The 72,089-nt window shown below is 46.4% G+C and overlaps 1 protein-coding gene across 6 annotated transcripts; it reads left to right on the top strand.

Annotated features, from left to right (window-relative positions):
- The first annotated feature begins 26,755 nt into the window (after positions 1-26,755).
- On the top strand, positions 26,756-56,674 carry KIAA0232 (KIAA0232 ortholog). Of its 6 annotated transcripts, none has more exons than XM_073648000.1 (9): positions 26,756-26,915; positions 33,048-33,523; positions 34,134-34,271; positions 41,531-41,621; positions 42,229-42,310; positions 43,319-46,463; positions 48,855-48,963; positions 49,226-49,320; positions 53,248-56,674. In XM_073648000.1, exons 2-9 carry the CDS (start codon positions 33,296-33,298, stop codon positions 53,419-53,421), a joined length of 4,062 nt encoding a protein of 1,353 aa, XP_073504101.1. In that variant the 5' UTR covers positions 26,756-26,915; positions 33,048-33,295; the 3' UTR covers positions 53,422-56,674. The 6 variants fall into 6 exon arrangements, with proteins under 6 accessions (XP_073504101.1, XP_073504092.1, XP_073504118.1 ...); XM_073647991.1 differs by having other exon boundaries at positions 43,319-46,472; XM_073648017.1 differs by having other exon boundaries at positions 43,319-46,472; positions 49,226-49,324; positions 53,248-53,395.
- The last annotated feature ends 15,415 nt before the right edge of the window (positions 56,675-72,089 follow it).

The raw sequence follows: 72,089 nt of genomic DNA, 5'->3' as shown, positions 1-72,089 counted from the left end.
TGACACCAGTACCGTTTTTTTGGGGGGTATGTGAAAAATACCGATGTCGGAGAAGTAACACAGTACTGAGTTTGGCCCCAGTGAGGAGAACAGTAACCTGAAAAAAAAAAAAGTTTTTACAAACTGTTCTGTGCTAATTACTCTTTTTTTTTCAATGCTAAGAAACTGTTGCTCTAATAATTATCTTGTGTCTCTTAAAGACACAGTAACTGACAAAACCAATTGTGTTCAGTACAGTTGAACCGATTACATTTCACTGGTCAGTGGAGGTTTTCTAGTTTTGCCGGAGCTTCTCACTCGTGTGAGTATATTGCACAGTAATCATCATATCTTTACAGTCCTCTCATAGGATGTAAAAGTCAGGAGAAAAGCAAATATCTCCATATAGAAACATGTCAGGTTACACTCTCTCACACCACGTTCGCTGAGATACAGACATTTACAATGTTGCATGCCTTATGTTCACACTCACGTTAGTCAATGGGGTTTGTATGTCATACAAGACGAATGACACATTTTATAAAGGCTCCTTTATAAATGACTATACACGTGTAGGCTTTCCAGATTGGTGGCTTCAGCTATTCTTACACTCCCTGGCGCCTGTGAGCATACAGAAGAATTAGTTATATATTAGCACGTCAATCCATTTAGAGTTGTACAGCAATATTCCATAACTGAAAGGTGAATCAGCCCCAAAAGGAATCTTAATAATGAGGAATAGAGAGGCGGCATGTATGGAAATGTCTGTGTAACGTGTCATTATGACATCTTCAACATATAATTACTTTTTTGGCATTAAGAACTTAATAAGAAATCGTCAAGGACAGCTGTAGTCTGACCTGCATAGTGATTTGGATTCTGATGTATCCCGAGTTAGAATAGTAGGTCTGTAGGTCAAATCTATGCTTGAGGCTTCTTACCGATTCGATCATATTTTTGATGAAATTTTTACGTGATATATATATATGTGATGTACCAGATGTGCGTCTAGCCAAACTTTAGATCAGTGTTCCCCAACTCCGGTCCTCAAGAGCCACCAACAGGTCATGTTTTCAGGATTTCCTTAATATTGCACAGGTGGTAGAATTATTGCCTGTGTAGGTGATGTAATTATCACTTGGGCAATACTAAGAAATCTTGAAAACATGACCTGTTGGTGGCTCTTGAGCAATGGAGTTGGGGAACACTGATCTAGAGATTGCAGATACATTTTCAGAAGACTTGTCTATCACTCTTAAGCCCCCCATACACATCAGATGGCTCTTGGCCAGAGAAAGGTACAGCTGATCTCAGAGACCCTTCTTAATCAAGTTTTTCTTTGTTCTCTATGGGACAGCCTCTGCCAGACATGTCTTATCTCAAGGACAATGGAAGGGTCTGCAGTCCAAAATCAAACATGCCAGATTCTTAACTCTCCCGACAATCAATTGTCTGGGACTCCCATACACATTAGACACAGACAAAACCTACGGTTATCAGTAGGTCCGACTGACATTAGTCTAATATGCATGGTGGGCATTCTAAGTAAACACAAGAAATCATGACATGAATCCATCTGTCCCTTCATCTGTGACCTGCTCTGGGCTTCTAATGATACCAATGCACATTTGTCGTTTACCCTTAACAATGTTCCAAAAGTTATCAACAACCGTAAATATCTGAGACGGCAGATCAACCTTTCCCCCGATATGATATCATATAGTATAAAAGCACAAACAGTTTGTAGAAAATGGTCTAAAATGCCATACTCACAGCAAACTTACCGTATGTGAAAAAGGAGGAGGAGGTAGCACAAATGACAGGCCAAGTACCAAAGCCCTGTAATGTCATCTAGACCATTGGCATCCGACACTCAGATCCAAATCGGATATGTCTCCGCTCGGTCCAAGGAAAAAAAATCGACCATTGCATAGCCCCATAGAATATTGTAGGTACGAGCGTTATCTGTGAAAATCATGGATAGCACTCGTTTGAGAAAATCGGTTGTGTGATTTGTCCAGGCAAAACAAAACTTTACCCAAGGGACTGGATATGGAAAACATAAACTGAGTCATAATCAGCTAACGGCACCTATCTGGATCCAGCGCAACATAACGCTCCACGGTCTGCGCAGAGACATGAATCGGTGACGTCACCGTTCCACCGCTGGATCACTGTGGATTGTGGCTGACTACAGTGGACATCTGATGATGCATTCCTCAGCTCACTTGACCACTGCAGACAATCACAGGTGGCAGAAGTCTGGCGACTGTTGGAACGGTGGCATCTCTCTTCCTGCCTCTGCGCAAACCACAGATCGGCCTTGGCTGAATCCAGATGGGTGAAGGTAGGTGAGTGTGACTGAGTTTGTTATGTTTTGCAAGTCCAGTCTCCTGGGCAAAGTTTTATTTTGATTGGATCCGGATAATTTACATTTTACAAATTTTCCTCTCTTTTTTTTTCAAAGAGCCATAACTTTTTTTTTTAGGTCAAGGTAGTCGTATAAGGGCTTGTTTTTTTGGGCTGGACAAGTTGCAGTTTTAAATGACACAATTCACTTTACCATAAAATGTACTTAAAAACGGGAAAACTAAATTCCAAATGGGGTGAAATGGTGAAAGATTTATGGTAACATGATCTTCCAGATCAGTATGATTATGGTGATACTAAACTGATATTTTTTTTTGTTAAAAAATGTCAGAACTTTGCAAAAATAATTTGTTTTGTATTGCCATTTTCCGAGATCCATAACCTTTTCTTATTCTTCTGTCCAAGTAATAAATGTATGAGGGTTTGCTTTTTGCATAGTGAGCAGTAGTTTTATTGATACGATTTTGGGGTCTGTGCAAAGTTTTTATTGCATTTTTTTTTTTTTTAGGGAAGGTGCAGCAAACTGAACAAAACTTCAATTCTGGAGTTTCGACTTTTTTTTTTCTGGTGTAGACCTTATGGGATAAATAGTTTTCTGTTTTATTCCCTTAAGTAAATTGAACCTGCAATCACTTAATCGACTATTAAACACACTGCAACACTAAAGTATTGCAGTGTATTGTGAAATTGATGATCTTTTATGAATCCCAGCCACAGGCTAAGCTTCATAGGAATCCTACAATATCAGGGCAAAAACACAGGAATGGCAGCTGAGCCATTCGCTGGGTGACTGGGGTCAATGCAAAGAAAAGCTGGTAAACATCAGAATGAAGGCAACAGGGGATAGGTGAGGGTGAACCTGTCAGAACGGCAAATGCGATTTATCCATAGATATGAGGTTAATCTGCAGATAGATAGCATTACAATGCTGTTCGGCTGCCTTACTGAAAGTGCCGCTACAGGGAGGAAATAAACTTATTGCGTCCTGGCGGCATGCACGGAGCGGCTACAGTCTCCGCTCACTATACTGCAAGCACGCTCCGCAACTTGGCTAGACAGCTCGTAAAGCACAGATGCGCTGCAGACACCCGCAGTTAAATAGCGTTTTTTAGGTGACAGGTTCCATTTAAGTTCTTTTCTTTATTTGTTAGCACTGGGGTCCTTGGCTCAAATTCTAGCCAGGGAAACAACTACATGAAGTTTGTATGAGCTCTCCCATGTTTGTAAAGGATTTCTCTGGATACTCCGGTGTCCACCCAAACAGCAGAAAAAAATAATTGTACCCACAGCTTAAAAGGGTTGTTTAGGCTTGGGACAAAAGTCTGCAGTCACTCTATGTGGCTACAGACTGCTGAATATTGATAGCATGTGTTACGCACACTGTAACTACTCCCCAGTATTACTGGTATAAGCAGGCGGCCATGTGACAGCATATATATAATTTGCATAGTTGCGGTCACGTGCAGACTAGACATGAAAGGCTTTTCTAGATTCACTTTTCAAGAGAGAAGCCGAGTGCATCTAGTCAGCATGTGACCGCAAGTAATCAAATCACATACAGTACATGTGGTCATGTGGCTGCCCGCTCGCACTGGCAATAACTTACCTCAGGGAGAACAAGGTAATCGGCAGTCCGAAATCATGCGATCGACCTCTCTCCTGATCATCTGTTGGCCAGCAGCCCCATACACATTAGACCTTCGTCCGAAGCCATCGATATCGACAGGTTCAAGCAGACATACAGTGGGGAAAATAAGTATTTGATACACTGCCGATTTTGCAAGTTTTCCCACCTACAAAGAATGGAGAGCTCTGTAATTTTTATCGTCTCTTCACCTGTGAGAGACAGAATCTAAAAAAATGCAGAAAATCACATCATTTTTACATAATTCAATTGCATTTTATTGCATTAAATAAGTATTTGGTACAATAGAAAAACAGAACTTAATATTTGGTACAGAAACCTTTGTTTGCAATTACAGAGGTCAGATATTTCCTGTCGATCTTGACCAAGTTTGCACACACTGCAGCAGGGATTTTGGCCCACTGTAACATCCCTGGCAGTGTGCTTGCATAGTGCACCACCTCCCACTATGCAGGACCGCAATCTTACCCATCAGTCCAGCCTGCAAACCTTGCTCCAGTTCATGCTGTGTGCATGTCTCTTGTCTGATTGCTTAGGGCGGCGGCCCGGTTACTTCCTGATTCTTATAGCTGCTGTGGGCGCGCTCCTAATGTGTCCCCAGCCTATTGCTGTGAGTCACTGGATATTTAAACCCCCTCCACCCAGAAGGAGGTGCCTGAGTAACACCTTCACTCAGTTTGTCTTTGCAACTGAATTGCCAGGTCCTGTCCTGTATCTTGTCTGTTTCTGCCACCCTGGGGGCTGCATACCCAGGCCTGTTATCACTGACTTCTAGTCTGTTTCCGCCACTCTGGGGGCTGCATACCCAGACCTGCTATCTCCGACTTCTAGTCTGTTTCCGCCACTCTGGGGGCTGTATACCCAGGCCTGTTACCTGTGACTTCTAGTTTGTTTCCGCCACCCTGGGGGCTGTATACCCAGGCTCGTTCTTGTATCTCGTTGCAGTATCAGTTCCTGTCTGAACTGTCTCCTAGCCTGTTACCTGTTTGTCTCTATGTCCGTACCTTCCCTTTTCTTGTAGTGTCTGAACCTGCACCTAACTCCAACTCGTTGTCTCTGTACTTCTGTTTGTGAATTTTGTGTTCACTCGCTACTTCATAGTAAGTACCTTGTGTGTATCTGGTTCTGCTTGTCCCTTTTCCCTTCCTCCGTATCTACCTCCTGTGTTCTAGCCATCTTCCTGTATTTTCCAGTCTGTTCCATGTGAACAGAATCCTGTCCTCTCTGACTGCACCTTCAGCCCTGTTCGGCTCTGCTTGCTCACCGCGCCAGCGGTTTCCCTCTGCTCTGACTTGCCCACCGCTCCGGCGGCTTCTCTCTGCTCTGCCTTGCCCACCGTTCCAGCGGATCCGCTTTGTGCAGATCTACAATTTAGTCCCTGGTGTCCTCAGACATGTCTTTGGTCTTGGCCATGGTGGAGAGGTTGGAGTGTGATTGATTGAGTGTGTAGGCAAATGTCTTTTATACAGGTAATGAGTTCAAATACGTGCAATTAATACAGGTAATGAGTGCAGAGTAAGAGGGCTTCTTATTGAAAAACTAACAGGTCTGTGAGAGCCAGAATTCTTGCTGGTTGGTAGGTGATCAAATGCTTGTTTCATGCAATAAAATGTAATTTAATTATTTAAAAATCATACAATGTGATTTTCTGTATTTTTCTTTTTAGATTGTGTCTCTCACAGTTGAAGTGTACCTACAATAAAAATTACAGACGTCTCCATTCTTTGTAAGTGGAAAAACATGCAAAATCGGCAGTGTATCAAATACTTATTTTCCCCACTGTAAGTGTAATGTGTATGGCCAGCTTTAAAATTTTAATTAAGGTTTATCATTTAGACCCATTGCTACAGGTGTATACAGTACTGTGCAAGCATTTTAGGCAGCTGTGGTAAGAATGCTTTAAAAAAAATAGAAATGTTAATAGTTTATTTTTATCAATTAACAAAATGCAAAGTGAATGAACAAAAGAGAAATCTAAATCACATTAATATATTTGGTGTGACTGGCCTTTGCCTTCAAACAACATCATTTCTTCTAGGTACACTTGAACACAGTTTTTGAAGGAACTCAGGAGGTTATTCCAAACATCTTGCAGTACTAACCATAGATCTTCTGTCTTTTTAGGTAATCCCAGACAGACTCAAAGATGTTGAGATTAGGGCTTTGTGGTGGCCATATCATCACTTACAAGACTCTTTGTTCTTCTTTAAGCTGAAGGGGTTGTCCATGCTTTGGGCTCAAGTCTGCAGTCATGTGACCGCAAGTATGCGATTTGCATACTTTCAACCACATTCCAACTAGACATATCCAGCTTTGCTCAATTCACTTGTATTGAACGAGGCCACACATGTCTAGCTGGCACGTATTTGCATGTATGCAAATCGTATGCTTTCGGTCACGCACCCGCCAGCTCCCGGCGCTGGTCTTGGAGAAAACTGACAGCGCGCATATATAGTGACTGCAATCTTGGACTCCAAGCCTGTACAACCCCTTTAATGACATTGGCTGTATGTTTGGGGTCATTGTCCTGCTGCAGAATAAATTTGGAACCAATCAGGCACCTCCATTATGGTACAGCATGATGGATATGTATCTGCCTATATTTGTCAGCATTGAGGTTGCCATTAAAGGGGTTGTCCACTACTCGGAAAACCCCTTCTCACTCTGAATACTGTTATGTTCTGCTACCAAAGCTAAGGAAAGAGAGGAGATCTGTCCCTACTATAAGACTCAGCTGAATCCCTACGATGTAACAGGGAACCTGATCCTGCGATCAGACCTGCTAAAGTCCTAATCTAGTCTGTACGAAGACCTATAGATGTGGGGAGGAAATCCCTACAGGTACTAAGGACTGGGAGGAATATGGGACACCTCCTAACAGAAATAGTAGCAGACAGACGAACAAACAAAATAGATAGAACATAGAGGTCCGTAGACCAAGCAAACTAACAGAGTTAGATACAGAGCACAGGCTAGCCAGAAAGTAGATATACAATAAAGTCCAGCAAAGCCAGAAGGGCGGAGCAGGATTAAATAGGCCAACAAGGTCATGTGACCAGCAAAGGAAAAAAAACCTAACAGCAAGGTTCTAACAGTACCCCCCCTTCTAAGAGGATCCTCCGGATCCCCTAGGACCAGGCTTATCAGGAAATCTCCTGTGAAACGCTCTGATAAGTCTGGACGCGGAAACATCATCTGACCTCACCCAAGAGTTATCCTCGGGTCCGAAACCTTTCCAGGCCACAAGATACTGCAAACTACCTCTATACCGTCTAGAGTCAAGGATGCGAGAAATTTCATATTCCCCGTCCTCCACCACCGGAGGAACAGAGGCAGAGGCGTCACCATCCGACACGACAGCTTTTTTTAACAGAGAGACATGAAAGACCGGATTAATTCTCCAGGAGGTAGGAACCTCCAACCTAACAGCAGATTGGTTGACAACCTGAAGCACCTTAAAGGGCCCTACAAACTTGGGACCCAATTTCTTAGAAGGAATCCTCAACCGCAGATTCCTAGAGGACAACCAAACCATGTCACCAACAGCGAACAAAACCTCCTGTCGTTTCCTATCAAAGTAGTCTTTAGATTTTCTGTTGGCCTCCTGAAGATTACCACGCACATCCGTCCAAACTCTTTCCAAATCACCGGAAAAATTCTCCTCCTCAGGCACGGCAGATCCCAACTTGGAGAACGACCCAAACGACGGATGTCTCCCAGAACAACAAAAAAAAGGCGAACAACCAGCAGAAGAAGATGTATGATTGTTCAGAGCAAATTCGGCAAGTGGCAGAAACTCAGACCACCCCTCTTGATTGTCTGCCACAAAACAACGCAAGAACTGCTCAACATCCTGGTTTTTCCTTTCTGTTTGGCCATTAGATTCAGGATGGTATCCGGACGAAAACGACAAATGAATTCCCAACCTGTCACAAAAGGCACGCCAAAAACGAGCCACGAACTGAGGACCCCTATCAGAAACAATGTCAGTAGGAACGCCATGAAGTCTGACAATTTCCTTGACAAAGGCCTTAGCGAGAGTTTTAGCGCAGGGCAGTTTGACGAAGGGAACCAAGTGACACATCTTGCTAAAACGGTCCACGACCACCCAGATGACAGTAAAACCCTCAGAGGGGGGAAGGTCAGTTATAAAGTCCATAGCCAAATGTGTCCAAGGAGCACTGGGGACCTCCAAAGGACAAAGCAACCCCGCAGCAGGAGTATGTGAGGACTTGGATCTAGCACATATAGTACATTGGCGCACCCACTTAATGACTTCCTTCTGCCATCCAGGCCACCAAAAACTGCGACCCACCAGTCTCTTGGTCTCAGAGATTCCGGGATGACCTGCCAACCGAGATTCGTGACACTCAACAAACAAATCTCTCCTAAAGGTCCCAGGCACAAACAACCTCCCATGAGGAGTGTTAGATGGGGCATTCTCCTGTGCTTTAAGAATCTCATCTTCCAAAACGGAGTCTAAAGCAGCTATCACAACACCTTCTTGTAAAATGTTTTCCTCTTTCTCAGCACCGACTATGGGAGAAAAACTGCGAGACAAGGCATCCGCCTTAACATTCTTAGTACCAGGGATGTAAGTAACGGAGAAATTAAACCGCGAGAAAAACAGTGCCCACCTAGCCTGACGGGCATTCAGGCGCTTGGCAGCATCAAGATATATCAGATTTTTATGATCCGTAAGAACCTGAACGGGAAATTCCGCACCTTCCAAGAAGTGGCGCCAGTGTTCAAATGCGAGTTTAATAGCCAATAATTCCCGATTACCAATATCGTAATTCAATTCAGTCTCCGAAAATTTTTTGGAAAAAAAGGCACAAGGATGTAATCCATCCCCGTTATCCTGAGACAATACTGCGCCAACCCCCACAGAGGAAGCATCAACCTCAACCAAAAACGGCCTAGTAACATCAGGCTGCATAAGGATGGGAGCAGAGGTGAACCTCTCCTTGAGATACACAAAAGCTTCAATGGCCTCAGAAGACCACTGAACAGCATCAGCACCTTTCCTGGTGAGATCAGTCAGAGGTTTGACAATACTAGAAAAATTTTTTATGAATTTTCTATAGTAATTGGCGAAACCCAAAAACCTCTGTATCGATTTCAAACCAATAGGCCTAGGCCATTCCTGCACAGCCTGAACCTTAACCGGATCCATCTCAAAACCTTTGCTGGAGATAATGTAGCCCAAAAAACTAATTCTCTGTACAGCGAACTCACATTTCTCCAGCTTAGCAAAAAGCGAATTGTCCATTAATAACTGTAATACCTCACGCACGCTCCGCCAATGAGACTCCAGATCTGGCGAATAAATCAAAATGTCATCCAAATACACAACCACATTTTTACCAATCAAAGGTCTAAGGATGTCATTAATCAGATTCTGAAAAAATGCAGGAGCATTAGTAAGACCAAAAGGCATAACCAGATTCTCAAAATGACCCACAGGAGTGTTAAAAGCAGTCTTCCATTCATCACCCTCCTTCATGCGCAACAGATTGTATGCCCCCTTAAGGTCAATTTTAGAGAACCACTTGGCCCCCAATAACTGGTTAAACAGATCAGGAATCAATGGCAGTGGGTAAGGATTGCGTACCGTAATTTTGTTAATCTCACGGAAATCCAGACAAGGACGTAAACCACCGTCCTTTTTTTTTACAAAAAAAAATCCAACCGCCACAGGAGACTTAGAGGGCCTAATGTGACCGGCGGCCAAACTTGTCTGTATGTATTCCTCCAAAGCCTTCCTCTCAGGAATAGTAAGGTTAAATAAACGACTTTTAGGAAGAGTCGCTCCAGGGACAAATTCAATAGAACAATCATAGTCTCTATGGGGAGGCAAAACCTGCGATTCCTTCTCAGAAAAAACTCTCCAAAAATCCTGAATAGGAACAGGCAATTCTCCCCTATCCAAAGCTGCAATACGCCCGTTACAACACTTGTCATAACATTTATGGCTCCAGGATTTAATTTCACTGGTAGACCAATCCAGTACAGGATTGTGAAATTTTAACCAGGGCAAACCCAATATTACTGGAGAAGGCAAGTTATTCAACACTACCAAATCCAATTTCTCATGGTGAACACCATTAATAGTGAGAGGAAATTCACTGACCTTGAGAGTAATATTCTTCAAAGGGGAGCCATCCACAGAAACCACAGCAATGGGGGATGATAAAGGTTCAGGTTTTAAATTGAGTTTTTCCACGAATCCCCCATCAATTACATTCAATGTAGACCCGCAATCAACAAACACCCGAAATTCCATTAATTTTTCCTGAGCAATCGTGGAAGCAGCTAAAAATATACCCTTGGAATTTAAACAGGCAATACGGGCGTGACTGACCATTTTTTTTTTCTTTCTTCATACGAAGCTCACAGCCTTTAATCAAATGACCAGATTTTCCGCAATAGTAACACAAGCCTTCTGAAAAACGACGATCTTTTTCTTGAGAGCGAGGTGCCACCGATCCAATCTCCATCGGTTCACCACTGTTAGTACACACATTATCATAACCAGAAACTGACATAGCAGAGGATTTGCTCTCATTAACCCTAGCACGCAGTCTCCTATCCACCCGTATAGCTAATTGCATAGCCTGTTGTAAATCCTCAGGTGTAGGATAAGCAATTAGCAGGTCTTTAACCCTTTCACTGAGCCCAGCAAGAAATAGACTTTTCAGAGCAGAATCGTTCCACCCTGTTTGAGTAGACCAACGACGAAAATGTGTACAATATTTTTCTACAGTACCAGATCCTTGTTTTAGACGTCTCAACTCAGTCTCAGCTGATGCGACACGGTCAGGATCATCATATAATAGTCCTAAAGCAGAAAAAAAACTATCCACTGATCTGAAGCATGTATCACTAGGTTGCAAAGAAAAGGCCCACTCCTGAGGCTCTTTGCGCAAAAGTGACATTATGAACCCTACGCGCTGGGATTCATCCCCAGAGGACTTGGGTCTCAAACGAAAATACAATAAGCAAGCATTTTTAAATGAAAAAAATTCTCGATGTTCACCAAAAAATAAATCCGGCAAACATACCTTAGGCTCCAAGAAATATGCTCCAGGACAGTTACTCACGTGCTGACGGAGCTCGGCCACTTCCAGAGAGAGTCCCTGCAGGTGTTTAGCCAAATCCTGAACCGACACCATGATGGAACAAAAAAAAAAAAAAAAATCTTTCCTTAGAGAATTTGCAGGCTGGACTTACTGTTATGTTCTGCTACCAAAGCTAAGGAAAGAGAGGAGATCTGTCCCTACTATAAGACTCAGCTGAATCCCTACGATGTAACAGGGAACCTGATCCTGCGATCAGACCTGCTAAAGTCCTAATCTAGTCTGTACGAAGACCTATAGATGTGGGGAGGAAATCCCTACAGGTACTAAGGACTGGGAGGAATATGGGACACCTCCTAACAGAAATAGTAGCAGACAGACGAACAAACAAAATAGATAGAACATAGAGGTCCGTAGACCAAGCAAACTAACAGAGTTAGATACAGAGCACAGGCTAGCCAGAAAGTAGATATACAATAAAGTCCAGCAAAGCCAGAAGGGCGGAGCAGGATTAAATAGGCCAACAAGGTCATGTGACCAGCAAAGGAAAAAAAACCTAACAGCAAGGTTCTAACAAATACGTGCCCCCGTTAAAATAAAAACACCTATACTCACCTCCCGTGCCGTTCAAGCGGTGTCCACACTCGCGTTGCCTGGGCTCACATGAGGTTGTTACATCACGTGAGCTCTACTCCCAATCAGCTCTGACGTCACGGTCCCCACCTTCAGACGTATAAGTAATCAGGAGGAGGTGAGAGCTGCGACTTGCCCCTCACTCCCTCTTGATTACTTATACGTCCAAAGGCGGGGACAGTGATTAGGCGCAACGTTCATGTGATGTAACAACCTCATGTTAGCCTTAGGAACTCGAGTGCCGTCACCGCTGGAACGGCATGGGAGGTGAGTATAGGTGTTTTTATTTTAACGGGGGGGCAAACATTCAGAGTGATAATGGGTTGTCCTAGAAGTGAGTAACCCTTTTAATCCTGACTAAATATTCCACTCTGTTTGCTGAGATGTAGCCACAAACTTACAAGAAGCCTCCACCATACTTCACTGTTGCCTGAAGATATTTATTATTGTGGCGCTCTCCAGGCTTTTGACAAACAAACTACCTTCTGTTACCGCCAAATATTTCACATTTTGACTCCTCAGTCCAAAGCACCTGCTGCCATTTTTCTGCGAACCAGTTCCTATGTTTTCATGCATAGTTGAGTCACTTGGCCTTGTTTCCTAGGGCTTTTTGGCCACGATTCTTCCATGATGACCACTTCTGGCTAGACTTTTCTGAACAGTAGATGGGTGTAGCTGGGTCCCACTGATTTCTACCAGTTCTGAGCTGATGGCACTGTCCAACATCTTCTGATTTTGAAGGGCAGTGAATACAATATGTCCTTCATTGGCTGTACTAAGTTTCCTTGGCCAACCACTGCGCCTATGGTCCTTAGCATTGCACGTTTCTTGGTGCATCTTCAAAAGGGCTTGATCAGCACACCTTGAAACCCTAGTCTGCTTTGAAATCTTTGCCTGGGAGAGACCTTGCTGATGCAGTATAACTACCTTGTGTCTTGTTGCTGTGCTCAGTCTTGCCATGGTGTATGACTTGTGACATGAAACTGTCTTCCACAACCTCACCTTTGTAGCAGAGTTTGGCTGTTTCCCACCCAGTTTTAACCCTCCTAAACAGCGGTTTCTTTTTCTGTTAATGACTGTGTTTCAACATATGATATTGATGATCGCTATCACCCATCTGGTATAATTGGTTACACATACACCTGACTATAATCCTCCATAGTCCCTGACTTTGTGCAAGTGTACCTAGAAGAACTGATGAAGGGCGGTCCCACCAAATGCTGATGTGATTTAGATTTTTCTTTTGTTCATTCACTTTACATTTAGTTAACTGATAAAAAATAAACTATTAACACTTCCATTGTAAAAGCATTCTTACTTTTGTAGCGTTTTTTTTCCCCACAGTTGCCTAAAAGTTTGCACAGTCCTGTAAAATCTGACCTATCTCCATGCCGTCTGCCTTTACTAATGTGTGACAAAATGCTGAGGGTAAAGAGCTCCCTGATACCAGCGCGGTCCTGTAGTAGGACGCCAACATCTGTAATGAGCTTGGTATGACCACCGAAAACTTTTTTTTTTATTATTTTCTGATCTCACAAATACATAAAAGATAATTTCTTATAATTAACTGTATTTGCAGTCCGGATGCAAAAACTCACGGACCGACAGTGTGTGTCTGTGAGGAAAAAAAAAAGGCAGCATCCATTTTTCATATGAGAATTTAAGTGAGTGCGAAATAAAAAGGTCGTCATGAGGAAATCACCCATATAGCAGCCATTTTACATGGATTCATAGCAATGATTATATAGGCCTTTTATTATTTTTTTTTAATAGTGGTTGTAAAAAACAGATGTTTTTCAGATGTCAAAATGGTCGAAAGACGGACAATTATGTCACATGCCTCGGGCTAAATTCACACAGGCGTGTTTTGAGTCTGTGTGGAAAATGAACCCCACACCGACCCCACATGGACTGGTTAATCAATGCGCAAGTTCACATAAATTTTTCCACATTTTTTGTGAAAAAAACACCTCAAGCAGGCGCTAATCTCTTCCATTTTTTCTTATTAAGTCTCTTAACAACCGAGTAATTGTTTTGTTTTATTATTTTTTTCAACAGATGTGAACTATGGGCAAAAATTCCACCTGTACCCGCCAAAAAATTGGCTTCGGGCATCCTCTGCCCCCCACTCCCTCGATACAGCCATTCACTATAATGAAGCAGATGGAGTCACGTTGTACTGGCCTCCATTTTGGTGCTTTTTTAGGACAGAATGAGTAAAACGCACATCTGCCTCATTATAGCGAATGGCTGAGGCGCCAGGCGACACGTCTGAATCCCGTTTATTCAGGCGTGACGTTATCTCGAGCGTTTTGCCCAAACATACGTGGACATAGTGTTTTTTACTGACATTTTGAGGGAACGTAAACCGTATTGTATAACTTCGTTTGGGAGAGGGAGGATTGGAAAAAAATTAAATTTTTGCACATATTTATATACATTTATGCAGTGGCGTACCGCCAATGGCGGCAGGCCACACGACTGCTATGGGGCCCGTGAGCTGGGGGGGCCCCATAGCAGTCGCCCCCCTCCTGCTCTTCCCGCTCAGCTGCTTGATTGCCGCCGCCACCCACCGGCACTGTCTTCACGCATGGCCGCGCGCAGTGCGCTGTGTGGCTGTGTATTGTAGTAATGACACGGCAGGGGCGACACTGCGCCTTTAATTGTGCTTGTGTCGCCCCTGCCATCATTACTAGCAGACCAGACACAGCCGCACAGTGCACTGCGCACGGCCATGCCTGAAAACAGTGCCGGGGGGCAGCGGTGGCAATCAAGCAGCGGAGCGGGGGGTGCAGGAGGGGGGCCCCGATGAAGAAGGGGTCCTGATGAAGGGAGGCCCTAATGAAGGGAGGCCCCGAGGGGGGTCCTGACGAAGGGGGCCCTCATGAATGGAGTCCCCGAGGGGAGGACCCTGATGAAGTGCCGTCAATTAAGCAGCACCGGTGGAGGAGGAGGGGGGCCCTGATGAAGTGTCGGCAATCAAACACCGCCGGAGGTCCTCCCTGCGGAGATGCTGGGGAAGCGGTGTGGGCCCCAACGGCGAGTGGGCCCCTCTGATGGTCCAGGGCCTGTGATGGCCATCAGACAAGTCGGCGGCCCTGCACAGCTGGACCGGACACAGGCCAAGGGGCAGGTGAGTGAGGCTTGTCGCCAGATTCCCCAATCCCCATATTAAATATATTTCTAATGTGTCTTGTGTGTATGTCAGTGTGTATGACTGTGTATATATATATTTATGTCTGTTTTATGTGTTTTTAAGAATGTGTTCAAATATGTACGCATGTCTGTATGTGTACTTATCTGTGTATCTGTTTGTGTATGTGCATATCTGTGTACCATGTGCATGTCTGCTTACCATGTGCGTGCATGTCTGCTTACCGTGTGCGTGCATGTCTGCTTACCGTGTGCGTGCATGTCTGCTTACCGTGTGCGTGCATGTCTGCGTACCAAGTGCGTGCATGTCTGCGTACCATATGCGTGCATGTCTGCGTACCGTGTGTGTGCATGTCTGCGTACTGTGTGTGCGTGCATGTCTGCGTACTGTGTGTGTGCGCATGTCTGCATACTGTGCGTGCAAGTCTGCGTACTGTGTGTGTGCGTGTCTGCATACTGTGTGTGTGCATGTCTGCATACTGTGTGTGCGCGTGTCTGCGTACTGTGTCTGCGCGCGTGTCCGCGTACTGTGTGTGCGCGCGTGTCTGCGCGCGTGTCTGCGTACTGTGTGTGTGCGTGTCTGCATATTGTGTGTGTGCATGTCTGCGTACTGTGTGTGTGCATGTCTGCGTACTGTGTCTGTGTGCATGTCTGTGTACTGTGTGTGTGTGTGTCTGCGTACTGAGTGTGTGCGTGTCTGTGTAATGTGTGTGTGTGTGCGTGTCTGCATACTGTGTGTGTGTGCAAGTCTGCATATGACACGCCGCCGGGGCCGTGGGGTACTCGGTGCCGGGCTGGTCGTTGCTATGGGAGATGTCACAGTGGCGGTGACCCGGTCCGTGGCCCAGGGCGGTCAATCAAAAGGGGAATATTTACAGGGGATTTATAGTTTTCATATAAAGTTCGTGACGCCACCTGTAGTATGCGGCGAAAGGGAGCCGCCGCTGCGGAGCGGGTCCTCTGGAGCTGATGTTAGGGCAGCAAAGCTGGCGTGGCTCTCCACAGGTAGAGCTTAGCTCCAGGGCAGTGTAGGTGTTGTAGGTTGTGCCGGGCGTTGTAGTGCAGGGGTGATGGCGCAGATAATAATCACAGAGACAGTGGGGTGCAGTCTTCCGAGTTTACTCACAGTTATTAAGTTCCTCAGGTTACAGGTTCCGGACTACAACCTCCCATGTTGTGCTGCGTTCACCAGGCAGGGGTTCAGCAATCCCTCAGGTAATTCAAGAGTGCCTGACAGGACCCCTTTCTATGTGCCTTCCTCAGTCGTCTTCCTGCGCTGGCTCTCGCCCTCCTGCCCTGCGCCTCACAATCAGTGTCCAAATCCGGTAGCCTCGGGTCTTATCGGGCGACCTGCAGTTCCCTGGACCGTCTGTGGCCACCTTCTCGGCGATATAATTGTGGTTATGGCCACTGCACCTTGCAAGTACAGCAGCCTCTGTTTCCTAGCTGAGCCTTATAGTTCTCCACTAGTTTAGGGGTCGGTCCCCTCTGCGGCTCGATCCCTCCACCGCCTGGCAGATTCGGGCATACGGGTGGCCTCCAGCATTTCCTGTTCCCCCTCACTTGGTTCCCCTCCACTCCAGCCAGGGACCTGGGACTGTGCTCTCCCTTAGAAGCAATTTCGCCCTGCCCTACTGAAGTGGATGCGTTGGATGCAGGTGTTAGGGTCCCGGGCAGCACTTAACCTTACCTGAGAGTGAGATACCACACCTCTGGGTGAGATGCAGTACCTCTGTGGCGACTGAACCCTCAGGGGCGCCACACATATATGAAGGATGAGGGGACAGCCTGGGCCCTGTGTACTATACCTATATTTCTCCGCCGTATCTGTGCATCATGAATGTTGGTATGTATTAAAGGGCCCACTGAGACTCTTTCGCCCGGGGCCCACGAAAACCTGGAGTCCGCCCTGGTTGATAGCAATGATGGAGGAGGGAACATCATGTGACACTCTCTCTCCCATCATTCCTCCTCTACGTCTGACGCAGCGGCGTGATGACGCTCCACGCTGTGTCAGACAGTGGAGCTGGCAGCTGCTGAGGTGATGACAGAGACGCGCTGCCGAGACTGAAGCAGCAGGGAACGAGGAGCGGTAAGTATGCATTTATTTATAAATCAGTGAGTACTGATAAAACTGGAGGACTGGGGGCTGCATTTTACCCTATCATGGGGGGAAGCTGCATTTTACCCTATCGGGGGCTGCATTATACTGAGTACAGGACCATGGGGTGCATTATACTGTGTTGAGGACCATTGGGAGTGCATTATACTGTGTGGAGGACCATGGCGAATGCATTATACTGCATACAGGACCATGGAGAGAGCATTATACTGCGTAGACGACCATGGCGAGTGCATTATACTGCGTGGAGGACCATGGCGAGTGCATTATACTGCATACAGGACCATAGGGAGAGCATTATACTGCGTGGAGGACCATGGGGAGTTCATTATACTGAGTGGAGGACCATGGCGAGTGCATTATACTGCGTGGAGGACCATGGCGAGTGCATTATACTGTGTGGAGGACCATGGCAAGTGCATTATACTGTGTGGAGCACCATGGCGAGTATCTTATAGTGTGTTGAGGACCATGGCGAGTGTCTTATACTGTGTGGAGGACCATGGCGAGTGTCTTATACTGTGTGGAGGACCATGGCGAGTGCATTATACTGAGTGGAGGACCATGGTGAGTGCATTATACTGAGTGGAGGACCATGGTGAGTGCATTATACTGTATGGAGGATCATGGCGAGTGCATTATACTGTATGGAGGATCATGGCGAGTGCATTATACTGTGTGGAGGACCATGGCGAGTGCCTTATACTGTATGGAGGACCATGGCGAGTGCATTATACTATGTGGAGTGTGGAGAGGTGTGGGGCCATTATATTGTATGTAGGCCCATTATACTGCATGGAGGGCTGTGTGGGGGTCACAGTTGGGGGATCATACTGTGTTGGGGTCACCATACTTTGCCTTGGGAGTTGAGGTGGGGTACAATAGGGTCATTATACTGTGAAATTGGAGGAATTCACCATGGGGTTATCATACTGTGTTTGGGGACACTTTTGTTGGCATGACATTTTATGGGGCAATGAAAGAGGGATCTAGGACATCAGCAGGAGGAAAATTACTATGTAACGGATGGAAAGTTGTGAGATCTGCTCCTCTGTGACCCTGACAATTATTTACTTTTTTTTTGGGGGGGGGGGCCCAATTAGAACTTCTGCTATGGGGCCCCATGATTCCTTTGTACGCCCCTGTATTTATGTATATATATATATATTATATATATGTAGCACCCTGAGGATTCGGCTGCTACAGGGGTATTGCACCTCAACCCAGAGGTGTGATATTCCACTCCCGGGTAAGGATGGAGTGTGGAACTGAGCTCGGTAGGCTGCATGCACTACATACATCCCATTTCCGAGGAGCAGACCGACGGTACTCCCACTTAGAAATGTGCAGGTACGACCGAGTCTGTTCCTGGCTGGAGTGGGAGGGGGGTGGTACATCCCAAGTAGTGTAGGGGCAGATAGGGGGAGCAGCCTGGGTAAAGATAGGAGCTCATTGGGTGCTGGTCACCTGAGCTCACACATAGAGGGTGTATATAAGGTGGGCACCAACTAAGAACAGGGTCAGATGCAGAGAACAAGTCAGTTGGAGACAGCAAGACAGCTGCAGAGGAGCAGACAGCAAGCAGAGAGGAAGTCAGCCTGCAGCAAGAGAGAGACCCTGAGTGAGAGAGGAGCAGAGAAGGAGTACCCAGAGGGGAAAACAGAGAGGACCCAAGAACCCAAATTAAAGCACCGGGTGAGGAGTCGGCACAGGGTACCGGAACCCAAGCTGGTGGGGGCAGAAAACACACCCTAGCCAGAGACCGGAGATCGTGGGCAGCGTTTGCCACGGTCACCCATCACATCCACCCCGAAGGCACACCACATGAAGGGTCAGGGAACCCAAGGCCAAGGGTGTCCCAACAGAAGGCCCGAGGGAGCTGGACCTAGGTGGATCACTGGTGGGGACGGCCAGAGAACGGGACAGAAGGAGAGCTCAGGGCCACGCTCCGGACTTGTTTGGGGGTTGGCTGGATCCAGGACCTGGTGGACGCAGCACGGCTCGGGTGGTCACTCGCAGCTGGAGTGACCAGTACAACATCTGCAGTAAGTAAACACCCTTAACTGCACAACCCGACTCTGTCTTCATTGCCGGCTGCACTACACCACCACAACCCCCATCCTCTGCACCTGTCCCCCCTGAGGCTATACCCCTCCCGTTGGGGGTTATCCCACCAAGCTGCGCACCCACCATCAGCCTCAGCGGACCCTGCTGCAGCGGCGGCCACAGTGACCGCATCACAACGGGTGGCGTAGTCGACACAAAAGAACTCTTAATAACATCTGTAGGACTGCCACATAACACTGAGCTTGACGCCCTGGGCACGGGCCGGGTCACAGCCGCTCGGAGACTACAACCCCCCATCTGATCCGGTGCCGGGTATTCCCCTCAAAAAGGAATATGTCCCAGGGGGCGCGTCAATTTTGGCGTAGTCGGCAGGATTACGTGCCCGCAACACCCGGGTACTGCGTGCCTGAAGAAAAGTGCAAGTTTACCTCAGAAAGAAGTCTCCTGCCGGTTCCGGAGAGTCCCCGCCATCGGACTCCATCACAGATCGATTCCCGCCGGTTGTCCGCCATTTCCAGCTTGTTCCCGCCATCTGCAGAGTTTCCCGCCACTGGGCGACGCTTCCCGCCAAATCCGCAGATTTCCCGCCTTGGAAGAGCAGCGGACGCCATTATGGGCGTGCCAAAGGAGGGCAGGAGGCCGCCTCCCATCGTGGGCCAGGACAGAAAATGGCGCCAAAAGTGGAAACCGCCCCCACCAACAGAGACTGTGATGCTGGAGGTGTCTGTCAGCGTGAAAAAACTGCCCCTGGAGCTGACAGTCACCGAGTTGCCCCGGGACCGCCCTCTAAGTGGGAGGAGACGAAAGAAAAGAACGAAGATGGGTGCCGCCTGGAGCAGTCTGGAGCGAGCGCACCCGGAGGCAAGAAGTCTAACGAGGAGTAGCGGAGGAGCTTACCCGGATATGGAGAGAAAGCAGAACAGCACCGGCCCGCTGGCCAGGAGTCTGCTAGAGACAGAGGAAGGAGAGCAGAGCAGCACCGGCCCGCTGGCCAGGAGCCTGCTGGAAGAAGAGCAGAGCAGCACCGACCCGTTGGTCAGGAGCCTGCTAGACACCACGACCCCACTAGGCCTAGTGGAGGTCCTAGCACAGCTCCCCCGAGACCGGGAGTGTGCACAGACTGCCCTGGAGGGCCTCGCACGGAGGATGGCCCGGGTACAGCGCGAGATATTGGCGGAGTGGAGCCGGGAGATGGCCCAGCAAGCTGAGACCAGTCAACGGAGCACGCTACCCTGGAAGAGGAAACAGACCGCCTCTGAGGATGGCGCGGGAGGACCCAAGGCCGGAGACGGCGCCGAGAAGGGAGCCGAACGCATGGAGGCAGGTAAAGGGGACGCCTATACCCCAAGCCGAGAAACCGCCCACCTGCCCCAGCTCCCCGTCGCAGAGCCTGAAAGTCCCCCTGCTGTGCCCGTAGCCGCCATGTCACCGCTATGGACTAGGCCCCGACCGGAAGCCGCCGAAGCGACCCCTGTGACGTCACGCGCCTCGACCCGGAGCGTGACAAAGCAGGAAACACCACCAGCCTGGTCGCAAGGCCTAGTACCCCCGGGCGCCGCATCACCAACAGCGCCCCCTACCTCCGCGGAGCCTCCGGCCTGGCCGCAAGGCCAGGTAGCCCAGGGCGCCGCCGTCCTAACGGTGCCCTTCACCTTCCAGGTGCCCCAGGCCTGGCCGCAAGGCCTGGGCAACCCGGGCGCCACCACCACCGCGCCCGCACCCGTAAAACCAAGGGTGCCACACCTGGGGGAGGACTTGTTCAGCCAGCTCACATGGCCGGACGGGCGGCCCTTCATCTGGCCCGAAGGATACCATGAGCTGGAACGGCAGCAGAAACTAAGACCCCTGGATGAACCCCTGATTCCGGCTCCGAAGCCCGTGGCACGGATCTCGCCCCCGCTAGCGGAAGCACAGTTTGAGTGGGACCCCACCGGAGAAGATCTAATGGGGTTCACTCAGGAAACTAGGGCAGCTGCAGCAGAGCGCGCTGAGTGTTGCCGACAGCAGCTCGAAGAGTTCGCGAGGGAGCGGAGAGAGAGGCGGGTCCGGGAACAACAGGCCCAAATAAGGAGCGCCGAGCAGAAGAGCCGGACCAGGAGGGACCCCCGTGCAGCGCATTGTCCCCGCACCATCGGGACAGTGATCAAGTTCAACCAGCAGCATGGGTGGGGCTTCATTCGAGACAACAACACCCCCGGCGACGTCTTTGTCACGCGCAGAGACGTGGAGTCCCATCTGCCGGAGGGGCACAGAGGTCGTGACCTCTACATCGGAGACGAGGTCACCTTCACCCGGCACAAGTGTGCCAAAGGACCTTACGCCCTCCACGTACACCGCCTGACGGAGGAGGAGTTGCGGTGCGAGGAGGAGGAGCAAGAGGACCCGGACGGGTCTGAAGTTACAACCAGCTATAAGCAAAGAGCAGGAGGAAGACGCCGTTGAGTGCGGCAGAGCAGGAGATGTAAATAGTTACCCGACCGGGGTATAAAGAAACTGTTGCTAAATATATATAGTCCCCGTTGGGACCAGCTGAGTGAACTGTTTACCCGTTATTCCGTAATCCATACCAGGCTGAGGACTGTGAGCAGCCATCCCCTTCCCTTTACCTGGCCGAGGACTGAGAGCGGCCAACTTCCCCTGTATATAGTTGCGCTTCCTAAAGCGCCCCCTACTGGTTTTATAGGAAAAACCATTTTTCCAGAGAGACTGTCGCACTTTACCCGGTCACACGTGGCACAGTGACCGGAGGAGGAGCCAGAGGCGACGAGAATGTTTTATTTGCTAATATATGTTGTTTTATATGTTTAAAAAAAAAAAAAAAAAAAATGTATGTTTTTGGTGTTATTTATGTCTTACAGCCCGAGGACGTGCTGTGATTTACCAGGGGGGAATGTAGCACCCTGAGGATTCGGCTGCTACAGGGGTATTGCACCTCAACCCAGAGGTGTGATATTCCACTCCCGGGTAAGGATGGAGTGTGGAACTGAGCTCGGTAGGCTGCATGCACTACATACATCCCATTTCCGAGGAGCAGACCGACGGTACTCCCACTTAGAAATGTGCAGGTACGACCGAGTCTGTTCCTGGCTGGAGTGGGAGGGGGGTGGTACATCCCAAGTAGTGTAGGGGCAGATAGGGGGAGCAGCCTGGGTAAAGATAGGAGCTCATTGGGTGCTGGTCACCTGAGCTCACACATAGAGGGTGTATATAAGGTGGGCACCAACTAAGAACAGGGTCAGATGCAGAGAACAAGTCAGTTGGAGACAGCAAGACAGCTGCAGAGGAGCAGACAGCAAGCAGAGAGGAAGTCAGCCTGCAGCAAGAGAGAGACCCTGAGTGAGAGAGGAGCAGAGAAGGAGTACCCAGAGGGGAAAACAGAGAGGACCCAAGAACCCAAATTAAAGCACCGGGTGAGGAGTCGGCACAGGGTACCGGAACCCAAGCTGGTGGGGGCAGAAAACACACCCTAGCCAGAGACCGGAGATCGTGGGCAGCGTTTGCCACGGTCACCCATCACATCCACCCCGAAGGCACACCACATGAAGGGTCAGGGAACCCAAGGCCAAGGGTGTCCCAACAGAAGGCCCGAGGGAGCTGGACCTAGGTGGATCACTGGTGGGGACGGCCAGAGAACGGGACAGAAGGAGAGCTCAGGGCCACGCTCCGGACTTGTTTGGGGGTTGGCTGGATCCAGGACCTGGTGGACGCAGCACGGCTCGGGTGGTCACTCGCAGCTGGAGTGACCAGTACAACATCTGCAGTAAGTAAACACCCTTAACTGCACAACCCGACTCTGTCTTCATTGCCGGCTGCACTACACCACCACAACCCCCATCCTCTGCACCTGTCCCCCCTGAGGCTATACCCCTCCCGTTGGGGGTTATCCCACCAAGCTGCGCACCCACCATCAGCCTCAGCGGACCCTGCTGCAGCGGCGGCCACAGTGACCGCATCACAACGGGTGGCGTAGTCGACACAAAAGAACTCTTAATAACATCTGTAGGACTGCCACATAACACTGAGCTTGACGCCCTGGGCACGGGCCGGGTCACAGCCGCTCGGAGACTACAACCCCCCATCTGATCCGGTGCCGGGTATTCCCCTCAAAAAGGAATATGTCCCAGGGGGCGCGTCATATACATATATAGTACAGACCAAAAGTTTGGACACACCTTCTCATTTAAAGATTTTTCTGTATTTTCATTGTACATTCACAATGAAGGAATCAAAACTATGAATTAACACTTGTGGAATTATATACTTAACAAAAAAGTGTGAAACAACTGAAAATATGTCTTATATTCTAGGTTCTTCAAAGTAGCCACCTTTTGCTTTGATGACTGCTTTGCACACTCTTGGCATTCTCTTCATGAGCTTCAAGAGGTAGTCACCGGCAGGGCTGGCTTCAGGTTTTTCTGGGCCCCGGGCGAAAGAGTCTCAGTGGGCCCCTTTAACACATACCACGATTCATGATGCCCAGATACCGCAGAGAAATATATATATATATAGTACAATGCAAAGATTTCACTTCTTACATTACATGAGCGATATCTATTGTAAATTCCACAATAGCTCAGAAACCGGCGAATCGCTCCACACAAAATAGTGGCCCCCATATATGGCCCCATACGGAATACTGGCCCCCATATAAGGCTCCATACGGAATACTGGCCCCCATATAAGGCTCCATACGGAATACTGGCCCCCATATAAGGCTCCATACGGAATACTGGCCCCCATATAAGGCTCCATACGGAATACTGGCCCCCATATAGGGCTCCATACGGAATACTGGCCCCCATATAAGGCTCCATACGGAATACTGGCCTCCATATAAGGCTCCATACGGAATACTGGCCCCCATATAAGGCTCCATACGGAATACTGGCCCCCAATATAAGGCTCCATACAGAATACTGACCCCCATATAATGCTCCATACAGGATACTGGTCCCCTTATAAAGCTCCATACAGGATACTGGCCCCCATATAACGCTCCATACAGGATACTGGTCCCCTTATAACGCTCCATACAGGATACTAGCCCCCATATAATGCTCCATGCAGGCTGTCCCCCACCTTATAATGCTCCATGCAGGCTGTTACCCCCCACATAATGCCCCATACAGGCTGTCCCCCCCCTTATAATGCTCCATGCAGGCTGTTACCCCCCACATAATGCCCCATACAGGCTGCCCCCCCCCCTTATAATGCTCCATGCAGGCTGTTCCCCCCACATAAAGCACTATGCAGGCTGTCCCCCCCCCCTTATAATGCCCCATGCAGGCTGTTCCCCCCCTTATAATGCCCCATGCAGGCTGTCACCCCTCCTCTTTATAATGCCCCATGCAGGATGTACCCCCCCTCTTTATAAGGCCCCATGCAGGATGTCACCCCCTCTCTTTATAATGCCCCATGCAGGATGTCACCCCCCCTCCATATTATGCCCCATGCAGGATGTCACCCCCCCCCCATATTATGCCCCATGCCTCCATACATTAAAAAAAAATATCAAATACTCACCTCACTCATCCTCACCTGCTGCAGCTGCTGGGGTCCGGACTCCAGCGTCGCCGGTATCTTCCCGCTCTGCGCTCCCTGTGAAGGCTCAGGGGAGCGCGCGGTGGAAAGACGTCACCGCACCCTCTGACCTGAGACGTCACAGGGAGCGCAGAGCAGGAAGACAGCGGATCTGCGGAGGCACGGGGAGAGGTAAGTATCCGGCTGCCGGGGCCCTGAGCAAGAGGGAGAGAAGGGCGGGCGCTGACACCGCTCTCCTCCGCCCATAGCCTGGCAGGTTGCGCGACCGCCAGTGGGCCCCTCTGCCTGCTCAAGGCCCCGGCACTTGCCCGGGTGCGCCGGGTGCTGACGCCGGCCCTGATCACCGGAAATGGTTTTCACTTCACAGGTGTGCACTTTCAGGTTTAATAAGTGGGATTTCTTGCCTTATAAATGTGGTTGGGACCATCAGTTGTGTTGTGCAGAAGTCAGGTGGATACACAGCTGATAGTCCTACTGAATAGACTGTTAGAATTTGTATTATGGCAAGAAAAAAGCAGCTAAGTAAAGAAAAACGAGTGGCCATCATTACTTTAAGAAATGAAGGTCAGTCAGTCCAAAAAATTGGGCAAACTTTGAAAGTGTCCCCAAGTGCAGTTGCAAAAACCATCAAGCGCTACAAAGAAACTGGCTCACATGAGGAGCGCCCCAGGAAAGGAAGACCAAGAGTCATCTCTGCTTCTGAGGATAAGTTTATCCGAGTCACCAGCCTCAGAAATCGCAGGTTAACAGCAGCTCAGATTAGAGACCAGGTCAATGCCACACAGAGTTCTAGCAGCAGACACATCTCTACAACAACTGTTAAGAGGAGACTTTGTGCTGCAGGCCTTCATGGTAAAATAGCTGCTAGGAAACCACTGCTAAGGACAGGCAACAAGCAGAAGAGACTTGTTTGGGATAAAGAACACAGGGAATGGACATTAGACCAGTGGAAATCTGTGCTTTGGTCTGATGAGTCCAAATTTAAGATCTTTGGTTCCAACCACTGTGTCTTTGTGCGATGCAGAAAAGGTGAACGGATGGACTCTACATGCCTGGTTCCCACCGTGAAGCATGGAGGAGGAGGTGTGATGGTGTGGGGGTGCTTTGCTGGTGACACTGTTGAGGATTTATTCAAAATTGAAGGCATACTGAACCAGCATGGCTACCACAGCATCTTGCAGCGGTATGCTATTCCATCCGGTTTGCGTTTAGTTGGATCATCATTTAGTTTTCAACAGGACAATGACCCCAAACACACCTCCAGGCTGTGTAAGGGCTATTTGACCAAGAAGGAGAGTGATGGGGTGCTACACCAGATGACCTGGCCTCCACAGTCACCAGACCTGAACCCAATCGAGATGGTTTGGGGTGAGCTGGACCACAGAGTGAAGGAAAAAGGGCCAACAAGTGCTAAGCATCTCTGGGAACTCCTTCAAGATTGTTAGAAGACCATTTCCGGTGACTACCTCTTGAAGCTCATGAAGAGAATGCCAAGAGTGTGCAAAGCAGTCATCAAAGCAAAAGGTGGCTACTTTGAAGAACCTAGAATATAAGACATATTTTCAGTTGTTTCACTTTTTTGTTAAGTATATAATTCCACATGTGGTAATTCATAGTTTTGATGCCTTCAGTGTGAATGTACAACTTTCAAAGTCATGAAAATGCAGAAAAATCTTTAAATGAGGTGTGTCCAAACTTTTGGTCTGTACTGTATTTACTGCATGGGATAAAGTGATATATATCACCACATTATTTATTTATATACACACATATATATATATATATATATATATATATATATATATATATATATATAAAAATATATATTTAGTAATTGTTTTTTTGCTGCATGCGATGATGTGATTTTATAAGTTCGGGTTGTTATTGATACAGCGAGACCAATGATGTGTGGAATTTTTTATTCACGATGTGGTATTTTTGGTGTTTTCCTTTTTTTTTGATGATTTTATGACATTTGCAGTCCTTGACCCTTTGTTAGACCACTTATCAGCATCTCCGCCCAGCAGGGCAGACACAATGGTTTGTGAGAGAGACTGTACGAGCTGTTGGATAAGAGGAGCCACCAACTCCCGCCTCTTTAGTGCTCGCAGCGCGCAAGCGCGGGAACGGCTGCCCAGTCGTGAGACGCCGAGTGACGTCAGGGCGGCGAAAGTGGGCGTGTCTTCGGAGGTGGTGTTCTCCGTCACTCCCGGAGCGGCTGCATAGCAGTGGAGGTTGCTGTACCGGGGAGGACGGGGCAGACCTTCCTTCCCTTCCTCCATTATCTCACGGGACACTTCGTGTCACCACGGCCGATAATTGCCAGGTAAGCCGCCTCCGCTGTCTGTCACGGGATGTGTCGCTAGTTCCTCTTTCTCTGGGGCCTGCACAACATGGCTCCCGGTACCGGCTCGTCGCCTGTTTATGGCGGTGTCAGGGATTCTGCCTGTACTATGTGACCTGTCACCTTCCCCCATGTGCAGTGCCGCGTCCGGTGCCTGGCTGTCTGCCGATCCGGCTGCGTTAATGATCGGCCATCACTCTTAAAGGGGAGGTAGCTGGGGCCCTGCACGTAGCGTTATAGCGGGGCAATCAGTGTTCAGGAGGGGGAGCTGGTGGCCCCTCTTGTGCCGGTGATTGGGGGGGGGCGGGCAATATTATTATGAATAGACTCTATATGGATATTTAAAGGGGCAGGCTCACATGTGAACCCTTTGTAAAAAAAAAAAAAAAAAAAAGTGCCCTTATTGGGTCCTGCAGGTATGAAGTGATTAGTGGGGGCAATGTTATTGGGTCTATGGCGCTGCTGGCACATGTCCAAGATTGTGTCCCCTCCCCCACCCAGGGGGATTGCTCCCATTGCTGAGTCCCCATAGTGGTGAGGGAAGTGGAGACATTTCTGGTGACATGGACTCTGTCCCTCATAGCTGTAAACAGGCTGGTTGCCATTGGTTACGTCTGTCCATACCTAGCTATGGCGTATAGTGACTATCTTATCTGTACATCTTTATATAAAGAAGACCTGATCATTGCATTATAAGGCTCCTCTGCTGTCAGTAAATGAGAACATGCACAGCCTGATGTGTTACTACTCAGGGGCTGGTCTCCCCTTCCCCAAACCTCATCTGGCCCCCCTTTATTCTGCATATGATCCATAGGTGTAGTCAGGATTGGCTCCATTCACTGACCGCAAGCAGACCTCATAAGGAAAGCGAAAGTAAGCTTTTGTTGTATAGTGAATCGGCCTTCTGGCTGTATAAAGAGCCCCTTTAACTCTATGTATACAATGAATGGTATATAGGTACATAGATGTATCCCCCCCCATGTAGGGTTTCGGGGGTACAATGAATGGTATATAGGTACATATATGTATCCCCTCCCATGGAGGGTGCCAATGGGGGTTCAATGAACGGTATATAGGTACATAGATGTATCACCTGTGGGGGACTTGCTGTTGCCCACTAGTGTCACAGTGACCCTGTCAGGCAATGAGGGGGTTAATGTCTGCAGATGAGAGATAGATGTATGAATGTTTGCTGCATAGAGTCCTGATTATTAGTGAGTCACCTTTTGTTGCCTGTGCACCTGCCCCTTGAAGGGTTAATGAGGGACATGTCCTCTTCCCCACTGGTGTAAATACATTGTTTGTGGCTGGTCAGGTTGAGGCTGGGAGGGGGGGGGGGTTGCTTTGCATGAATTCACTGATGGTGTCACCTCCCCCCATAAGGGCAAGGGGCTGATGCAATCTGACAGTGTGAACTGGGATCTTCATCTCATCATAGGAGACACTCCACCTCCTCCTGCATGTCATCTGTGAGCTGCTTCTCTCCTCCTCCTCCTGTTCCTCCTCCTGCCGGTCATCACCACCCCCGCCCAACCGCTGGCTGCTCCCTCTCTCTCCAGTCCCTGGTGTACAGGAGGAGGGGCGGCATTGCCATCAGACATTTTGTGTGTAGCATGTTGAGTTCACGTGAGGTGAGCTGCTGGGGGGAAGAGGTACAGGAGAGGGACTGATAACCCATCATACTACTACTCCTGGCAGATGTAGCAGAGCCGAGTATCTTTCACGTCACTCGTTGTGGTTTTACATAGGACTTCAGATAAATCTGTACTTGGGAGATGTGACTGCAGCTTTTGGAGAGGGCTGTGAGGATTTCAGCTCTGCTACCTCTGTAGACTCATCACATGGTGCCAGAATAGTGTAATATACATATAATATGGATTATGGGAGCGTAGATTAGAATCACTTTTGTTCTCATGTTTGTCTTCTAAAATATTGATCCTTATTGCCCTTCCTGGATCATGTGCTCAGTATAGGGAGCATGTATCCCCTCCAAAATACTGCCTGGCGAGCGGCATTGTGTGCCTTGTGGTGGGGAACCCCAGCTATCACTCAGTGGATATTCCTGGGTGACTTGTTCTGCAGCCCCCTTAAGCATTGGTTGTTCCTCCTGTCTCTCTCTAATCCTTGAGATTGGATTACATTACTTAACATTTATATGCCCACCTTTAGGACCCCCTGAAGTGAACCAATTGGCCCTTGATTAGGTTTGGGAATCACTAAGGAGGTCATATACATTCCTATGTGGAGGATCTTGCACCTCCATGATAATTACATTTACTATGTATATAGACCCTATGCTAACACCTCACAGCCTACATCACAAGGGGCTTCTCCTGAGGCTTCTGTACATACAAGACCTGTTTTACACTACATTTTTTGATATACTTGAAATTTCTCTTTTTTTTTTTTTAATTACAAAACGATACTTATTTAAATGGAAAGGTTTGTTTTTGCATAGAATTTTAATAGAAAAAAAGACCAAATTGATATTCGACATGTTTGCACACTTATCAGTCTCGATCTGTTTTCTTTTACTGTATTCACAAGTGCGATGTGCTCTTTCATATCCTTGCAGTTTATGGATAATGGATGACTTCTCCCAGAAAACAAGTCACATTATCTTCTAACACCCCCCCCCCCCCACATCATATTAGAGGAGGGAAAAAACTATTTGCAATAAAATGCATCAGTTTTACCACGCATCTGTAAACACCTGCGACTGTTAAGACTGACAAAAACATGGTGTGAAACAGGCCGAACAATCCCAGCCACATGGCAGTATTAAAGGGGCTATCCTATCAGATTAGTGGAGGCTCAAGGTGTCAGAACCCCTCCAAATAGCTCTTGCACTAACCAAATGTAAACAGTGGATGGCGCTGGCACAGTGAGGTGCTGTTCACGGCTTGGCTCCCATTCAATTGAATAGGAGCTGAGATGCAGTTCTTGGATACTACACCGTGGACATGGCCAAAGCTGATTACAGCTGATCGGTGGAGGTGCTTCGGACGATCTGATAGTGGCCGGATAACCCCTGTAAGGGACATTCTTCTGGGGTTTATATAGCAGACTTTCTATCTGGATAACCTGTGTTACTGTAGCCGTGCTGTGTTGGGATTTTTAAGAAATTACCTGCACACTCAGTGGAGAATGAGACGTGTAAATTGACAAGTCGTGAATGTACAGTATGGCTAAATTCACACCTCTGTGTAGAGTATAGAACATAGAACTGCTATTTCTGGCAGTTTTATAGACCATGAATGGGGTGGATGGCAAGTGCGTACACCACTGCTTTTTGGAGTGGATGTGGAGGTGCACCTACATCTACTCTTTGGGGCGGACGTCAAGCGCGTCCACCTACCTCTGCTCTTTTAGGGACAGGGATTTAGAGCCACTTTTTTGTGTGTGTTTAATCCTGTCAAAATGTTGTAGAAAATCCATAATTTCATGCATTATGGCATTTAAAAAAAAATGTAGTGTATGACTGCTCTCTATGGGGGATACTAGTAGATAGCAGCTGCTGTGTGTGATTGTGGGGATTGGTTGCTATGTTACCTCTGATGATAAAATGCAGCTCCTCCTACAGGCTGACACAAGTCACTGCGAGACATCTGCTACATCGGTTATTCTAGCCTTGTTCCTGCTAATAAGTTTCCATCCGTGTGGCAAAAAAACTGGAAACTTGTTAGTAATTGATACATTTATTGTTTCTTTCCAAACAAATATATATATCATGACTTGATGGTCGGTCTATTTTTAGTCCTGTGGGGTTTAATTAGCTTTATATATTGATTTATCCTGCCGCTCGGAGTAGAGGTCATTCACAAGTTGCAGTGCAGTGGCAGAGATTTCACTTAGACACGTTTAAATCGATCCCGATAGTATTATTTGCATGTTATTTTCACTAATAATGGAATATATTTACTTCACAAGGAACTGGATGCCGTTGAGTGCGGATCCTATTTTCTGGCAGGCAGATCTCATTGTGACCCACATACAGGTTACTTGTGCTATTTTTACATCTATAATTACGTGTAAGCTTTCTTTAGCTTGGCCCATACCCTCGTATAGCGTCAGCTGACTGTTTCCCAGTATACTCTTACTTTATAGCCAGAGGCTGCACACCAACAAGTACATCATATAGATGATTCAAACTTGGAGAAAATCATCCGGAAGGTCATCCTTTTATCTGCTGTTCTTGATGAGATGTACTGTGGGCTGTATGGAAAATGTTTCCGTTGGAGTCATGGTGGCTAATCCCGAGTAACATCCATTGATTGATTGCCCTCGGGCATACATTGTCACTGGCCGATCCGAATCCCAGGCATGTGCCATGTCTTCTCATGTGCTTGCCCCGACTCAGTGGAGTTCACCTGTACAGGAAGCCACCAGCCTGTTGAGACTCCAGAACAGCTCATGATGTATCTGTGTCGAGGGGATGTCAATCAAGCCAAAATGGGTGTTAAAGGGAACGGTTGCTGTGGCTTTTCACCTGAGTGGCTCCATCCCAATGACTCCAGGAAACTAATTTGCATGCAAAGCACATCTCTTCTAGTACTGATTGTACACAAGGAGACTTGTGTTGGCAGCCATTTATATGTTCACACAAAGGCAATGGTGGGAGTTTAGGTGCCTAAATTCTGGCAGGTTCACATTACTGAGGACACTGCTTCTGATTGGTAACTTGATACTACCGTACGAGGCAGCATCAGTTGGGCACAGATGAATACAGCTACAGTACACCACGTGCATGCTGTGGAGCAAAGGACTTGTAAGTTCTGCACTCTTTACCTGGCTGACTGTCCACCTCTTAATTGCAGAGGTGGCTGGCAACCTAGACAACACTGTAAACTTTTCTCTGTTCTAAAGAACGGAGGGATTTTAATGTTAATTTGAAATTTTAGCCATTATGATTGTGAATAACTAGTTAATGGTGCCAGTCATGATCTTCTGGAACTAATGGGATCCTGGATAAAGGTGCTGAGGGCTGTGTACTTTTCCACCTGTACAGTGGGGTTGCCCCAATGGTCAGTAAGTTTTAGCCTATCCCAATACTTTGCTGTTAGGAAATCACTTTATGGCCCATTTGCATTGACCAATAATGATTGTTGTTGTTTGGCAATAGTGACGTTCCTCACCTGGCTGGAGGGAGTTTCTTCCCCTATAGCACCAGATATCATCCTGATGGGAAACTCATAAGATCCTTGAACATCTGTTCAACCCATTGACTTTAATTGTCTTTCAATAGTCCTAATCCACAACCTGTTTTATAGCCCGGGGGGCATTGTTTTTGTGTGATCTTCTAGATTATTGCATAGGTACTTGCAGCATTTGTGTGGCTCCAGAAATAAAGGCCTGGTTTTATGGGGAAAGCGTGTAATGGGCCTTCTTTTGCCACTTGCCTTCGGTGTTCCCGGCTTTGCAGCTTTACACTGAGGAGGAGAGGGATGCTTGGGACCTTGTTTTAGTTATCGGTGGAACCCGGCAATCATTCATCACCTGTCCTCTGCGGATATCAGTGTTGTGGAAGCGCATAACATTACTGATGTATTGGAGTAGTGTGTACATTGAAATTCTAATCATAAAAATGCATATAATGTCCAATCTGGCTTGAGTCATGATAAAATCAGTTTCCCCATAAATTAATTAGAGATAGATAGATATATATATATCATATACATACATCTGGGCTCTGGGTACAAAGCACCCAGAAAAAGCCACTGACAAGGCTATAGTACTAAAAAATAATCAATTTTATTCATATTCTGTTAAAACCATGAAGTGCCACACATACATAAAGGCACACAGACAGAGTTTTGTGCAAAGAGGATTGTCCAAATAATTGAAGGTAGTGGTAGAAAAACAGTCAATATACATTCATTGCATCAAAATATTTAAAGTCCTGTTCATATGGGGTAATGGCTGCTAGCACTATTGCTGGTAATGAGCTCATCTCAATTTAGACCATAAATTTGAGCATGATTGATATCTCTATCAGACTTGCTCATAATGGGAAACCACCACAAGCTGCCCCGACGCGCGTTTTGCACACACCAGAAGTGCTTTCTCAAGGGGAGTTTGTTTGCCTTTTTTAATTCTGCCAATTCTGTTTTCCAGGTTCTACCGTAGAGGTAATCCTTTTGTCAATGTGAATCCTTGTAAGATGTCTTCAGTAATGCCTGAAGAATAAGAAGTCTCTCTCTCTCCAAGACTAAAATTGAAGACTAAATGTCAGCAATGATAAAAGATCTTCCTGGAATTGAAGTGTTTCGCCAGATTCCTAAAATGAAGATCCCTTCCACCTTCTAAAGCAACATCCTACCAAAAAATGCTTCATGTCCTAGGGATGCCAACTACCTAGATTCATGCGCCCTATCTGTACAGTTGTGGATGGTTTACCATCAGAAGGCACCTTGAGCTCGTTTCCTGGCCCCATTTCTGTCTTTGAAATGTCGATGCTTCGTGCTCTAGACCCAGTCCAGACCTGGCTGGGGCAAGAGCTGGAGAAATGTGGTATTGATGCCATGATATACACTAGATATGTCTTGAGTCTTCTGCTGCATGACAGCTATGACTACGACCTTCAAGATCAGGTATAACTGCAGATTTCATACACTTTCTGTATTGTTTCTCTTGTCTTTACTTTTCCCAGTATTTAGCCCAGGGGATAATTGTGACTTATCGACTTCTGTATATGTGCCGGCAATCATCGGGCGATTAGATTGTGCACGCCGACTGTAAAATCTAGTACTCTGCAGCACATGGTTCTGTTTAACCGGGAAATGTGCTGCCAAAAGTTATATTCTATGCAGTATCACAGTAGTTGGCAGTCTTGTTTTTTTTAAACTTCTAGGGGGGTTTGATTCTGCTCCAAAATGGGCACTATCTAATAAAAATGCTAAAGGGAAACTCCGCAAAGAGAATTTTCTTAAGCATTTTCCAATAAAGTTTTTTTTTTTTTTTTGCAGCCTCAAAGTATTAAAAAAAACACTCCTTAACCTTAGGATAGGTGCTACATGTATGATTTTACTGCACAGATCTGGTATTGGTGTATGTGGACCTAAATATGTAATTGGGTAACCTGTGTGTAATGGGGGCACAGTGAGATATAGGCTGTCTATTTTAAAAGGTGATGTGTATTGGGGTAAGGGTCACATGTACAAGCTCTATTTTATTTATGTTTTTGTTCTTCCCAAATTGCAGGAAAATGACATCTTTGCGGGCTGGGAAAAGGGAGCTTGCAAGAAGTGGGGGAAAGGCAAGAAAAAGAGTTCAGATCTCTCCATGGAAGAAATGAAGAAACAGGCAGCAGTCCAGTGTCTGCTTTCAGCTTCTGATGAAGTAAGTGCTTACTAATAATGGCAGCATTAAAAAGTATAAACTATTCGGTTATTGTACATTATTAGTAGAGCAGTGCTCCACCAATATCCAGATACACGCTCTGATCCTCTCTCCCTGTCTTTGTTAGTCTTTAAAGAGGTGGGCCACGCTCACTTTTATAAGGCTCCGCTCCAGTCACCAATCTGCCCGGTCTGTGCTCGAGCGGCAGTTACCATGCACCGATCTTGCTCATTACCATAGGATGTGGCAGTCAGCTTAGCCAGATTAACCTTTTAACTCTAAAGGCATGAAAAAACGAACTCCCAGTTGGCCGCAGAATTGTGATTGCAGCTCTGGACTTATTAAGGCTTATTACACTCAGGATCACTATGTGGTTTAAGTGACTTTCTCCGTGTGGACAAGGTTTAGTAGACTTTTTACTCTTATAAACGATCAGTGCTGTTTTTACTAAATACAGTTTGTGTCAAATATCTGACAATGTAGCTGTTGCTCTATCCTTCCTCCATTTGTCTCTTTCCTGCTCCCTACCAATTCCATGGTATCTTTCAGAAATCCTTATGCTTTCTATTGGCCTGTACAGGAAACTATCCTCTGTCCAAGTAACTGTGCACACAAGCAGTCACTCATGGTTCAGATTTGTAAAGGAAAGCTGATTTCTTAGTACATTCACCTGACTGTTGTAGCCAATTGCAAGCATCAGTGGGCATGTGACTGAAGAAGGGGACATTATTGCTTCCTGTCCCTGTAAAGCAGGGTGCTTTGGCTCATTGTCCTGTTGCATGACCCAGTTTCAGACAAACTGGCTTTGGATATATGTCCTCCCATTTGACACTAGAACAGCTCGATATATAGAGGTTATGGTTTACTCTCTGCCTGCAAAACTAACCCAAATCCTCACTCCTGCACCACTGTACTAAATTTTTGGTAAAAGGTTTGTACTGATAGGCTGGGTTTGGTTTTTGACAACCCTCTACACTCTGGTCTTGTTTGTCCAAAATGCATTATGCTCGATTTGTCAAAGCTTTTACACCAGAATTAAGGCGTAAAAGCTTTAGAAAGTCAGAAGATTTTAACCGATCGCAAAGTTATTTTAAGACTTTGTCATTTTCCCCCAGCTCTGACAAACGGGGAAGAGTTGTGATGGGGGTGTGGAAACCCCTGCTCACCAAATTCATGACGAGCGGTGGCATTTTTGAGCCACAAATCTTACTCTAGTCCCTGTCTGGAGTAAGATTTTTGTCGAGGCGTATGCCACTTATCCGGCGCTCCTGATTCATTAAGAGATGTCCGCATGAACAATGTTGGGCTTAATGAATCGTGGCCATTGATTGTTTCAGTAGTTTTGCAGTTTATTCCGATGTAACTTTGCAAACTTTAGCCGTGATGTTCTTTTTAGAAAAGGGCTTTCTCCTGGCAACCCTTCCAAATAAGCCATACTTGTTCAGTCTTTCTAATTGTACGGTTATTCAGGGCTGTGGAGTCTGTATAAAATGGACCGACTCCAACTCCTAAAATATATAATAAATTGGGTACAGTAGTTCAATGCATATTTTTTTTCATAAGAATTTGGGAAAGTTATGAAATGTCTTATTCCTGATCTAAGGGTCTAGACTTTTAGCTGAGATGAATCTGTGCTACAGTAAATTTATCACTTAAACATGAGCAGTGTATGAGGGAGTCTGAGTCTTGAGTCGGAGGTTTGGCTTACCGACTCCATAGCCCTGTTGTTAACACTCTGAGGCCTTTAGAGTCTGAGCTTGTAGTTCTTGGGTTTTTGCAGTTTTTCTGAGCATTGTATATATATGATTTGACTTTTTTTTTTTTTTTGGTTAATTTCCTGGGAAGATGGAAAAACCTTTTAAAGACAGTTGACAAAGTAGAATGTTGGGACTCCCAAATTGATTGCTAATTGCCTTGCAACCATTGCTGCTATATTTCCTTCTTGGCATTGTGTTTTACAAAAGTGTTTCCTCCATGACTTGCTGACCTGGGTGTCTGTGTTTTTTGTGCTTTTCCTTGGCATTCCTACAAACACTTGTTCCACATTTTCTACCTGCCTGAAAGCGCTTGGTGATTCTGTTATTGTGACCTAGGGGTGTCTGAAAATGATTTATAATTAAGCTATAGAAGTTTGATCTAGATGTTGGTGCATGGCCCTCTTGGTTTCTCGGCCCACTTATCTCCTTTTCTTTTGGAGCCACCTTGTTTTAGGATTTTAACCTGGGGCAACCTGGCAAACACCTGGGCATGATGCCTACACAAGCTGTGGCAGGGAAGGGGGTATTTAACCTCTACAGTGATTTCTAGATAGACTGGAGATCTGTGGCTTTAATGCAGGAAGTTTTTATAGTAATACATGTAGCTAAATGTCCAATGTTTGATCTCTCCTGGCACCAGGCATAATTATAAAGGACAGTGACACAAAATAAAACTGGTTGGCCGAGCCCAGAGATCCTGTTTTTGTTTGTTTTTCCTTGCCCTGTTACATGCTGGTAACGTTACCCGGACGTCATTTTTGCTTTGGACGTTTGCCCAAGAGAGCTATTTTTAGAGTAAACCTTCAGTCACCCAAGCAGTCATATGATTCAGTCCCTGGGTTGTATGTATCCATGCACACGCCGTGCTCCAGGCTCCTGCAACCACCGTCCCCAGAATGGACCTGTACCAGCCGGAGCTTGGGAGTCAGTGGGTACACTTTGACGTGGAGCAAAAAAAGTGCATGATGTTTATGCAGTCTAGACGTTTTGTGCTTTGCATGCGTGTGCAGCTACCTTCTGGCATTGAGCCTACTGCAGCTTCCTTACAAAGTTGTGCTGAGGATGGTCTCCTCAGGAAGCAGTGATTAGCATCTGGGCTACTTGGGTTTATGGCACTACCATGTGTCCTATGCTTCTTTTATTCTTTGATTTCTACACTGAAATTCTGCATATATATTCATTAATTTAGACCTCGATGAGACCTAAAAGATATTCTGATAGTGAAGGAAGACTTGTATATTCTGATGGTTTTGACTAATGTAGTACCTGCTTGCCTGTCATGTCAATATCATTAGACTAAAAAAAAAAACAACCAAAGAATCCTAGTCCGTGACCGTAATGACCAGGTCTGAACAAGGGTCACCGTGTCAAGTTTGGTATCTCACCTCGGTTGACCTAGTGGGAGATGTTTTATAGAGGGGGGATAGATGGTTTGGAGATGAGACTTTCTCTCTGAATAAAGCCCCCTAAGTTCGGGGTGATGGACCATAAGGGCTAATGTTAGCTGTTGCCCTTTTTTTGCACCAACCTGTAGATTTACAGTCCCAACACCGTGTCTCTTCACACAATGGTCACTTGATCAGCACTTGCCATTTGGATAACTGATAATCAATGACCATAAGATGACTGAAGTACCCTAAAATGGTGTATTAAACCAGGTAACGTTACTCCTTCTAACCCATCACATGTTGACTTTTGCCTTGGACTGAAGGCTTAAGTGCCAAATGTTTGTTTGTTCAGCAGCGATTTCTCCGACCCTTCCCTTATATACATGTGTGCTCGGTGTTGTATTGGGTAGAGGCGCGTATGCTGCAAGAGACGTGGTTGTCATCTGAAAATGAGACCGCCGCATACTGAAATCCAGCATTCTACATCATTGTCTCCTTTGACTGTTTTTGGGGGAGAATCTGGAGACCGGCAGACACCTGGGTTCAAGGCCTCTAGTTTTCTTTATGTAAAAATTTTGTGTAATGAACGATACAATATATTTCACCCCCTCTCCTGCTCCCTAAGTGGAATGTTCTGTATCGAGATATTGCTATTGTGGCGCCCCCTGCTGTTTTCTTTTATTCCCTTTCAGACCATCCACCTAATGTGCTGGGTAGCTCCCACTGACGGGCTGCATAGTGACCACGTGCTGGGGACCTTTCATGCGATTTCGTAGAATTTAAGTGTAAATGTACGTGGTGAATGTCCCTGTGCCGGGGCTCACGTGGCCGGGCGGCTGACGCCACACAACAGCTGCTTAATCCTTCTGACAGCCCACATTCCAGGAAAAGCAATCCGCAGGCCTCAGTGTGCCTGCACCAGCGCTGCCTGCTCCGCTCCTCTAAGCTATGCCTCATCAGGTGATAATGAGCCTGCTCATTGCTAGAAAGAAAAATGCATTCATGTTGACGGCGTGAAATGGAAAGCATTCCTATCCAGCCCACTGTGGGAACTGTATATGCCAGCCAGGCTTGGACAAAGCGCAATGCTTTGCGATCTGAAATGATAGGCCCACCAATGGACCCCAATTGGGTCTATCGACATAGTCATGGATCTGTCACAGTTGTGGCTTTGCTGTAATTAGAAGCCACAATGGCTTGATGTTGTGAACAGTGCCTTAAAGTGATTCTTATCAGAGGCCAGTTCCCTGGATGATCCAAAGGCTAATTTTTATTTTTTGCCAATGAAATGGTCACCCATTCATGACATTTCTGCATCCATGACTAGAGTATAGATAGACAAAACCTATGATGAAACAAAATGAGAAAATATCCTGTAGTAAATAAATGGCAATAGTGCACGAAAATAACATAGGGTAATGGTTAGCAGAATTTTGATCCCACCATGTCAAGGTGACCCTATTCGGGACGGTCCTAACCTCCTAGTATTAAAATTTTACCAGATCTCAAATGACACAAATGTGAATAAAGGCCGAGCAGGACAGAGAACCCAGCTAATGGACATGCAGCCATGGGGAACTATATAAATGTAATGTACAGTGTAAACATGCGCCTACACATTGCATGCATATCAACCTGTATTCCAGTTCATCTCTTTAAGTTTACTTTATGGATAGAGCTTAAAACATGAGCACAACTTGTGTAATACTATGCATGTTTTTATAGATGTATGAATTTGACCCTGGATGTCGCCATGTACCTACTGGCTGCATTCAGAGAATCGGGATTCTAAAGCCCATCCATCCACATTACTGTATATGGTACGTCCCCCCCCATACGCAGGACTACTCGGCTGAGCACCTGTGTCCTGACAGTCGCTGCCAGACTACACTGATGGCGGCAGATCTCCCGGATTTCCAGCAGTTTTGGTTCTCTAATAGGCTGGATACTTCTTTCCCCCTGGTATCTCTGGTCTTGGCTAACTTTACGGAGTCTTGACATAAGCGGTCATTGGGTACAGAGACTTTTTAGGTTGTGACTAAACTGCTATTATCTAGAAGTTTTTTTTTTTTCACTTGCAGATCTGTGCGCAGCAGATCACTGGTAGGGCTGCAGATCGTAGTTGCGGTGTCCCCCACCCCCATGTAACCATACCCTGGATGTTTCTCTCTGACAGAAGGTCTTCAGGGACAGGCTTTCGCCAGTAGCTGGCATTACAGGTGGTGTCTGCGCACTCTCTGATCCGTTTCTCTGTGCCTTGCCATATTTATAGTTTTGTGCTGGACTTTCCTGGCTTATCCTGAGGCCGGGGGTGAGAAGCTGAACCTTTTTTTTTTTTTTTTTCTCCCCTTCCCTCCTGCTGGTAATAGCGAGGCCCCTCTCCTCTGACAGCTGTACAATGTCCGTGTGTGATCCCCCTGACCTAAGGAAAACTTAGTTGACTCATGGTGTTTGTGAGCACGGCCCAGTTATGCTATGATGGTGATTTGGGGGCTGGTACGCTGCACTGCGAGCGGCCTCCATCCCCCCCTCCCATTGCATTGCTGGCTGTGTACCGCCCGGCACGACAGCATGCAGAATGTCAGCTGCTGGGTGACTGCCCTGATCCAGATACAAAGTGCTAGCTTCTGAAACTACACTCCTTGAGTCATGGTAAGGTGATGGTGCGGGAACCTGCACTATATTTTGGGCAGGGGAGTGGTGACCAAGACCTTTAATTTGCCATACCTGTGCATTTAAAGCAGTTGTCACTGGGACTGTAGAAAACCAGTCTGGGTGCGCTTTATGGAGTGAATCTGCCTAGTCATCCAGCGAGCATTCACTGCTCAGGTCTGTAGGATTTATGGTGTCTGGATGCGGTTGTGAGTCAGCACAAGTATATTGTCATGGCGGATAAAAAATGTACACTAAGCAGAGGTATTGACTAGTCTTGGCAATGTATTATTACCACGCTGTCTTGTCAGCTGCAGCTACGTGCCGGTGTCCTCAGAGTGTCTAATAGCATTACACTGGTGTAGAGATGTGATGACTGGACGGGTCCAGATACAGAGTAGTTATCAGGCGACAATGGTGTCTGTCGCTGGTTAGTCCTCGCCTCTTGTTTAGGGAAATGTCTTCAGCTATTGGAAGACTTGTATTGTATTCTTCTGACTTGCACATATCCCTGTGCATATGTATTAAACTGGAAACTGATGTAGTATTGCTTATAGATGTATATCTCTATATGCAATAATACATCAGTTTCCAGTTTGATACATATGCACAGGGATATGTGCAAGTCAGAAGAATACAATACATATATCTATCAGGTTGGAGAAAATACCACACAGAGAAAGCATAAATAAATAAATTGTGTGGTATTTTCTCCAACCTGTTTATTTTTATTTGCTACAGTGTTTTTTTTTTTGTTGTTGTTGTTTTTTTAAAAGGCATCCAAACATTGTGTATACAGCAGCTATGAAGGTTTATGTATCACCATGGGAACAGTACAAACAAACCCTGTGCATAGTATGACTCTGCAGTCTTGGTTAATTCCGTGCATGACCATCTCCTGCAGTATAACACTACAGGATCCAAGTCCTGGTCTGTGAGACGCAAGGTATATGTATATGCGCACACGGTGCAGTAATAAGGCCACCACATGCTCTTTTTATTTCTCTATAGTGAATAATGAAGGCAGAATGTTTCCATTTTTAAAATAGTTTTCTTAAATCTACAGAGTGCAACGTGGTACAAAAAAATTGCCCTAAAAGAGCACGCGTGTCCCTTGTTTGAATTTACAGTCCCACATTTTCTCCACTCCATACCTCTGTGACCACCAGACATAGATGAGCGCAGGATTGTCCCACAGACAATGTACATGCGGGACAGTCACTCCAGTGATACGTGGCATTCCAGATCTTTATTGGTCTGATCATTGGAAATCCACTATGTTCAATACATTTCCCCATCTTGTGAATAGGTGGTTTCGTGCATTGGTGGCACAGCCCCTTTTAATCACCAGTAGTCTTGCATGGCTTATCTTGCTTTTGAACTGTGGGGATATCTGGGTTGCTTATTGCCTGCACTAGTCCTAAATTTCTAATTTATTTATTTTTTTTCCTCTCTCCAAAAGAGCTCTGGAATTGAAACTTTAGTGGAAGAGCTCTGCTCCAAGCTGAAAGATCTCCAGAGTAGCCAAGGTGACCAGCTGACCACAAATAAAGGTAAACTTCTAGTAGTGATGTGACCTTTCCATTCTGATATGCTGTCTAACTTTATATTAAGCTAAAAGTAAAGAATATAAAATGAGGAAACTTGGGACAACCACCCAAGAATCTATTGACCGTTTTGGTTAAGCTGCCATGGTATATTTATCGGAGTGCAGACAGATTGTGATCAGCATCACTTTGCATTGGCTGATCTATTAGTGTAGTCCTCCGATGCAAAATCCACACTAGCCATGTTGGATTGACAATTTATTATTCAGACAATTTCAATACAAGTCTCAAAGTTCACCTGCATATTAAAGAAAAACAAGTCTGTTCCGCGTATACACGGGTGGTGTTGGATAGCGTCGAGTTGGGTTTTACAAACCTTTGTAAAGTTGCAATTTTAACAGTGGCTCCAGAAGCCTGTTGTACATATGGTGAATGTTAAGTGAATCGGCCATCCTAAATTTCACCCCCACCATACAATCTGACTGAGGATGAAATATTACAATGGTTTCCACCCCACAGTAAGTTGATGTAGCATGGATCTTTTAGAGTGGCACAGCCACTTTACGGGGTTTCTTCTTCCTAATGAAGTGTACTATTCATACATTGTTCACAGAAGAGAAAAGCAACAAGAAAGTAGATGGATCGCTGTCACCAGAAGCCACTTCATCTCCAGCAAGAAAGGATCAGGCAGAAATGTAAGTGATTCTGTCTTTACTCAAAAGCCCCCATTAAACGGAGCACATGTTAAAGTCTTGCACAAAATTTGTGTCCCATGAAATGGTGAAGGCGTTTTGACACCAGGTTATTCCGGCTCCACTTGTTACAGGATAGATGCACGAATCCTGGCAGGTATTGGTAGGTGTGACATCACCTATCCCGCTAATCTCACTTTTTTATTTTTTATTTTATGTAAATTGGCCTATCTGCAACACTTAGGTGAAAACGGCCTCTTTTGCCACACATCCACAGGATGGGTGATAATTGTCTGATCGGTGGAGGGGTGTAACTCCTGGGTACAACGGGGCAATTTTATCAGTGTTAAAATAGAGCGGCACTGCTCATGCTCCACTGCCACTCCATCTCCCAAGGGGCTCCGCTTTTTCTGGCAGCCCAATTGAGAACGAATGGAGCAGTGGTCAGAAATCTGACCGATTTTTATTTATTTTTTTTATTAGTGCTCTATATCTTTGTATAGTGCCACAGCGATTTACAAACCTTATCACTGTCCCCATTGGAGCTCACGTTCTCCATTCTTTGACTTCCTCCAAACACAAAAAAAACTTGCAGATCATCTGTTCTTGGTGGGATTTGAACCCAGGACCCAAACGCTGCCAAGCAACCGTAATCTGCACTGGGCTGACCTTCTGCTATATTTTGTAGCTGGGATTAAAGTTCCCCATCTGGGATAAAAATACCCACTTCTGTCAATTAGTTCGGGTCCCTTTGTCAGACCCCATCCAATCAGCAAGTTATCTATCCTGTTTTTGCAGGACTTCACTTTTTTGCTGTTTTTGTATTTTATTTTTTTCCAAAAAAATATCTGTCCTGTCTAGAGCTAACTCATTCTGCAGAGACAGTCATTACTTGCACCCATTTCTGGGTGTCGTCAGGGTCCAATATCATTAGAAGCCTATAACCTATCAGTATGTTTTTGCAGTGAAGGAAAGTCCCTGAATCTTATGTCTGTTTTATGTTCCCATTAGGTACTACGAAGCTTTTCCACCTCTTTCAGAAAAGTCAATTTGCCTGCAAGAAATAATGACCGTATGGAACAAGTCGAAAATCTGCTCTTATTCTAGCTCGTCCTCCTCTTCTACGGCCCCACAAACAAGCACCGAAACTCCATCACCAAAGAATTGCCACAGCGAAAGTGAAGCGATAATGACCCAGAAGAACAACGCAGCTTCTAACACTGTACAGGGAAAGAACCAACAGAGGAAAGGCAAGAGCGAGAAAGAGAACAAGTTTAGTAATGGCGCAGCTGACGAGAAAACGAACATTGCAAAAAGTGTGAGGCATAAGTCAAACGGAAAGAGCCGCCCCCGATCCTGGTCATCTGGCTCAAGCGAAGCAGGATCAAGTTCAAGCGGTAATCTGGGCGAAGCAAAAGCGAGATTCATCAAAGTAAGGCATAAAGTTAGGGAGGTCCGGAACAAAAAGGGGAAAACAGGTCCAAAGGTGCCATCAAAAAACGGCGAGAGAAAAAACGTGTCAGCGGGAAGCGGAGCGGTGCCTGTGAAGCCAATCTGCAAGAAGGTAAAACGTCAAGGAAAAGAGTACGCATATAAAGAAATGGATAATGAAGGAAGTGATGTCTTTAAAGAGAGGAGAAATAAAACTGCATTTCGAGAGGAGCCCTTGTGGTATACGGAGCCCATAACTGAGTACTTCATTCCTCTCAACAGTAAAAGTAAATTGGAAACTACGTACAGAAAAAACCGTGGTTGGTATAACGCGTCGGAAGAGATAGAAGAGTTGTCGGAGTTTGTTAAAGACCTTCATCTAAACCACAATATCCATGAAACATACCTCGCAGCGGGTACCTTCATCGAGGGCCACTTTGTAGAAATGCCTGCCGTCGTCACCAAGACGAGCGATCACACAGGGACCTCAAACTGTTCTCTCCTGGAGGACAATTATTTGGATGATGTTCATCCTGCAGAACTCACACACTTCTATGAAGTGGAAATTGATCAATCCATGTTGGATCCAGGTGCCTCAGAGAAAACAAAAGGAGAAAGCCGAATCTTGAATATGATTCGGCAGAAAAGCAACCTAAAAAGCGATCTTGAGGCCGAATCTTGCAAAGTGTTAGACGACAAGGAGTCACACGGGGAGAGTGCAATATGGACAGAGTCGACCAGTTCTATTGGTGCTGAAGGCTTTTTCTTGCAAGATCATAGTAGACTAGCTCAATTTTGGGAGTCCTGTTCACCTTCAAGTTCAGCTGATGCAGACGGGGAGAGTTTGGGTGGGGACTCCCCAAGTACGTTCTCCCCTTTTTACGACAGCACAAAGCTCCATACACACATGCAGGCAGGCAATCAAGATTTATTTTTTGATGGAAATAACTCTTATTTTTCAGTGTTTGAAGTGCAATGCAGCAATTCTGTATTCTCCATGCCCAGCAGCGAGAGGGCGTTCAACGAGAAAGGAGGTAAAGCGGAGTCGTCTTCCAGCACGAACGGATTTGGGAAAACTCAGTCGCGATTACTCATATGGACCAAAAATAGTGCCTTCGATGATAACGAACAGTGTTCGAACATTTCAACAAGAACGTGCAGTCCATGGTCGCATTCGGAGGGAACCCGCTCCGACGCGGAGGCTCTCAACAGTTACCTAGAAGATTATGCTCAGTTGAACTCAGAAGATACCAGTTATATTATCCCCACAGTTACTCTAAGTTTCCAAGATGATATCCCCGGTGTAAACCTGCAAAGTACATACAGGACTTTAGGAGATGATTCTGTGCCGGCATCAGGCAAGAAGTCCAAGCTAGAGTCACTTTGCGGCATTCAGCTAGAACAGGAAAACGAAGAAATATCCGAAACTACAGAGATCGATCCCAAAAGCGGCATTCATCAACCTGGATACAGCTCAGGAGTCCTCAAAGACTTGTGGACAAATGTCGAAGAAGATCCGCTCTTTCCTCTCGATGTAAACTCATTTAGTTGTCACAACGCAAACGAGACGGAGGAAGAGCCCAGAAAGGCCGTTCAGAGATCCGAATATCATCTTTGGGAAAGTCAAAGGCACCCGGCAGAAAAGCGAGCCTTTCTCACCTGCGACTCAACAAAGCTTGACAGCGGAGACTATATGACTCCCTCAAAACCCTGGGATATAAACCACGCAAAGGAGAATTCCTTCATTCTCGGAGGAGTTTACGGGGAGTTCGGAAGCTTTAACGGCGAGGATGAGTGGGCTGTGGTGCCACAGGGTCCGGCTAAAGCATCAAGCTTACTGGACAGCACCGCCTCGGATGTTGTTACAATAGCAGGTACTGATGTATTTATGACCCCGGGGAATAGCATTGCTCCTGGGCATCGCCAGCTATGGAGACCATTTGTTTCCTTTGAAGAAAATGAGCAAAATGGAAATAAAGGCTCAAGCAAAGGTTTTTCTTTTATATTGCACGAGAATCTGCTCGGCACATGTGATAATATTCAGATGGAGGAGCCAGGCATGGGCTACTCATTCTCCTCTTTTGATTTGAACAGTAGATTTTCTCAAGTCCTTCATGTCGAGTGCTCCTTCGAACCTGGTAATATTGTCAGCAGTAGTCCTACTTCAAGAACAAAAGCGCTGTGCTCCGATCCAGAGGGCGACGTCAGCCACCCGAGGATTTGTGGCGTGGACAGGACTCAGTATAGATCCATAAGGATTTCTCCGCGTACTCACTTCCGCCCAATTTCTGCATCCGAGCTGTCTCCGGGTGTCGGGAGCGAGTCTGACTTTGAATCCGAGGAGAAGGATGAGGTAGCGGCACCTACTCTTTCTGAAGGCGAGACGTTTGAAGATCCACAGGACGATCTCAAACCTCTTGAGGAGGATGCGGAGAAGGAAAGTAATTTTTTCGGAAAGTCTGAGCTCGAATCTGGGAAGTTTCTCCCTAGGCTACAAAAGTCGGGCATGGAAAAAAGTGCGCAGACTTCTTTGGATGGTCAAGAGGAAGCCTGCGCTGTATTGCCTCAGGAGGACCAGGATAACTTGGACTTTAGGATTATCGAGTCATGCGAAAGTGACGTGATGGCGAACTGCAAAGAAAGCTGCAAGACTGTGGAGTTGAAAAGCAAAGCGGATGTTAAGGAAAACCTTAATACTGAAGGCACTCTTGCATTGGAAGAAGAGGTGGGTGAGGTAGGTCCAAGAAGTTACATATTGTATACTAGTTAGAATTGATCATTATTTTAGAAGTTTTACCATAAACTGGGGATGAGTGTGGGCTCCTCAGTGCGGTCACTAATGTTGTTTTGAAGTAGAATGAAGGTCCAAGACTGGATCCCTCGATCACTTTTTACTTCTTGAGGTTTGGGAGTCTCTGGGATGCCCATGTCTGCTCTTTCCAGACGTATACACTTACAGATATGGGATCAATCTGCAGGTTAAGTGCATATTCAGATGTCTGTACAAATGTGTCTGAGAGCTAACCACAGTGCTTGGACTGGCCGTGGCTTTCCTGAGCTGAACGTGACAGCTTCTTATATTTCCATGAAGCTGTCGCGCTCTGGTCGGGAGACCTGTGACCAGTCCGTGCATTGTGGTCCGATCTCAGACCAATTTGTATGGGCATCTAAAAGATGCCCAGCGCCTGCACTCAAAGTCCTGCTACTGGGAGGAAACTAGCTTTACTCTTCCGGCTTCCAGTCATAGAAGTGCAGCTTCTGTCAGAGCCCTGTACATGGTGAGCGGCAGCTGAAACCCCACACCCTGGCACGGTCAGCTGTCTCCACCGATTCACTGTAGAGCCGGCTGTCAGTGCCAGGGCTTGGTTACCATGTACTGAGCCGTGACTGATAGATAGATAGATATCTATCTATCTTCACATGACCGGTTCCCTCTGTAAACAATGAAAAAAAATTAGCAATTTTCACACAGGCCACTAGGCCTTCTATTAGACTTGTACTTCCACTTTTGTTTAGAAGACTTTTCAGAAGTCTCATTATCCTCGCAGGCAGAATTACAATGACAGACATGGCGGAGTCCACATATATAGAGGGGAAAATCCACTTAAAATGGATCCAATAAAATATGAATTTGTTTAACCCCTTCACAACCTGACGTATATTTTACATCCATTCGTGCCCTTGCTTTCTTGTGGGCTTGCACACTGAGCCCACATGTGATGACTGATTTAATCAGCCATCATGTGCCTTAACAGCTGTGTGTGGAGCGGTGCTTTCCCCGTGGCTGTAAACCAGTTAAATCTTGCTATTGATCACGGACAGTGAGATTTAACATGTGCCAGACTGAAGCGCGTCAGTCATCCCGCCCGTCACGTAATTGACCGATGGGATGTCATGACAGCCGAGGGTCTGCTGAAGCCCCTTTTCCCGTCCTTATAACACTCCAGTGAACGCCAGCTCATGGCCACCGTTCTTAGATTGTGTTTTCTGTTATACTGATGCACTGTCTGTCCTACACGTAGCAATCAGATGTTTGCAGCTTCAAGTGTCCTAAAGGGACTAGTCAATACAGTAAAAAAAATAAAAAAATTTAAATCGCCCCCCCTTTTTGTCCCATTAAAAAGAAAACAAAAAAAAAATACTTTGTATCGCTGCGTTCAGAAATGTCTGATCTATCAAAGTATTAAATAAATTAATCCAATTAGTAAATTGTAACAAGAAATCAAACCGCCAGAATTTTTTTTTTTTTTTGGTCGCTGCGACAATGCATTAAATGGTATCAATAAAAATCAGCTCAGGGCACAAACAATTAAGCCCTCACCCAGCACCAGATCCCAGAAAATGAAAACGTTACGAGTTTCAGAAAATGGCGACACAACCAAACTTACTTTTTTCCTTGCAAATATTGGCAGCTCAGTTTTTTTACTTTGTGCTTTTTTTTTTTTTTTTCCCCCGCTTTCCAGTGCATCATATGATAAAATAAATAGTCATCCAAAAGTACAACTCGTCCCGCAAAGAACGATCCCTCATTACGGCTATGTGGACGGAAAAATGAAAAAAATTATGGTTCTTGGACTAAAGGGAGGAAAAAAGTTAAATAAAAACTATTAGACATTTGATTAGGAAGTGCCCAATCTTTTTTTTTTTTTTTTTTTAATGTGGGTGCCTTGTCGAATCTCTATTATGCCCCATATGATTCTGGTTGTTAGGGTCAGAAAACCTGCAGTCCAGCTGGTACTTGAGGCCCCAATACAGATGCTAAAATGCGCTCTTTATGGCCGCCAAGACTTATTTCAGACTTTCCTAATAGAGGCAACCTCTGACTGTATGACGCCAAACTTAGATCAGCAGGCTGGTTTCTCACATTCATGGTTGAGGATGGCCATATGGTGTTGCGTTCTGATCAGGAGACCCCCACGGCCATCATGTGCATCACAGATCACGAAACACTGATGTGTGAAACCGACCTTACCCCATGGCAAATGCTAGTGCGGTGCTCTGGGGACTTTTACCAGTGTTCAGATCACCTCTTTCCATTAATACTAAATTTTATTTGTGTTCCAGAATAAATAACCATAAAACTAATGCACTTTATTTATATTTTTTTTAATTGCAGTATCCTTCTCTGAGCATCAACCTACAGGGCATAAATGCTGTTAACGAAAAGCAGTGCTGGTGGCAGAAGGCCCTGTACTCGCCATTAATCTCTGGATCCTGCTGTGACCGTAAGGAAACTGTTAAACTTTGCTAATGATGGTTGTGACTGGTGCCTGATGGTGTCCGGCCGGCTGAATGCCTCTAGTCAGTAGACAACGGCTCTTATATGGATCCTTATACCCAAAAACAGTAGTACTTAACCACGCATATCTCTGGTTTGTTGTAGTCCGTCCTTTAATTGATCTTTTAAGAAATGGGTTAAAAAAGGCGCATGTATATTTTTTTATTTTTTTTTATTTTTTTGCATTAATATTGGTTTATTGCCCTCAGCCCTCTATACAGACACGAAGGAAGAAAGCTGTGTAGATCATAAAGGTGGGAAGGACATCCCCTGCGCTGCTTGGCATCCTCTTGAAATTGAGAAAGTAGGTAATGTGGTTTTCAGACTTGCTTTTTTTTTGTAGTTTCTCTCATATACGCCCCATCCTATACATAAGGAGGACATTGTATCGGTATAGAACATCACTGCGAATTACCAGGATTGTCCCATGTCATGTATTTATTATGGCAGATCTACAATAGCGTGCATAACTATAGAAGATGCAGGACCCACTAATAGCACTCGCGTGGAGAGGTGTATGGGTGCTGTAACCACCTCCGCGCTGACTGTCTTTTCTCGCACTTAATGTCTGATTTAAAAAATACACATGTTTGGTTTCGCCGCCTTCAGAAATGCCCGATCTATCTATCAATTTTAAAACAATAATTTTTAGTTTTATATTGCACGAATAGGTGATTAAAACATTGTATCTACCCCAGAACGATATCAATAAAAACGTCAGATCACGGTGCGAAAAGTAAGCCCTTACCCAGCCCCAGGTCCCGAAAAATGGAAACGTTATAGGTCTTGGAAAATAACGACATAAGTGTGTGTTGGGGGGGGGGGGGGGGGGTTCGTACAAATTTCAGAATTTGTTTCACCACTTAAAAAAAAAAAAAAAGGAACCTATACACGTTTGGTATCTGCGTACTCTTTCTGACTCTGAGAATCCTATTGCAAGGTCAGTTTTTCCATAGTGAACATGGTAATTTAAAAAAAGACGAAAAACTTGAATTTCGCTTTTTCACTGCAAGTGGAATTTCTTTTCCCCATCTTCCAGTATACTATATGGTAAAATCAATGGTGCCATTCAAACGTACAACTCGTCCTGCAAAAAAAAAAAAGCCCTCATATGCCAATATTGAAGAAAAAATAGTTATGGCTCTGGAAAGAAGGGGAAGAAAAAACAAAAGTGCAAAAAAAAAAATAAAATCACAAGTTCATGAACGGGCTGAAAACAAGTAACTTATGATATGGGAAATTCCCTTTTAAATGTACAACCTAATGATCATGATGGCAGTTCAGCACCACATACATGAGTGATGTCTATTGTAAATTCTACAATCGCTCAGAAACCGGCAAATTGCTCCACACAGGATACTGGCCCCCATAAAATGCTCCATACAGGAGACTGGCCCCCATATAACTCTCTAAACAGAATACTGGCCCCCATAAAACGCTCTGTTCAGGATACTGGCCCCCATATAATGCCCCATATGGATTCTCTGGTCCCCTTATAATGCTCCATGCAGGCTGTTCCACACACACCCCCACCCCCACATAATGCCCTGTGCAGGATGTCCCTTTCCCCCCATATAATGCCCCATGCACGATGTCCCCCCCCCCCCCATATTATGCCCCATGACTCCATCAAATACTCACCTGCCCTGCTCCGGTCCGGACTCCAGCGTTGGACTTCCCGCTCTGCACTGCCTGTGACAGCTCAGGGGAGGGCACGTTGGAAAGACGTCACAGGGAGCGCACAGCAGGAAGACAGCTTATCTGCAGAGGAACGGGGAGAGGCAAGTATCTGGCTGCCGGGGCCCTGAGCAAGCGGGGGGGGGGGGGGAAGGGTGGGCGCTGGCTCCGCTCTCCTCTGCCCATAGCCTGGTGGGGTGCCCGCCTGCAAGTGGCCCCCCCCCCGCCTGCTCAGGGCCCCGGCACTTGCCCGGGTGCTGACGCCGGCTCTGGCCAGCCACCATGTACAGTTATATGAAAAAGTTTGGGCACCCCTATTAATCTTAAGCTTAATGTTTTATAAAAATTGGGTGTTTTTGCAACAGCTATTTCAGTTTCATATATGTAATAACTGTTGTTTCTGCCTTGAAATGAGGTATATTGTACTAACAGAAAATGTGCAATCTGCATTCAAACAAAATTTGACAGGTGCACAAGTATGGGCACCCTTATCATTTTCTTGTTTTAAATACTCCTACCTACTTTTTACTGACTTACTAAAGCACTTTTTTTGGTTTTGTAACCTCATTGAGCTTTGAACTTCATAGCCAGGTGTATGCAATCATGAGAAAAGCTACTTAAAGTGGACACTTGCAAGTTGTTCTCCTGTTTGAATCTCCTCTGAAGAGTGGCATCATGGGCTCCTCAAAACAACTGTCAAATGATCTGAAAACAAAGATTATTCAACATAGTTGTTCAGGGGAAGGATACAAATAGCTGTCTCAGAGATTTAACCTGTCAAGTTTCCACTGTGAGGAACATAGTAAGGAAATGGAAGAACACAGGGACAGTTCTTGTTAAGGCCAGAAGTGGCAGGCCAAGAAAAACATCAGAAAGGCAGAGAAGAAGAATGGTGAGATCAGTCTTGGACAATCCTCAGACAACCTCCAGAGAGCTGCAGCATCAACTTGCTGCAGATGGTGTCACTGTGCATCGGTCAACTATACTATGCACTTTGCACAAGGAGAAGCTGTATGGGAGAGTGATGCGAAAGAAGCAGTTTCTGCAAGCACGCCACAAACAGTCGGCTGAGGTATGCAAAAACACATTTGGAGAAGCCAATTTCTTTTTGGAAGAAGGTCCTGTGGACTGATGAAACCAAGATTGAGTTGTTTGGTCATACAAAAAGGCATTATGCATGGCGGCCAAAAAACACAGCATTCCAAGAAAAACACTTGCTACCCACAGTAAAATTTGGTGGAGGTTCCATCATGCTTTGGGGCTGTGTGGCCAATGCCGGCACCGGGAATCTTGTTAAAGTTGAGGGACGCATGGATTCCACTCAGTATCAGCAGATTCTTGACAATAATGTTCAAGAATCAGTGACAAAGTTGAAGTTACGCAGGGGATGGATCTTTCAACAAGACAATGATCCAGAACACCGCTCCAAATCTACTCAGGCATTCATGCAGAGGAACAATTACAATGTTCTGGAATGGCCATCCCAGTCCCCAGACCTGAATATCATTGAACATCTGTGGGATCATTTGAAGAGGGCTGTCCATGCTCGGCGACCATCAAACTTAACTGAACTGGAATTGTTTTGTAAAGAGGAATGGTCAAAAATACCTTCATTCAGGATCCAGGAACTCATTAAAAGCTACAGGAAGCGACTAGAGGCTGTTATTTTTGCAAAAGGAGGATCTACTAAATATTAATGTCACTTTTCTGGTGAGGTGCCCATACTTATGCACCTGTCAAATTTTGTTTGAATGCAGATTGCACATTTTCTGTTAGTACAATAAACCTCATTTCAAGGCAGAAACATTACTGTGTCCAACAGTTACTACATATATCAAACTGAAATAGCTGTTGCAAAAACACCAATTTTTATAAAACATTAAGCTTAAGATTAATAGGGGTGCCCAAACTTTTTCATATAACTGTATGTGCTGTTATCGCCACCCAGCCATGCATTCTCCATGCAGGAGCCTCTGCTGGGGAAATGTAGTATTCCATAGGAACCCTCCAAATAAATGGCTGAATGCATAGAGGTCCTCTAAAATTGAAGACACTTGGGAACCCCCCAACTCCTCTTCGGTTTTGACTTTCTCCCACTTGTGTTGTGGTATTTGATGTATATATTTTAATTTTGTGGCAAAAAAAAAATTATGCTAGAATGTCCATTAAACTTTCAGAAGTTTGGCGTACATGAAATCGCTTATGGATGTGACCAGAGTACATTGCGTTAAAGTTTTACTATTTTTTTTTGGGGGGGGGGGAGGGGGTTTAAAGTTGCTGTTGAATCGGTGAAACACAAACCAAAACCACAATAGCGAACATAAAAGAAACTGGCAAACCTATTTGTTTGTTTTAAAAAGGAACAAAAGGGGGGAAAAAAAAAGTGCGAACGTAATAATTGGACCCTTTGTTTCCATACCACACGCTGTAATATGTCAGCCCGCTCCTGCAAACTTTTCATTTTCACAATTCGGATGACTAAATGTGTGCTTGCACTTTATTTTCATTTATCCGTTAAAACAAACTTTTTTTCTTTTTTTTTTTCTCCTTGTAGACATCTGCATGTAACAAAGGAAAAATCACCATTGACTTCAGTGGTGCGGTAACATCCAGCTGCTTCAGGAAGATCTACTCAAGCGACAGTTCAAGCTCCGATACGGCCTCCGAGGGCGGACACGAATGGGCTGATATCTGCCGGGAGGAACTTTTCTCTCGCACTCAGCTGTGAACAAGTCGGAGCGCCGAGGAGAGAGATCTCGCCCTCACTTGTCTGTTTCCTCTGGAGCCTGTTTAGTTACCACTTTAGATGTTTGTGTGCTTTTTTTTTTTTTTTTTTTTTCTCTTCTCCCCCCTTTTCTTGCAGTATAGGTAGGGTAACAATCTTTAATATTTTTATTTTTTTTTATTATTTTATATTTTTTTTTCACTTTTTTTTTTTTTTCCTCCTTTTCTGGCAAGCTGGTATACTTTGCTTAGTGTAGCTAGATTAAACTGTGTCCGATGAAGAATGGATGTGTTTGTAGAAATCCTGCATCCAGTTTGTAAACCCTCTAGAATTTTTTTTCCCCCCCTTTAGGAGCTGTAGTTTAGATTTGCTACTTCTGCCATTCAGAGACTTCTAGAGTCTTTGGCAATTTTTATTCTCTTGAAACCTAGGAGATAAATAAGTAACACTGTAATCGATCAGTGCCTTTCTGAATGCAGGAGAGTAGCATGAATGACTTGCCCAATTTTCATTTGAAAATATATATAAAAAAAAAAAAAAAATGTAATAAAGTGAAAAAAAAATGTATCTTAAGTAGAAGCAATGAGATTGTGCTTTAGAGACTTAAAGAATACTGTGTTTTCTATCCTATAATATTTTGCGCCCGCTAACGGGAAGAGAAAATGATTTCATATTCTTGCTAATGGCATGAGCCCAAGGTATTTTTGGAAAGTTTGTGTGCAATGGGAAGAACTAAGATTGTTGCGGATTTTAATTTTTTTTTTTAATTCACTTTTTTATATTGGGTTGGCTAATACCTGGTCGTAAATATCACAGTACTGCGCTCAAAGCACAGATTGTCCAGTAGTCTGGTGATATTTGAAAATAAATAGAATTGGATAATATGATTTGTATACATTTTTATATAGAATATAAAAATTTTTTTTTTTTTTTTTTTTTTTTTAAATCAAACTTTTCTCACACTGTTTTCACCAGAATGATGTCATAAGTGTTTGGAAATTTTTCAAAGTTTTTGCGCAACTTTGTACTAAAATTTAGGACCTCGTGGTATTGTGTTTTTTGTTTTTCATAATAAATGCCAACTCCACCAACTTTCAGAGGAGCTTCACTGCGACAAGATGCGGCCAGCAAAGACTACATAATTTACCCCACAGAAGTGAAGTGAATTCAGGGCAGAAATCTACTCCAGTCTGACTGGAGTACGTTTCTTACAGCGGTGCACAGTGGCTGTACTAAATTCATAAACCTATTAATTTGGCACCTCTTATACTATCCCCTGCTGTTCATCATGGCAGGCATCTGAAATACCAGTCTTGTTTAATCTCATAACTTTTTTTTTTTAAGTTTTCTTGGATCCTAGTTTTAACAAGAGGATCTCCATTGACTTTGGCACCCAAAAGTAGAACATGCTTTTTTTGTAGGTTTAATCAGAAGTCCCAACGAGGTTGGTAGCGTTTGGGATTTGTTGCATTATGGTTCTGGATATGGCTACGATCAAAGACCATAAAGGGGCGGCCTAAAAGGGAATCCCATCCCTTTTTTATGCCCGGGTGCTTAGGATGTAAATGTCAATTTTGGAAAAAATTGCTTCTCCCATGTACTATGACTTGGCCTAAAATCCTGCAGTTGGTGCCATTGGCTTTTTTTTTTTTTTTCTTGTCCTTGTTGCTGTTAATTAGTCTAATGTAGAAATGTTGTAATTGAAAGGATGTAATGGGCAAGTATGTGCGTGTGATGGTGAATAACATGTTTTGTTCTATGTATTTTTTTTCCCCCCTAACATAAGTGTGGCTGAAATAACAATTTGATCTATGTATAATTTTTGTTTAAAACTCTGCACACTGTCAGCGTGATCGTTCAGATTTATCAAACTCTTTGTGCTTCGGACGCTTTTATGCAGATCGTTCAAAGCACAGTAAGAGCAATATTTTTAAAAAGAATGAATAAAAACAATTTACCAAAAGAAACCTACAAAAAAAAAAGGCATGCACCGAACTCTAGGAAAATGCAAAGAGCTGATCATTACTTTGGGACGATGGCATAAACCTAAAGTTAATACGAACTGTGTGATATGGACGGTATTGGTAACAAAGTCTTGTCCCCTGGAGAGAAGGGTTGTTTTTTTTAATTTTGGAATAGTTACTTTTTTTTGGTCAGGTTATCAGAGGACACGATGCGGCTTGCTCAAGTGGGAAGGAAACCCAAACCCGAAGTGTAAAGAACCATTGTATTTCTTCTGGATGGACATATAACTCCCAGTGATCCTGGCCTATCTGGGCCTGTCTTTCCCTTATCCTCTTCCCGCTTCTTTTTTTTTTTTCTGAAAATGTAATAAACCAATATAACTATAAGAATTCAAATTGTTCGCCTGGACTCCATCTAGCGTCTGATAGCACAATTTTGCCACAGTTCTTTGGTTCCTAGAGTCCTGTTCCCAAAACAGAACATGGGTTCCTGGTGTTGTGTTTTTTTTATTTTTTTTTTTTTCTCCTCCTTCTCTTCTACCTTCTTTTAGACTTGTAATTTCTGGAGCTTCCTAAAAGGGTTAACCAAAACCTGCACTGAAAATAGTGACACGACAGCCTGGCAGATTTTTTTATTTATTTTTTTTTGCCAGGGGCACATGTGAGAGCACCTGCCGGAGATCGAGGGCTCTGCTGCATAAACCGGTCATCAGTTGTACATTGATGCTCATCACACCTTGTTCTACATGACACAGTCCCCCTCCCATAGCTAGTATGGCGCAGTGCCGGCTCAGCTCACTCAGGGGCTGAGGCGTCACTTAAGACCAAGGCAATAATCCATAGTTTGTTTACTGACATTTACCTTCATACTTGGTCATGTAATTGGTGTTTTTTTTGTTTTGTGTTTTTTTTCCCCCTTCCTGTCCCAGGATTGTTTTCTTCTTCTTCCCACCCATCCTCCACTCTTCAGAGACATTTCTAGATTTCTTTCTGTAAGATTTTTTTTTTTTTTTTTTTTTTCTTCGTTCAAAGTTAGCAAACCGCTGAACGCACTGTGGTATGAAGCGCGTTGCATATCCATCGCACTGAAAATATCAGTTTCCCATTTCTGGGATGAGATTCTGTTTTTACATTTCTTCTGTGTTTTTGGTTTTTTTTTTTTTTCTTCTTCCTTCCCCCACCTCTTCTTCTTTCTCCCCTCAAGTGGTTGTATTCTGATTTTCATGTACACAGAGTAACTTTTTGTTTTCTTGTGAACTTATTTAACACCCAATAAAGAGACAAAAAGCCTTGTTATCTGTGAGTGATTTCACACCCCTCGCCATTGTAGAAAGATTCATTTAGAGGGTTTGTTCAGACCAATGCCATTGATTTCTGATCTATGGGATGCGTCCTCAATAACAGATGGGTAGGAGGGTAGCAGACATGTTAGAAATACGATACACTTTATTGATCCTGAGGGAAAATTACAGTATTGCAGCAGAACAGAGACGTGAATTACGACATAACGGTAGAATTTTGCAGGTATAATCATACATTGTTGTTTAAGACCGGTCAGTACGATCTACAATTAGAACACCCAGTCACTTGGAGAACTTCACACTCAGTTAGTTGTTGTACATTCCCATAGCTGTCGGCACGAAATAGAATTAGACGGTTGCTGAAAGTACTCCTCTGCCTCATGAACAGCTCCTATAATAGGTGTGCGTTATGGTTCTTCTAAATGCTTTCCTCCACGACATCCTCAAAAGTGGCAAGATGGCAGCCAACAGCGGAGCTTGCCTTCTTGATGAGCTTATTTAGTTTATTAGCATCAGACTCCCGAACACTATTTCCCCAGCATATGATTGCAAAAAAGATGGCACTTGCCGCTACGGACTGGTGGAACATTTCTAATATTTTGCTGCAAACCCTGAACGACCATTGTACTTCCAAGGGAAACTGTCTTCTCCTGCCCTTCTTGTAAATCCTTTCTGTATGGCACCAGTTCAGTTTGCTGTCCAAGTGGACCCCCAAATATTTATGACTCTCTACCTGCTCCACTTTCTGACAAGCAATAGTGACTGGTGAACAATCCATCATTCTCCTGCTGTAGTTAACCACCAGCTCCTTAGTTTTCTTTGTTTAGTTGTAAATTATCCTGTTTGAGAAACTATACCCCTCAAGAAACTCACCTAGGGGTATAATGACCATTACTCTGTCGCCTCATTGGGTGACACTGGACCATAGGTGTTATGCTGCTGTCCACTAGGAGGCGACACTATGCATAATCTGAAAAAGATTAACCATGGCTCCTCCTGCAGTATACACCCCTGGACGGTGTCGGCCTTCTCCAGTTTTTGCTTAGTGTCGCATAGGAGGCACACCAAAACTTTTACTCCGTTTTCTCCGACGGGATTACAGATGAAGAAAAGTGGGTCTCCTGCGAGACTCCCGGAATGGCTCCTTCCTCTGCCCCCTATTACGGGGTGCACAGTTTAAGTCGAGATGGCTATTCCTCATGTCGCTCCTTTCAAGTCGAGACCCCCCCCCTCCTTCCCCAATTCCTTTTGGTTTCTGGGTTGAGGTCGAGGCGAGGATAAAGCCCCGTGATGGTGACAGCAGCACCCTCCCTAATCCCCCTCTGCGGGCATTAGGTTGAAACACCTCAGGTAGAGCCTGTACAGGCAGCACTCTGCAGCTCCCAGTAGCCAGCACAGTGCAGCTGAATCCAGGGACCCCAACCCTGCTGCGGGCTCATGTTGGGGCTGGGGGGAGTGCAGGCAGGCATGGCACAACACAGGCACATGCCTCCCTGAGCCCTGTCTCTGCAGCAGCACCAGCTCTATGGTGCCTCAGGGGGACTCTTCACAGGGCCCCCCTTCCGCTTATACCCCCACCACTATCCTGCCTTTAAATCCAGGGGGGGGGGGGGGGGGGTCCGGTTCAGATCTGGCCCCCTCCCGGACTTCCGCGCCGGCCTGGAGCCCCTTTGGGCGTCATTCATCTAATTTAGACCGCGGCTCCAGCCTAGCCAAAGCCTCCACCCCCAGCCTGCCCCCCCGGATGACAAATATGACACTCCAGTGTCACAGAAGGGGCGGACCCAGACTGAAAAGGCGCCATTTCACACAGCAACTGCCGCCCTTTTCAGCTCTCCGCCCGCCTTCTTCCTTAAACTTTACTCTGGCGGCCATTATCTGCTGCAGGATAAAGAATTAACCCTGCAGCTACCGGTCGGCAGATACAGACCAGGCCTGCCAGTTTCTGGGGAGGCACAGGACTGTGGATCTACGGCGGACCTAGAGGTACACTGGTGGGGTAAGATCACAGCTGGAGTTTTTCCCTCGGCTGTGAATCCATTATTTTTTTTATAAGCTCCTCTGCATAGCCAGGGCCCTCTGCATAGCCACCCCTGTGCACTATGCCGGGCTCAAGGTCCAAGAGAACCAGGCAGGACTGATATGCACTCTGTACAGCCTGCAGTAATACTCTCCCCAGTGGCAGCACGTACCCGCACTGCCAGGACTGCATCCAGACTGCTGTGCCAGAGCCTCAAGAAGCCCCAGCCAATGCTTCGGTGTCTAATGCCACGCTGGAATGGGTCACTCGGATGTCGCAATCTATGACGCAGTCTATAGATAACCTCACCTCCACATTGCTTCAGGCTCTGCGGAGTCATGCCTCGGCTATGAACGCTACCCAGCAAAGGGAGAGCTTGACTCAGGGACATGGCGACACGGGCACATCCACATCCACATCTAGGTCAGGACGCAAGCGGACCCACAGGTCACATTCATCTGCGTCATCTCATACCACACGGTCATCCCCTTCTAGGGAGAGACACCGTAGTCCCAGGTCATCTAGACCGTCCCCTACCAGGGATAGACAATGCAGATCTCCACAGCCATCCCCGACCAGAGAAGGCCTCCGCCCCGGTTCACCCAGCAGGAGACGCCTTAGTGATATGCAGGATTCGGAAGACATCTGTGATTCCGACTCAGACAAGGATGTAATCTCATCCATCCATCGGGTACTGGACATTTCTGATCCGCCCCCGGAGGCACCAGGACACAAGATTTCCATTGAAGGAGTTCTGAAGCCGCCTAACGTCTTCTTTGACCACCCAGAGTTTAAGGTGATCCTTAAAAAGCAGTTCTCACAGCCTGAGAAGTTTACCAATCGCAAATATCTGGAGGCGCGGTACCCCTTCCCACAGGAGGTCACCAAACAATGGACAGATCCACCTGAAGTGGATCCCCCAGTCTCTAGGCTAGCAGTACAGTCACTCCTTTCACTGCCAGATAGCTCAACCCTTAGGGACGCAGCAGACCGGCAGGTGGAGCGCATGGCTCATTCAATTTTCGAGGCCGCAGGGGCCTCCCTGGCTCCCACGTTCGCTTCAGTTTGGGCTGCCAAGGCCATCCTGACTTGGGCCCAAAATTTACAAGCTGGCCTCCAAGTATCTGCTCCTGAGCTGTCGGACCAAGCGGCCCAAATAGCAGTTGTAGCAGATTACATGCTTCATGCAGCTCTGGATTCTGCAAGGGGTGCAGCGGGGATAGCATCAAACGCCATCACGATTTGGCGTATGCTCTGGCTGCGGGAATGGAAAGCAGACGCAGCCTCAAAGAAGTCCCTCACACACCTTCTGGACCTCAGTGGTCAACTTTTTGGTGAACAGTTGGACACGATGATATCCTTCGCCACCGGGGGTAAGAGTACCTCTCTCCCCCAACTGCAGTCCAAACGCACTTACAAGAAGCGTAACCAATCTCGATTCCGATCCTTTTGGAACTCTTCGGGCTGGTCCATCTCGCGACCAGCACAAAATAGCAACCACGCCTCACGCAGGGACAACTCGCGGTCGACGCAAAAATCGGACAAGACCTGGCAGTCAAGAGCAGGCCAGTCAAAGTTCAAAGTAGAAAAATCTCAGATTTCCTCCTCATCATGACTCACGGACTCCGGAAGACACCCCACCTGTAGGCGGCCGTCTTTTGCTCTTTCATCAAGTCTGGCTGCCTATTACAGAAGGCAGGTGAGTCAGGGAACTAGTGTCTTCGGGATACAAGATAGAGTTCACTTCCAACCCACCAAACAGACTCTTTCTTTCTGTTCCCCCAAAACCGCCAGCCAAGGCTCGTGCCTTCCACCAAGCGGTCTCCTCGCTTCTTCAAGCAGGAGTCATAGTACCGGTCCCCGCGGCCGAGCGCTTCCGAGTGTTCTACTCAAATTTATTCGTAGTTCCCAAGAAAGGAGGCGGCGTACGGCCCATACTGGACCTAAAACAGCTTCACAAATATGTACGGGTACGTCACTTCCGCATGGAGTCCCTTCGGTCCATCATTGCGTCCATGGAGAAGGGAGAATTTCTCGCCTCCATAGACATAGAAGACGCATACCTGCATATACCAATTGCACCCACCCATCAGAGATTTCTCAGGTATGCAATCGACCAGGACCACTACCAGTTCGTGGCTCTCCCGTTCGGACTCGCCACGGCTCCCAGAGTGTTTACCAAAGTCATGGCAGCCACCATGGACGTCCTGCACTCCAGAGACATAGTAGTCGTTCCATACCTGGACGATCTCCTTATCAAGGCTCCCACCTTCAAAGACTGCAAACTCATTTGCCCAGCTTCACCTCAGGCCTCTCCAACTAGCCATCCTCAAGTCATGGGACAGGAACCATTTTTCTCTCGACAGGGAGTTCCAGCTGACGTCATCAACCAGGAGGTCCCTGCACTGGTGGCTCAAGCCAACCTCACTAACAAAGGGGAAATCCTTTATCACGGGTCAATGGAAGGTTCTGACCACCGACGCGAGCCTGATGGGTTGGGGTGCGGTACACCTACACCACAGAGCACAGGGCAAGTGGTCCCCAGCGGAAGCGACCATGCCCATCAACATCTTGGAAATTTGTGCCATCCTCCTGGCGTTGAGAGCCTTCCATCACTTACTAGCAGCCTCTCACATCAGAGTACAGTCGGACAATGCCACGGCTGTGGCATATGTGAATCACCAAGGGGGGACCCGCAGTGCCCAGGCGATGCGAGAAGTGACACACATTCTCCACTGGGCGGAAGACACAGGTTCGGTTCTCTCTGCGGTCCACATTCCGGGTGTGGACAACTGGGAAGCAGACTTCCTCAGCCAGCAAGGAATGGACTCGGGAGAGTGGTCTCTCCATCCCGAAGTTTTTCGCCAGATCTGCCATCGCTGGGGGACTCCGGACGTGGACCTAATGGCATCCCACTTCAATGCCAAGGTCTCCAACTTCATGGCCAGAACACACGACCCGCGGGCGCTAGGAGTGGACGCCCTGGTTCAGGACTGGACCCAGTTCCAGCTCCTGTACATTTTTCCACCTCTCCCCCTGATATCCAGAGTGGTGAGGAAGATCAAGCAAGAGGGAGTTCCAACCATCCTAATCGCACCGGACTGGCCCAGAAGTACATGGTACGCCGACATCGTACAGCTCACAGCAGACGTCCCCTGGCGTCTCCCCGACCTACCGGATCTTCTGTCACAAGGCCCGTTCTACCACCAGAACTCAGGGGCCCTCAATTTGACGGCGTGGCCATTGAGACCTGGGTTTTAACCCAGTCAGGGTTCTCGCCTGATGTCATTGGAATCATGATCAGGGCATGGAAGCCAACCTCTGCTAAGATTTATTACCGTACCTGGAAAGCCTTCATTACCTGGTGCGAATCTCGTGGCCAGACCCCATTCCCTTATTCCCTCCTCAGGGTACTTGGGTTTCTCCAATAGGGTCTGGAGGCCAGACTGTCCCTGGCCTCCCTTAAGAGCCAGGTGTCAGCTCTCTCAGTGCTTTTTCAGAGGTGCATTGCAAACAAGACATTTCTTCAGGGGGTTTCCTGATTGGTTCCCCCCTACAGACGACCACTAGAAACGTGGGACCTCAACCTGGTGCTGACAGCATTGCAGGAAACACCTTTTGAACCCCTTAGGGAAGTCCCACTCCGCCTTCTATCCCAGAAAGTGGTTTTCCTTGTGGCAATTACCTCGCTATGCAGGGTGTCTGAACTGACAGCACTCTCCTGCAGACGACCCTTCCTGGCTTTTTACCAGGACAAGGTAGTTCGTACGGTCCCATCCTTCCTTCCGAAGGTTGTGTCCAACTTCCACCTCAATGAGGAAATTTCACTGCCATCCCTCTGTCCGGTCCCGGTTCATAGAGTGGAGAAGGCTCTGCATACGCTTGACCTTGTCAGGGCATTACGTATCTATGTGTCTAGGACTGCGCCCTTCCGGAAGTCTGATTCTCTTTTCCTTCTTCTGGAAGGCGGCTGCAAGGGTCTACCAGCTTCCAAAGCTACCCTTGCCAGGTGGATCAAATCCACCATACAAGAGGCCTACCGCCTCAAAAATTCTCCTCTTCCAGCAGGTATTACGGCACACTCTACACGTGCGGTAGGGGCCTCCTGGGCCATTTGGCACCAGGCCTCGGCACAACAAGTGTGTAAGGCAGCCACCTGGACTAGCCTACACACGTTTACCAAACACTACAGGGTTCATACCCAGTCCTCAGCAGACGCGCGCCTGGGTAGATGTATTCTGCAGGCGGCGGTGCCCCAATTGTAGGGGCCAGACTACACAATATTCGTCCATTGCTTCCAACCCAGGGACTGCTTTGGGACGTACCATGTTCCTGTGTCTCCCAATGAGGCGACAGAGTAAAGGAGATTTTTGTGTACTCACCGTAAAATCTCTTTCTCTTATCCTCTAATTGGGGGACACAGCTCCCACCCTGTTGCCCTTTCCGGGCCGTTGTTATGTTTAGTTCTCATATTGTTTTTTCTTGAGCTCGTACATAGTTGCCTTCTTATAGGCATGGTTATGTTATCCATGTTACGTTCCTCCTAATGCTTTTACACAAAACTGGAGTAGGCTGACGCCGTCCAGGGGTGTATACTGCAGAGGAGGAGCCACGGTTAATCTTTTTCAGATTATGCATAGTGTCGCCTCCTAGTGGACAGCAGCATAACACCCATGGTCCTGTGTCCCCCAATTAGAGGCTAAGAGAAAGAGATTTTACGGTGAGTACACAAAAATCTCCTTTTTACACCCCTTAAGAAATTCACCTAGGGGTATAGTCCTGTGTATCATTCGACCAATAGCATTCTAAACTGATGGGGAGGTTAGTATGCTAAAGATTTATAACATACTTGCTACAGCAAGTCTGTTGGTCGATGGTCTTTTACACCGCAGAACCCGCTGTACATGTCTCATGGGCCTTCTTCATAGAGTGGAGTATAGTTTGATAGATAATAGCGCATGCCATGATTTATATATCTGATTCATGGAATGAAACTGAAAAAAAAAGAACTTTCTCAGGTGTCTCTGTATTTAATCAACGGCATTCAGAAGGACAGGACTTGTGTCTGTCTATGAAAACCATTGCCATATTTAATATCACATGAACACAGCTGTGTTTTTTTTTCCTCTTCGTCTGGACCCGCTTTCAAACAGTGGCATATATAGGGGATGCAGGAGGGGCATCTGCCTTAGGCGCAGGGGGGCACCATCAGTCCACCTAATGTGGCTGTCCGAAGTGTCCCCCTGGTGGCTGCATCAAGTTGACAGCTGGCTCCCAGTGATCAATTGTACTCGCGTCTTTCAGGCGCGAGTACATTTGAAGCTCTGACCCCCGGGTCAGAGCGACATCAGCAGCGTGATCAGGTCATGTGTGTTCATGTTGCTGATGTCACTCTTCAGCGCTGCAGACAGAAGCTCACATTGGTGGTAAGTGCTCTAGAGCTGACGATATTGATAGTGTAACGGGGGCTTTAGGATGGAGGTATTCAATGTGTGTGTGGGGAGATTTGGGATGGGGGTATTTAGTGTGTGTGTGGGGGGGATATTTGAGGACAAGTTTGGGGAGCAAGGAAAGATCATGTGCAGACGCAATATGGGGAGCAAAGAAGGGACAGGTGCAGACGCAATATGGGGAGAAAAGAGGGAGATGAGTACGGACAAAGTATGATGAGTGGGAGGATGCAGACACCGTATGAGGAGTGAGGGAAATGTATGAGGGGGGTGGGTGCAGACAGTATGGTGAGTGGGGGGGATTGATGCGGACACAGTATAGGGAGCGAGTGAGGGTATGAGTGCAGACACAGCATGAGTACCAAAGGGTAAAATGTAAGGGGAGCGAGGGTGATGGGATGTGTGCAGACATAGTATGGGGAGCGAGGGTGATGGGATGTATGCAGACAGTATGGGGAGCAAGGGTGATGCGATGTGTCCAGCCATAGGATGGGGAGTGAGGGTGATGAGATGGGTGCAGACACAGTATGGAGAGTCGGGGGGATGTGTGAGGGGGCAGTATGAGGAGGGAGGGGGAAACGTGTGAGGAGACAGTATGGTGGGAGAAAAGTGTGAGTGGGTACAGAATAGAGACTGAGTAGTGTGGTGTGGGGGGGCCCTATCGGGGGGGACACAGTGTGAGAGGACATTGTGAAGAGGGGGCCCAGTATGGAAAGGAGAGGGCAGTGTTGAGGGCAAGTACCATAAGAGGGACAGTGTGTGGGTCATATATTGTGCAGGGAATACAATGAGGTTCAATTATTTTTTCGGAGGCTCAGCGTAGGGCAGATATTTTTATTCAGGAGCACTATAATGACACTTCTATTTTTAAGGACATAGTGTGGGGATGTGCTGCAGAAGACCGGAGAAGATGGAAGTCTGCAGAGATGAACTGTGGCTATGAAAAGTCATCAAGGGTTCTGGACAAGATGAAGAAAAAAAGAAAGAGAACGACTCCAGTCACAAACAACGTCATCTATAAGGTACCTGGATGTAAATGTTTTTTCTTGTGATACTTATTAATTCTCGTGTTTTTATTTATGTTAGGAGCATTAAAGGTGTTGTCCAGGTTTGTGATGAGTCTGCAGCCATTCTATGTGACTTCAGACTTCTGAATTCTCACAGTGCGCACTGCACACTGTCAGGATTCTCTGGTGCCAGCGATTTGCATACATGCGGTCACGTGCCGACTAGACATGTGTGGCCTCACTCAATGAAAATGAACTGAGCGATGCCGGACACGTCTAGTCTGAAAGTGGCCAGAAGTATACAAATCGCACACTTGTGCAAGGAAGAATCCTAAAAGTGTGCAGTGCATGTACTGTGAGAATTCAGAAGCCTGTAGTCTCAGAGAGTGACTGCAGACTTTCATTTCAAACCTGCACAAGCCCTTCAATTATAAAATGAAGCCTTGTAGCCAATCCTGACAGCATGTAATATACTCATTGTCAGGATTCAGCTCTGCTTGATGGTTCCAGCAGTCATCACATGGTCACTTCACTGATATGCGATTTTTATACTTATGGTCACGTGACAGCGAGCTTCTCTTTCTGCTTCTCTCAGTTTTTTACTGAACATTGAATTAGGGAGCGCAGCTCGTCGGCACGTGACTAAGTGCAAATCGCATATGTGCAGGGGGAGGGGCAGACTGAGTTCTTGCCCCGGGTGCCAGAAAGCCTAGATACACCTCGGCCTTCATACATCTTATTTCGGCAAATAATTTCACTTTGCAATATACTTTTTTACCTGCGATCTGCACTCGGATGAAACTGGAAGAGAATAGGGTAACTGCGTGCCAACAATGCACGTGAGCCGCCACGAGATGCATAGAGAATGAGCGCAGGTAATAAGTGGATTGTTTTACAGCGTTGAGAGAGATCTAGAAAAGTTGATCACAAAATAGTGGAAAACCCCCTGTAAGTAAATGTGGGTAGAGCTTTGGGTACAGAAGAAGACTTCTGAAAGAGCTCAGTTACCTCGATAATATTTCGCATAATGTGGAGCCTACATTAGCAAAATCTCCGATAACTACAGATATCTAAGTCTAGTACACACAGTTCTGAAAAAAAGCAAATGAGGCATAGTAATAAGTAAAATTTTATATAATTTTGGGGAGGTAAGTAGAAGCCTGTACAGGATGGTAGCTGCAGACATAAGGGCTGATTCATCCAATGATTTTCGACAGAATGTTGGCATTAAATTGCTGTGAAACTTTTATGCAATTTGGAACTGTGCAAAAGTTTAGTGACTAGTGCCGGCCATCTTTTTGAAAAGTGTGCAGAACTTAACTGGGAGGAGACGTGCTGACTAGTGTTGAGCGAGCATGCTCGACACTGCTCGGTACTCGCCCGAGCATCACGCTACTCGGGATGTTCGGCGAGCACCGAGCATTTCCGGGTTACTCGGGTGGGAGCTCGGGTCTCCGCCCTGCATGTTTGGCGCTCTTTATAGAGCCAATGAACATGCAGGGATTGCCTGCCAGTCACTGTAATGCCGCAGCCATGTTGGTTGTGGGCATTACAGTGATTGGCTGGCCGCACAGCGTCACCTCGAGTATTTAAAACCGGAGCCGCCATCTTGGACACAGACGGCCGGGATCAGCCAGTGTAGGGAAAGTGCTGCTGAGCTAGGGAGAGATTTATAGTGCGAAATAGGTAGTGAAGGGTCTCTAAAGCCTACCAAATCAAACAAACAGTCCTTCTCAGGACTAATATCCATCCCAGATATCAGGCAGGCAGACTGTATAGGAGACGCAGTGGTTATACCAGCAAATGCTGCATTACAGTCCTGTGTGGTGCTGCTCAAATTGCTAGAATTAGCTCCAGGTCTCGGGGGCCAGGAAAAATCCTTTTTTTTTCATCTAAATCCTCTTTTTTTTTTTTTTTCCTCCTTCACACTGTACAAATACCCGTCTTATTAACCTTTTGGTGTGTCCCCCCCCCCCCCCCCCCAAAAAAAAAGAAGTGTGTCTGTGACAGTTCAGGCACAAATATATCTGTTTAAAAGAGTCTGGTGTAGGCCAGAGAAATAGAAGTGTGGTTTTGCAGTTCCACAGTTCAAACCTCTGTATTATCCACTTTTGGGCCATTTTTGCCTAAAAAAAACAGTTTGAGTGTGTCGCTCACTGTTCAGCTGCAAATATATCTATTTAAAAAAGTCTGGTATACACCAGTAAATTATAACTGTGGTTTTGCCGTTCCACAGTAAAAAATCTCTATTATCCTGCTTTTGGCATTTTTTGCCATAAAAAAAAACTGTAATAGTGTCTCCCTGATTGTTCAGACACAAATATATCTGTTTAAAATAGTCTGGTGTAGGCCCGAGAAATAGAAGTGTGGTTTTGCAGTTCCACGGTTCAAACCTCTGTATTATCCACTTTTGGGCCATTTTTGCCTGAAAAAAAACAGTTTGAGTGTGTCGCTCACTGTTCAGCCGCAAATATATCTATTTAAAAAAGTCTGGTATTCCCCAGTAAATTATAACTGTGGCTTTGCCGTTCCACGGTAAAAAAAACCTCTATTATCCAGCTTTTGGTATTTTTTCCCGTAAAGAAAAACAGTAATAGTGTCTCCCTGATTGTTCAGACACAAATATATCTGTTTAAAATAGTCTGGTGTAGGCCCGAGAAATAGAAGTGTGGTTTTGTAGCTCCACGGGTCAAATCTCTGTATTATCCTGCTTTTGGCATTTTTTGCCGTAAAGAAAAACAGTAATAGTGTCTCCTGATTGTTCAGACACAAATATATCTGTTTAAAAGTGTCTGGTATGCACCAGTAAATTATAACTGTGGTTTTGCCGTTCCACGGTAAAAAATCTCTATTATCCAGCTTTTGGTATTTTTTCCGTAAAGAAAAACAGTAATAGTTTCTCCCTGATTGTTCAGATTGTTTAAAAGAGTCGGGTGTAGGCCAGAGAAATAGAACTGTGGTTTTTCTCTTCCACGGTTCTAATCTCCTTTTTATTACCCTTTTGCAATTGATAGTGCGAGTGTAAGCTATTTTACTTCATTTACAATGGGCAAGGTGCGTGGCAAGGGACGTGGAACTGGACGTTCAGGTGATGGTGCGTGCAGAGGACGGGGCCGTAACCAAGGTGAAAATGTGCCACAACCAACAGCCACATCTTCTCACTCCCAGTTCTTGACCGAATTACTAGGGAAGCACAGAACAACACCAGTATTGCGAACTGATCAGTGTGAACAGGTTATTAATTGGATAGCAGATAATACTTCCAGTTACCTCGGCACCACCACCTCCGATCTGTCTTCCACACGGTCAAATCTTAGTAGCCGCGAGTCTCGACCGCATACTCCTCCTCACCTTGATGCTCCTTCCTCCTACCATGCCGAGTGTCGTCAGACAGCAACTGATCCCACACTTGGACACTCTGAAGAGCTGTTCACTGGTCCATTTCCAGATTTGTGGACCTCGCCTGCTCCGCTTGAAGTGGTGGAAGAGGAGATCCCATGTAGCGATGCCCAAATATTTGAACAGCCACGGCCACAGGAAGTCGACACTGGCAATTTGTCAGAAGACGTGGACGATGACGAGACAGAACTGCCACGAAGTGAGGAGGAGGATCGTGGTGCGCAAGTGGAAGAGGAGGAGGTGGTGGATGATCTAGTAACTGACCCAATGTGGCAGGAGGACATGCAGAGCGAGGCTAGCAGCACACAGGGTGAGGGAGGCAGAGTACCCCAACAGGCAGGAAGAAGCAGTGTGGTGGCCGCACACAGAAGGCAGGCAACAGTTCCCCGTAACACCAACACGAGGGACGTTGCCAGTACAACCTGTAGGTCTTCCAGAGTCTGGAATTTTTTTAAAGACTCTGCTGATAACCCCCAAAAGGCCATTTGTTCCACCTGCCATGCCAGCATCAACAGTGGTGACAAAACTACCAGCCTGACCACCACCAGCATGATCAGGCACATGGCAGCAAAGCACCCGACTTTGTGGGGTGAACCCCAGGGTCCACGACCAGTGTCAGCAGGTGTCACCACTGCTTCTTCCGCTGTTGTGCGTGCAATAGAACCCCCTGTTGTGTGTGCAAGGCAATCCCCTGTCCATACTGCATGTAAAGATGACCCCTCCTCTCAGTCTTCACTTGTTATGGCAGTTTCTCAAGAAACAGCATCAATGTCCACGTCCCACCGCAGCGTTCAATTGTCCATATCCCAGACCTTTGAACGAAAGCGGAAATTCGCAGCCAACGCCCCACAGGCCACAGTCCTAAATTCGCATATTTCACGACTGCTTGCGTTGGAAATGCTGCCTTTTAGGCTGGTGGAGACTAAATCCTTCCGCAACCTTATGGCGGTGGCCGTCCCTCGGTACTCGGTCCCCAGCTGACACTATTTTGCCCGGTGTGCCATCCCCGCACTACACAAGCACGTGTCCCAAAACATCTGCCATACCCTCAACAACGCAGTTACTGGGAGAGTACACCTGACAACGGACACGTGGACAAGTGCTTGTGGCCAGGGACGGTACATCTCCCTGACGGCACACTGGGTAAACATAGTGGAAGCCGGGACCCAGTCGGACCTTGGGACGGAACACATCCTCCCCACACCGAGGATTGCGGGCCCTATATGTCAGTCAGAGTTGCCCCCACAGTATACAGCTCCTGCGCATCATCCTCCTCCTCCTCCTCATGTTCAGCCTCCATCTCAGATATCACCACATCAGTTACAAGCTGGAAGCACTGCAGTACAGCCTCCGCCAAGCGGCAACAGGCTGTGCTGAAACTCATAAGCTTAGGTGATAAACCTCACACTGCTTGTGAGTTGTGGACAGCTGTGAAAGAGCAGGCAGATCTGTGGCTGAGACCGCTGAACCTACATCCAGGCATGGTCGTGTGTGACAATGGCCGTAACCTGGTGGCGGCTCTGAGGCGAGGCGAGATCACACACGTACCATGACTGGCTCATGAGCTTAACCTCGTGGTTCAGGGGTTTCTTAAATCGTACCCCGAGGTGCCAGATCTGCTCGTGAAAGTACGCCGCCTGTCAGCTCATTTTCGCAAGTCGGCTACAGCTTCCGCCGCCCTTGCTGTGTTGCAGCAGCATTTGCAGCTTCCGTCACACCGACTGGTGTGTGATGTCCCCACACGTTGGAACTCTACCCTTCACATGTTGCAAAAGGATTTGTGAGCAGAAGAGAGCAGTTGTGGAGTACCAGCTGCAACAAGGCCATTGATATTCAGGTCAGACTCCACACATAAGACCTCAGGAGTGGACCTGGATGTCTGACATATGTATTATCTTGACAAACTTTGAGGAGTCCACCAAGATGGTGAGTGGTGATGACGCCATCATTAGCGTCAGCATTCCACTTGTCTGTCTTTTGCAACGCTCTCTGCAGAGAATTAAAGAGGAGGCATTGCAGCCAGAGTATGATGAGATGGATCAAGAAGCCGTAGCGGTCGATTACACACAGCCCAGCCTCCTCTCATCCCAACGTGCATTGGGGGACAATGAGGGAGAGGAGGAGGAGGAGGAAGAACAGGAGCTGGTATCATGCGCTGTAGACGGTAGTACCTGTACAACTGTCATACCGTCGGTTCAGCGTGGGTGGCCTGAGGACAGGGGGGAGGAGGAGGAGAGCATGGTCGGTCGTCATCTTGGTGAGGACAGGGAAGTCTTGCCCGTTACCAGTCTGGCACGCATGGCTGACTTTATGTTACGCTGCCTTAACCGTGACCCTCGCGTTGTCAAAATGTTGGGTGACAGTCATTACTGGTTGGTGACACTTTTAGACCCCCGCTATAAGGAGAACTTTCACTCTCTTATTCCTGAGGTGAAGAGGTCTACAAAAATGGGGCAGTACCAGAAGGCCCTTGCTGCAGAACTGTTAAAAAAATTCCCATCTGAACACGCTAGCGGCAGAGGTCACTGTTCGTTGCCCAACCAAGGAGTACATGCAAGAGAGACGCAACTCCAATCCAGCAGAGGCAGGGGAACACTGTCAACGTTCTGGGACAGTTTTCTGAGACCCGCCCAGCTTACAGGCCCTGAGGCGCGGGGTACTCTCACAAGGAGTGGAAAGTTTCAAAAGATGGTGAGGGAGTACCTTGCTGACCGTACCAGCGTCCTCCGTGATTCCTCTGTGCCTTTTAATTATTGGGTATCCAAGCTGGACACTTGGAATGAACTCGCTCTGTACGCCTTGGAGGTCCTGGACTGCCCTGCCGCTAGAGTGTTATCGGAGCGTGTTTTTAGTGCCGCTGGGGGAATTATAACTGATAAGCGCACTCGCCTGTCAACAATGCTGACAAGCTGACCCTTATCAAAATGAACAAGGGCTGGATTGGGCCAGACTTCTCATCACCACAAAATGAGAGCAGAGTAACATAAAGTCAAATCCACTGTGTTATTTCGGGAGGTGAAGTCACATACACCGCTTCACACCCACACATAGGTATACGCTTCCTCATTTTGGCTGTTTTATGCTCTTCTCCTTATCCTCAGCCGCCACCACCACTATACTACCAGGGTGACCGTGGTCCGTGTTGCCATTATTGCAAGTTCCTCCGTCCTTATTTTTGGCAGCTTTTGCTTGGAAGGCATAAGCTAAGACTATGGGAGACCCACTCCCCAATAATGGGAATAATGTTTTTAAGATGCTGTACTGTATGGCTCTTGTAAGGGTCATTAAAACCGTCTTGTTAAGCTACTGTGACCTACACGTCTCTTCCAAGGGGCATTAAAACTGTCTTGTTAAGCTACTGTGACCTCCTCGTCTCTTCCAAGGTGCATTAAAACCGTCTTGTTAAGCTACTGTGACCTCCACGTCTCTTCCAAGGGGCATTAAAACCGTCTTGTTAAGCTACTGTGACCTCCATATCTCTTCCAAGGGGCATTAAAACCGTCTTGTTAAGCTACTGTGACCTCCATGTC

Source organism: Phyllobates terribilis, unplaced genomic scaffold (genome assembly GCF_046119375.1).
Source record: "Phyllobates terribilis strain yellow unplaced genomic scaffold, ASM4611937v1 Scaffold_1__5_contigs__length_1240528914, whole genome shotgun sequence".
Classification (NCBI taxonomy): Eukaryota; Metazoa; Chordata; class Amphibia; order Anura; family Dendrobatidae; genus Phyllobates; species Phyllobates terribilis.
Note: the sequence above shows the minus strand (reverse complement) of the source record. Positions and strands in the feature narration are given on the sequence as shown.

Bases quoted from the DNA above. Each gene is read 5' to 3' on its own strand.
- KIAA0232 (XM_073647991.1), top strand. From the start codon at position 33,296: ATGCGCCCTATCTGTACAGTTGTGGATGGTTTACCATCAGAAGGCACC. The intron at 34,272-41,530 runs GTAAGTGCTTAC...TCTCTCCAAAAG, and splicing joins TGCTTTCAGCTTCTGATGAA to AGCTCTGGAATTGAAACTTT. The intron at 48,964-49,225 runs GTAAGGAAACTG...TATTGCCCTCAG, and splicing joins CTCTGGATCCTGCTGTGACC to CCCTCTATACAGACACGAAG.